The sequence below is a fragment of the Lynx rufus genome, unplaced genomic scaffold (assembly GCF_022079265.1).
Source record: "Lynx rufus isolate CCGP_SWC_20201006 ecotype Redwood Valley unplaced genomic scaffold, mLynRuf1.p SCAF_27, whole genome shotgun sequence".
Taxonomy (NCBI): domain Eukaryota; kingdom Metazoa; phylum Chordata; class Mammalia; order Carnivora; family Felidae; genus Lynx; species Lynx rufus.
The window spans coordinates 6,613,571-6,685,659 of record NW_025814842.1 but is presented as its reverse complement, the minus strand read 5'-3'; the positions used below and the strand labels follow the sequence as shown (position 1 = coordinate 6,685,659).

Here is a 72,089-nt window from a genome sequence, read left to right as displayed (position 1 = left end):
CCTTTGGAGGTGCTGGAAACAGAATAACTAAGGTCAGTCACATAAGCAATCCACACTTACATGACCAACCCTCAATAGAAACCCTGGGCAGCAAGCTCAGGGGAGCTTTGCTTGTTGGCAACACATCATACATGCTGTCATGCATGATTGCTAGGAAGATTCAGGGCTGTCTGTACAACTCCATTGGGAGGGGACAACTAAAAGTTTGGGTCTTACATGCTTTTTATCTTTGCTGATTTTATTTTATTTTTTTAATATAATTTATTGTCAAATTGGTTTCCATACAACACCCAGTGTTCATCACAACAGGTGTCCTCCTCAATGCCCATCACCCACTTTCCCCTCTCCCCACCCCCATCAACCCTCAGTTTGTTCTAAGTATTTAAGAGTCTCTTATGGTTTGCCTCCTTCCCTCTCTGTAACTTTTTTTCCCCTTTCCCCTCTCCCATGGTCTTCTGTTAAGTTTCTCAGGATCCACATATGAGTGAAAACATATGTTATCTGTCTTTCTCTGCCTGACTTATTTCACTTTATCTTTGCTGATTTTAATCTGTATCCTTTTCCTGGAGAAAACCATAACCATGAGTATAAAAGCTTTACTGAGTTCTGTGAGTCCTTCTAGCAAATCACTGTACTTGAATGTGGTCTTCAGGACCCCTAACTTAGAGATAAATGAGAGGAAGACCATCCCACACAAAAGCCTTGAGGTAATAATGCAAATGAGATTTAGACCAAGAACAACTAAGGGGTCTGCCCAAGGGTCACATATTGATGTGGAGAAAGAACTGAACCTGGAGCTTAGATCTGCTGACCCTCACTCAGGCTTTCCCCTGAAGCAGCATGGAATGGCAGAAATGGAACAGGCTTAGAAGTCACACAGACATAGTTTCAAATCATGATTTACTGATACTGGCTATGTGACCCCGAGGAATCTGTTCAACCTCTCTGAACCTCAGCATCTCCAAAAAAGATTTGATGCACATTTCATGGCTTATGCAAAAAGTAAATGAGATAATGCATGTAAAATCTCTGGAACATAAGAGGGCTCTTAGTTTGAATTTTCTCCAGAGGTAGACCCTGAATTAGATATTTGGATGTAAATAGTTAATTTGGGGAGTGATCCCAGGAAGTACTCTGAAAGGGTGGAGAAGTGACTCAAGGAAGGTAAGAATGCGAACTGGTATACACAAGCAGGTCACTGTTGTAGGAAAGTGGAGTTCAATCCCCCAGGGGACCTTTTGCTGACTATGCAGAATGTGCCTCAGAACTATGTTGGGGGTAAGGGAAGCTAGGATGTCTTCCCACCTCTTATTTGTGAAGGAGTGCTGCTTTGGGCATTAACGCCTAGCACTTCCTGCCTGTCCCTTAGTGAGCCAAGTACATGAGGGCCTCCTCAGTCTCTGAGGCACAGGAAACATGGAAACTGTCTTCAGGGATATGTGTGGCTCACCAAAAACATCTACTCCAATACACATAATTGAATGTTAGTTTTCCTTCTCCTTTCTGCTTTTTTGCCTAGAGCATATACCCCCAAAGATCTCAGAAGAATGAAATTAATAGCTAATGGGCTGGAAACATTGACAGAAGTATAATTATTTTTATTTTTCCATCATCAAGCACCATGCCCAGCCAGAGAGCTTAAGAAGATATTGCAAATCCATGGATGACAGTGAGAGCCTTTTTATGCTCAGCCATTCTTCCTTGCCTGCTGATTGCTAATGCTGCCCTTATCTCCTGTTCCAGAGCCTTCTACAAGCCACTCCCAAGGGCTTGCAAGTCTCTCCATGAATTCCAGCATATTCCTGGAAGGCAAAGTCCCCACAGGGAGACAATACACAAAATTGCTGGGTTGGAACAGGACATATCTAAAGTATGAAAGATGCAGGGGAAGGAACTAGGCGGCAGCTTGAATGAGAACTCCAAGATCAGCCAAAGGGTCATGTGTGACCTACTGGAACAGCTCTTTTCAAGCAGGGGTTACCTATGGAGATGGAAAAGAGATACCAGAAGACAACGATGCCAGGTGGACAAGGCCCAGGCCTCCCGTCAGCTTCACCCAGAACAGCTGTGTAAACTGCAGCTTAGCATTCTTTCCAAGAATGTAGTCAAAGGCCACAGAGAGTCTCTGAGTCACAGAGTAACCTACAAACAGAGTCACTAGAGAGTGGAAAGCAGGAAACAGCCACATCAAACCAGACATGATATTATGGAGGAAATGAAGGAAAATGAAGGGAACGGTGTTGTTGGGGAGAAGTCATAGGAGTCTGGATCTGAGGGTCTCACTTCAATCTGTCATTCACTCATTTGGCCATGGGCAAGCCCCTTCCACTCTCAACTCCTTGTCTATCGCATAAGGAGGTTGTACTGTAGGTTCTCATTGCCCAGGTACTAAGGTTCTATGAGATAAGTTCTAAACTTCCAAGGATGCAGACACAGAAGACAGATAGAAGGCAGGTGTGGTGGCTGAGGTCAATAGCCAGATAGAATATGCTGCAACTCAAATCAAGTAACCAATTGCCTCACATATCTGATGTTTTCCTACAGCAATGCTTTGCTGTCTTAATCCTTGTTGAATATTAAGCAATGACCCCAACTTGGCATATAAACCTTAGGAAGTTCAGATTATAATCAGACTAGTTCAGGCAGGTTGAGAATATGAACTTCAACTCACCCCAGAAACACACTATTATAAAACTGCCCTAGTGCCTGCCACTCAAAGTAAAGATTTCTCATACAGTTTCAATTCTCTTGGAATATATACATTAAAGTAGAATCTAAGGCTGTTATGTGCATGCCCACAAATTGTATTCACCAAAGTCTTATGGAGGCTGACTAAAACATAACAGATTCACATCAATTAAATTACCTGGGGGTCTGGAGGGTTTTAATCAATAAACCCCAATGCTTGTAAAGTTACTTTAGCAATGACAGAAGCCAGAACTTTTCAAATACCTCTCAAGAAGGAGACCAAAACTGTCTAAAGTTCCCTTAGTACTCTGATAGGCTGGTAGAAATGGATTCTGTTCTTTCTTTCTTTCTTTCTTTCTTTCTTTCTTTCTTTCCTATTGCTACACAATAACTCAAAAACCATACAAACTATATAGTTCTCCAGTAAAGATAAATATATGAACAAACATAAAAACATGTATTATTGTAATTTTGGTTTGTAACTCCACCTTTTACTGCATTACAGGATTTAAAAGACAAAAGCATCAAAAACAACTATAAGTCTACATTAATGGGTACACAATATATAAAGATGTAATTTACGAAATCAATAACATAAAATGGGGGGAGGGTGTTGCAGAGCTGTAAGGAGTAGAGTTCTTTTTATGCAATTGAAGTTAAGTTTAAAATAGATTGTTGTAACTTTAGGATATTTTATTTAATCCACAGGGCAACCACAAAGAAAATATCTATAGAATATATGCAATAGCAAGTGAGAAAGGAGTCAAAACATGTCACTATAAAAAGCCAACCAGGAGATTCTGGGAAGATGGCGGCGTAGGAGGACGCTGGGCTCACCGCGCGTCCTGCTGATCACTTAGATTCCACCTACACCTGCCTAAATAACCCAGAAAACCGCCAGAGGATTAGCAGAACAGAGTCACTGGACCCAAGTGCAGACGAGAGGCCCACGGAAGAGGGTAGGAAGGGCGGCGAGGCGGTGCGCGCTCCACGGACTGGCGGGAGGGAGCCAGGGCGAGAGGGGCGGCTCGCCGGCCAAGCAGAGCCTCCGAGTCCGGCTTGCAAAAGCGGAGGGGCCTGACGGACTGTGTTCCGACAGCAAGCGCAACTTAGCGTCTGGGAGGTCATAAGTTAACAGCTCTGCTCGGAAAGCGGGAAGGCTGGAGGACAAAGGGAGGGTGAGCTGCGGAGCCCCCGGACGACAGAGCTCAGTTTGGCGGGGAACAAAGGCGCTCACCAGCGCCATCTCCCCCGCCCATCCCCCAGCCAAAATCCCAAAGGGAACCGGCTCCGGCCAGGGAAATTGCTCGCTCCGCGCAAACACCCAACTCTGTGCTTCTGCGGAGCCAAACCTCCGGCAGCGATCTGACTCCCTCCGGCTGCCACAGGGCCCCTCCTGAAGAGGATCACCTAAGGAGAAGCGAGCTAAGCCTGCCCCCCCTGCCGCCGTGCACCTTGCCTTCCCACCCCAGCTAATACGCCAGATCCCCAGCATCACAAGCCTGGCAGTGTGCAAGTAGCCCAGACGGGCCACGCCACCCCACAGTGAATCCCGCCCCTAGGAGAGGGGAAGAGAAGGCACACACCAGTCTGACTGTGGCCCCAGCGGTGGGCTGGGGGCAGACATCAGGTCGGACTGCGGCCCCGCCCACCAACTCCAGTTATACACCACAGCACAGGGGAAGTGCCCTGCAGGCCCTCACCACACCAGGGACTATCCAAAATGACCAAGCGGAAGAATTCCCCTCAGAAGAATCTCCAGGAAATAACAACAGCTAATGAGCTGATCAAAAAGGATTTAAATAATATAACAGAAAGTGAATTTAGAATAATAGTCATAAAATTAATCGCTGGGCTGGAAAACAGCATACAGGACAGCAGAGAATCTCTTGCTACAGACATCAGGGGACTAAGGAACAGTCACGAGGAGCTGAAAAACACTTTAAAGGAAATGGAAAACAAAATGCAAACCACCACGGCTCGGATGGAAGAGGCAGAGGAGAGAATAGGTGAACTAGAAGATAAAGTTATGGAAAAAGAGGAAGCTGAGAAAAAGAGAGATAAAAAAATCCAGGAGTATGAGGGAAAAATTAGAGAACTAAGTGATACACTAAAAAGAAATAATATACGCATAATTGGTATCCCAGAGGAGGAAGAGAGAGGGAAAGGTGCTGAAGGGGTACTTGAAGAAATAATAGCTGAGAACTTCCCTGAACTGGGGAAGGAAAAAGGCATTGAAATCCAAGAGGCACAGAGAACTCCCTTCAGACGTAACTTGAATCGATCTTCTGCACGACATATAGTGAAACTGGCAAAATACAAGGATAAAGAGAAAATTCTGAAAGCAGCAAGGGGTAAACGTGCCCTCACATATAAAGGGAGACCTATAAGACTCGTGACTGATCTCTCTTTTGAAACTTGGCAGGCCAGAAAGAATTGGCACGAGATTTTCAGGGTGCTAGACAGCAAAAATATGCAGCCAAGAATCCTTTATCCAGCAAGTCTGTCATTTAGAATAGAAGGAGAGATAAAGGTCTTCCCAAACAAACAAAAACTGAAGGAATTCGTCACCACTAAACCAGCCCTACAAGAGATCCTAAGGGGGACCCTGTGAGACAAAGTACCAGAGACATCACTACAAGCATAAAACATACAGACATCACAATGACTCTAAACCCGTATCTTTCTATAATAACACTGAATGTAAATGGACTAAATGCGCCAACCAAAAGACATAGGGTATCAGAATGGATAAAAAAACAAGACCCATCTATTTGCTGTCTACAAGAGACTCATTTTAGACCTGAGGACACCTTTAGATTCAGAGTGAGGGGATGGAGAACTATTTATCATGCTACTGGAAGCCAGAAGAAAGCTGGAGTAGCCATACTTATATCAGACAAACTAGACTTTAAATTAAAGGCTGTAACAAGAGATGAAGAAGGACATTATATAATAGTTACAGGGTCTATCCATCAGGAAGAGCTAACAATTATAAATGTCTATGCGCCGAATACCGGAGCCCCCAAATATATAAAACAATTACTCATAAACAGAAGCAACCTTATTGATAAGAATGTGGTAATTGCTGGGGACTTTAACACCCCACTTACAGAAATGGATAGATCATCTAGACACACGGTCAATAAAGAAACAAGGGCCCTGAATGAGACACTGGATCAGATGGACTTGACAGATATATTTAGAACTCTGCATCCCAAAGCAACAGAATATACTTTCTTCTCGAGTGCACATGGAACATTCTCCAAGATAGATCATATACTGGGTCACAAAACAGCCCTTCATAAGTTTACAAGAATTGAAATTATACCATGCATACTTTCAGACCACAATGCTATGAAGCTTGAAATCAACCACAGGAAAAAGTCTGGAAAACCTCCAAAAGCATGGAGGTTAAAGAACACCCTACTAACGAATGAGTGGGTCAACCAGGCAATTAGAGAAGAAATCAAAAAATATATGGAAACAAACGAAAATGAAAATACAACAATCCAAACGCTTTGGGACGCAGCGAAGGCAGTCCTGAGAGGAAAATACATTGCAATCCAGGCCTATCTCAAGAAACAAGAAAAATCCCAAATACAAAATCTAACAGCACACCTAAAGGAAATAGAAGCAGAACAGCAAAGGCAGCCTAAACCCAGCAGAAGAAGAGAAATAATAAAGATCAGAGCAGAAATAAACAATATAGAATCTAAAAAAACTGTAGAGCAGATCAACGAAACCAAGAGTTGGTTTTTTGAAAAAATAAACAAAATTGACAAACCTCTAGCCAGGCTTCTCAAAAAGAAAAGGGAGATGACCCAAATAGATAAAATCATGAATGAAAATGGAATTATTACAACCAATCCCTCAGAGATACAAACAATTATCAGGGAATACTATGAAAAATTATATGCCAACAAATTGGACAACCTGGAAGAAATGGACAAATTCCTGAACACCCACACTCTTCCAAAACTCAAACAGGAGGAAATAGAAAGCTTGAACAGACCCATAACCAGCGAAGAAATTGAATCGGTTATCAAAAATCTCCCAACAAATAAGAGTCCAGGACCAGATGGCTTCCCAGGGGAGTTCTACCAGACCTTTAAAGCAGAGATAATACCTATCCTTCTCAAGCTATTCCAAGAAATAGAAAGGGAAGGAAAACTTCCAGACTCATTCTATGAAGCCAGTATTACTTTGATTCCTAAACCAGACAGAGACCCAGTCAAAAAAGAGAACTACAGGCCAATATCCCTGATGAATATGGATGCAAAAATTCTCAATAAGATACTAGCAAATCGAATTCAACAGCATATAAAAAGAATTATTCACCATGATCAAGTGGGATTCATTCCTGGGATGCAGGGCTGGTTCAACATTCGCAAATCAATCAACGTGATACATCACATTAACAAAAAAAAAAGAGAAGAACCATATGATCCTGTCAATCGATGCAGAAAAGGCCTTTGACAAAATCCAGCACCTTTCTTAATAAAAACCCTTGAGAAAGTCGGGATAGAAGGAACATACTTAAAGATCATAACAGCCATTCATGAAAAGCCCACAGCTAACATCATCCTCAACGGGGAAAAACTGACAGCTTTTTCCCTGAGATCAGGAACACGACAGGGATGCCCACTCTCACCGTTGTTGTTTAACATAGTGCTGGAAGTTCTAGCATCAGCAATCAGACAACAAAAGGAAATCAAAGGCATCAAAATTGGCAAAGATGAAGTCAAGCTTTCGCTTTTTGCAGATGACATGATATTATACATGGAAAATCCGATAACTCCACCAAAAGTCTGCTAGAACTGATACATGAATTCAGCAAAGTTGCAGGATACAAAATCAATGTACAGAAATCAGTTGCATTCTTATACACTAACAATGAAGCAACAGAAAGACAAATAAAGAAACTGATCCCATTCACAATTGCACCAAGAAGCATAAAATACCTAGGAATAAATCTAACCAAAGATGTAAAGGATCTGTATGCTGAAAACTATAGAAAGCTTATGAAGGTAATTGAAGAAGATTTAAAGAAATGGAAAGACATTCCCTGCTCATGGATTGGAAAAATAAATATTGTCAAAATGTCAATACTACCCAAAGCTATCTACACATTCAATGCAATCCCAATCAAAATTGCACCAGCATTCTTCTCGAAACTAGAACAAGCAATCCTAAAATTCATATGGAACCACAAAAGGCCCCGAATAGCCAAAGGAATTTTGAAGAAGAAGACCAAAGCAGGAGGCATCACAATCCCAGACTTCAGCCTCTACTACAAAGCTGTCATCATCAAGACAGCATGGTATTGGCACAAAAACAGACACACAGACCAATGGAATAGAATAGAAACCCCAGAACTAGACCCACAAACATATGGCCAACTAATCTTTGACAAAGCAGGAAAGAACATCCAATGGAAAAAAGACAGCCTCTTTAACAAATGGTGCTGGGAGAACTGGACAGCAACATGCAGAAGGTTGAAACTAGACCACTTTCTCACACCATTTACAAAAATAAACTCAAAATGGATAAAGGACCTAAATGTGAGACAGGAAACCATCAGAACCTTAGAGGAGAAAGCAGGAAAAGACCTCTCTGACCTCAGCCGTAGCAATCTCTTACTCGACACATCCCCAAAGGCAAGGGAATTAAAAGCAAAAGTGAATTACTGGGACCTTATGAAGATAAAAAGCTTCTGCACAGCAAAGGAAACAACCAACAAAACTAAAAGGCAACCAACGGAATGGGAAAAGATATTTGCAAATGACATATCAGACAAAGGGCTAGTATCTAAAATCTATAAAGAGCTCACCAAACTCCACACACGAAAAACAAATAACCCAGTGAAGAAATGGGCAGAAAACATGAATAGACACTTCTCTAAAGAAGACATTCAGATGGCCAACAGGCACATGAAAAGATGTTCAGCGTCGCTCCTTATCAGGGAAATACAAATCAAAACCACACTCAGGTATCACCTCACGCCAGTCAGAGTGGCCAAAATGAACAAATCAGGAGACTATAGATGCTGGAGAGGATGTGGAGAAACGGGAACCCTCTTGCACTGTTGGTGGGAATGCAAATTGGTGCAGCCACTCTGGAAAGCAGTGTGGAGGTTCCTCAGAAAATTAAAAATAGACCTACCCTATGACCCAGCAATAGCACTGCTAGGAATCTACCCAAGGGATACAGGAGTACTGATGCATAGGGGCACTTGTACCCCAATGTTCATAGCAGCACTCTCAACAATAGCCAAATTGTGGAAAGAGCCTAAATGTCCATCAACTGATGAATGGATAAAGAAATTGTGGTTTATATACACAATGGAATACTACGTGGCAATGAGAAAAAATGAAATATGGCCTTTTGTAGCAACGTGGATGGAACTGGAGAGTGTGATGCTAAGTGAAATAAGCCATACAGAGAAAGACAGATACCATATGGTTTCACTCTTATGTGGATCCTGAGAAACTTAACAGGAACCCATGGGGGAGGGGAAGGAAAAAAAAAAAAAAAAAAAAAAGGACGTTAGAGTGGGAGAGAGCCAAAGCATAAGAGACTGTTAAAAACTGAGAACAAACTGAGGGTTGATGGGGGGTGGGAGGGAGGGGCGGGTGGGTGATGGGTATTGAGGAGGGCACCTTTTGGGATGAGCACTGGGTGTTGTATGGAAACCAATTTGTCAATAAACTTCATATAAAAAAAAAAAAGCCAACCAGGGGCACCTGGGTGGCTCAGTTGGTTAAGTATCAAACTTCAGCTCAGGTCATGATCTCACAATTTGTGAGTTCGAGACCTGCACCAGGCTCTGTGCCGACAGCTCAGATCCTAGAGCCTGCTTCAGATTCTGTGTCTTCCTCTCTCTCTGCCCCTCCCCTGCTTTCTCTCTCTCTCTCTCTCTCTAAAATAAATAACACTAAAAAATTATTTTTTGAAAAAAGCCAACCAAACACAAAGGGAGGTAATAAGGGAGAAAATGAGAAACAAAAAGGCTATATGACATACAGCAAAAATATCAAAATGATAATAGCAAGTCCTTCCCTATCAGTAATTACTTTAAATATAAACTACCCAATTAAAAGACAGATGGTTAGAAATAGAATCCAACTATATTGTGTCTGTAAGAGATTCACTTTATTTTTTTTAAGTTTATTTGTTTTTTAAAATAATCTCTACACCCAACGTGGGGTTCAAACACATGACCCCAAGATCAAGAGTCACATGCTCTACCAACTTTACTTTAGATCCAATTGCATCCATAGGTTGAAAGTTAAAGGATGGGAAAAGATATTCCATTAAAAATGATAACCAGGGGCGCCTGGGTGGCTCAGTCAGTTAAGCGTCGACTTCGACCCGGGTCATGATCTCACGGTTTGTGAGTTCAAGGCCCACGTTGGGCTCTGACAGCTTGGAGCCTGGAGCCCACTTCGGATTCTGTGTCACCCTCTCTCTCTGCCCCTCCCCAGCTCATGCTCCCACTCTGTCTCTGTCAAAAATAAACAAACTTAAGGAAAAAAAAAAGATAACCAGAAGAGAATAGGCATGGCTATCCTAATATCAGAAAATAGACTTTAATTCAAAAACTGCAGACTCCCTACAGCTTTCTTAGTGGAGAATCCCATAGTGCTCGCTGGCACAGATCCCAGTGACCTGCTTTGCAAGGGACATAGGAAACTTGACACATGGTAACTAACAGCCATTGCAACTGAAGAACTCCCCCTCACCAAAAAAGGGAGATGCTGCCGCACATCACCCAGCTGGTGTTATACCACCCCAGGACCAGGGTTGCCAGCCTCCTTCAACCTCATTCATGTCCCAGACTCCAGAGTCATGGCTACTCTGCCTGTACCCACACTTCAGACCCGGATTCCACAGCCACTCTGTGTGTGCTCTCACTCAAATCTACAGATCCATAGCTATTCCATATGCACCCATGTCTCAGGCCCCAGAGCCATCACCGCTGTGGGCCAGCCAGCACCCCAGACTCCAGAGCCATTATTGCTCCACACACATCCATGTTCTAGACCCTGCCTCTGTGGCCACTTGTATGTACTCACATCTCATGCAACAGAGCCACTGCCATTGTGGGCTAGCCAGTGCCCCGGACTCCACAGTCGCTATTGTTCTGTGAGCACCTGACTCCAGACTCCGGGTCTGTTGCTCCTCTGCAAGTGCCAGCAACTGAGCAACAGAGCCATCACCAATGTGGACTATCTAATGTCCCTAAACCTGGAGTCACTGCCTTCATGCACTCCAGTCCCTGTTACATGGTAGCCACATGGTCATCCACACCAATCTCACCACTACTTCAGGGGCACTCACAAGTTGGATACAATGCCAAGAAGGATCCTCCCAGTCATAATAACCCCTGTAAGAGAAAAAGAGATTAGGAGGATCCAAGTGGTTGAATACCCCAATAATTACTGCAGACATTTACATCCTTGACCACTGAGGGCCTCAGCTAATGGAGCTGCACAAAGACAATGCTGCTGGGCCTTCTATGGGGCTGGAACTGCCACATCCTGCCCAGCAAGCACCCTCGCATCCACCCACAGGTGAAGGTATTCTCCATCAAACCCAGTCTGTATAATCTGGAAGAGGTGACTGCTCCATCAAATGCACAAACATAGATGCAAGGCTATGAGAAACAAACAAACAAAAAGGAACACAATAATTTTCCAGTAACTGACCACAAAGAAATTGATATCTATGAATTGCCAAAGAATTCAAAATAATTCCTTGCATGCTACAAGAGAACACAGGTAGGCAACTCAACAAAACCTAGAAAAGAGTACATGAATAAAATGAAAAGTTCAACAGAGACAAATTATTTTAAAGAAAAAAACAAATGGAAATCCTCAAGATAAAGAATACAATGACTAAAATGGAAACTGAAAAGGAGAGAGTATCAATAGCAGACATGACCAAGCAGAAGAAACAATCTGTGAACTCAAAAACAGACCATTTGTAATTATCCAGCCAGAGGAGAAAAAAGGAAAAAGAATGGAAAAGAGTGAGGAAAGCCTATAGAAATTATGAAACACCACTATGCAAAACAACATTCACATTATGGGAGTCCCCAAAGACAAGAGAGTCAAAGGGCAGAAAGCTTATTTAAAGATATAACAGCTGAGGGGTGCCTGGGTGGCTCAGTTGATTAAGTATCTGGCTCTTGATTTCAGCTCAGGTCATGATCTCACTCAAGCTCCACGTCAGGTTCAGCGCTGACAGCACAAAGCCTGCTTGGGAGATTCTCTCTTTCCCTTTCTTTTTGCCCCTACTCTGCTCACTCTCTCTCTCTCAAAAATAAACTTAAAAAAAAAACAGTACAACATGGAAGGAAGAAAGGAAGGCAGGAAGGCAGGAAGGTAGGAAGGCAGGAAGGCAGGAAAGCAGGAAGGCAGGAAGGCAGGAAGGCAGGAAGGCAGGAAGGAAGGAAGGAAGGAAGGAAGGAAGGAAGGAAGGAAGAAAGGGCAAACAGCTGAAAACTTCCCAAATCTAGGGGGAATTAGAGATATCCAGATACATGAAGCTCATAAGTCCCTAATAGATTAAATCCAGAGGACTTCACTGAGACACAATATAATAAAACTGCCAAAAATAAAAGACAAATAATTTTGAAAGCAGCAGGGAAAAGAAGCTCATCTCGTACAAGGGAACCTCCAGAGGGCTATCAGTGGCTTTCTCAGCAGAAATCTTGTAGACCAAAAGAGAGTGGAATAATATATAGTGCTTTTTAATTGTCAACCAAGAATATCTCACCTGGCAAAGCTGTCCTAAGGAAAGAAGAAAATATAAACACTTTCTCAAATAAATAAAAGTTGAGGGAGCTCATCGCCACTAGACCTGCCTTAGAAGAATGCTAAAGAGAGTTCTTTAGCTGAAGATGAAGTGAAAAGATGTTAATTAGTAACAAGAAAACATATGAAGGTTTAAACTCACTCTTAAAGGAAAGTATACAATCAAATTCAGAATACAGTAGTACTGGAATAGTGTGTGAAACTCACTTCACTCTAACATAAAGGTTAAAAGACAAAAGTATTAAAAAGAAGTATAGCTACAATAATTTGTTGATTGATACACAATATAAAAATATGGAAATTGTGATATAAAAACAAAATATGGGGGAAAGAGGAGTAAAAGAGTAGTTTTTGTATGCAATAGAAGTTAAGTTGTTAGCAGCTTAAAATAGACCCTTATAACTATAAGATGTTTTATGTAAGCCTCATGGTAACTACAAAGCAAAAACCTATAGTAGATACACGAAAGAGAAAGAAAAAGAAATTAAAACACACCACTATAGAAAATCATCAAATCACAAAGGAAGGAAGCAGCAAGAGAGGAAGAAAGGAACAAAGGATCTATGAAACACCCAGAAAACAAACAACAAAATGACAGTACTAAGTCTTTACCTATTAATAATTACTTTAAGTATAAGTGGATTATGTTTTCCAATCAAAATACAGATTGAATGGAATAAAAAATAAAACACCGCCCCCCCACTCCAAAATAAGGCCCAAAATATGGTGCCTACAAAAGACTGCTTTCAGCTTTAAGGACATTCATAGGCTCAAAGTAAAGGAATGGGAAAAAATATTCCATGCAAATGGAACCAGAAATAGCAAAGGTAGCTATCTTTGCATGAAACAGACTAAGTCAAAAATGGTAATAATAGGGGTGCCTGGATGGATCAATTGGTGAAGCATCTGACTCTTGATCTCAGCTCAGGTCTTGACCTCAGGGTCGTGAGTTCAGACCCCAGGTTGGGCTCCACACCGGGTGTGGAGCTTATAAATGAATGAATGAATGAATGAATGAATGAATGAAGTAATAATAAACAAAAAAGGTCATTATATAATGATAAAGGGTCAATTCATCAAGAAGATATATAACTATAATTACACATATACCCAACATCAGAACACCTAAATATATTAAGCAAATACTAACAAATATGAAAGCATAAACAACAAAAATAATAGCAGGGGACTTCAGTACCTCACTTCCAACAATGGATAGGTCATCCAAGCAGAGAATCAATAAGGAAATATTAGACATGAATTAGACTTCAGGCCAAATGACCAAACAGACAGATACAGAACATTCCATTCAACAGCAGCACAATAAATATTCTTTTCAAGTGCACACATAACATTCTCTAGACTAGATCATATGTCAGACCACAAAACAAAACTAAACCAATCTAAGAATACTGAAGTAATATCAAGCATCTTTTACAACCATAATAATATGAAAGTAGAAATCAATAATAGAAGGAAACTTGGAAAATTCACATATATATGGAAATTAAATGACACATTCCTAAACAATCAATGGGTAAAAGAAGAAATAATAAGGGAAATCAAAAAAAGATCTTAGGACAAATATAAATGGAAACACAACATAACAAAACTTATGGGATGCTTCAAAAGCATTAATAAGAGGGAAGTTTATAGCAATTAAGTGTCTACATGAAGAAAGAATATCACAAATAAACAACCTAACTTTATACCTCAAGGAAGTAGGAAAAAACAAACTAAGCCCGAAGTGGACAGAATGAAGGAAATAACAAGGTCAAAGCAAAAATAAATGAAATAGAGACTAAAAGGACAAAAGAAAAAATCAACAAAGAGCTGGCTTTTTGAAAAGATAAACACAATTGATAAATCTTTACCAAGGCTAAGAGAAAAGAAAAAAGTCTCAAAAAAATAAAATCATAAATGAAGGAAGAGATATCACAATTGATATCACAGAAATGCAAATGTTCATAAAAGACTACTATGAACATTTATACACCAACAAATTGGGTAACCTAGAAGAAATGAATAAATTCCAGCAAATATACAGTCTACCAAGACTGAATCATAAAGAAATAGAAAATCTGAATAGGCCTATAACTAGTAAGGAGATTGAATCAATAATCAAAAATAACTCAGCAAAGAAAAGTCCAGGACCAGATGGCTTCACTGGTGAACTCTACCAAACATTTAAGAAGAAATTAATGCCAATCCTTCTCAAACTTTCCCAAAAAATGAAAAGGAAAGAACACTTCAAAACTCATTTTACAAGGCCAGTATTACTCCAGCATCAAAGCCAGACACTACAAGAAAAGAAATGATGAACACAGATACAAAATTCTCAATAAAATACTAGCAAACCAGGGCACCTGGGTGGCTCAGTTGGTTAAGCATCCAACTCTTGATTTTGGCTCAGGTCATGATTTCACAATCATGAGATCAAGCCCCACATTGGGCTCCACACTGGGCGTGGAGCCTGCTTGGGATTCTCTTTCTCCCTCTCCCTCTGCCCCTCTCCCCTCAAAAAAATACTAGCAAACTAAATTCAAGAGCACACTGAAAGGATTCTATGACATGATCAAGTGGAATTTAATCTCAGAGATACAAAGCTTTAATCCCTGGGATTGCAATCAATGTGATACATAACATTAACAGAATGAAGGGGACAGTAATCACTTGATTATCTAAATGGATGCAGAAAAAGCATTTGACAAAATTCAATATCCTTTCATGATAAAAACTCTCAACAAATTAGATACAGAAGGAATGTACCTCAACAGAGTAAAAGCTATATATGACAAGCACACAGCTAACATTATACTTAACACTAAGATCTGGAACAAGGTAAGGATGTCCACTTTCACAACTTCTATTCATCTTTATACTAGAAGTCCTAGCCAGAGCAAAGGCAAGAAAAATAAAAGGCATCCAAATAGGAAAAGGAGAAATAAAACTACCTCTGTTCACAGAAAAAAGATCATATTATGTGGACACCCTAAAGATAACAAACACAAAATATTAGAACCAGTAAAAAATTTCAGCAAAATTGAAGGATACAAAATCAACATATAAAAATCAGCTATGTTTCTACACATTAACGATAAATATTCCAAAAAGAAAATTAAGAAAACAATTTTATTTACAATAGCATCAAAAAGAACAAAATACGAATAAACCTAACCAAGGAAGCAAAAGATTTATACACTGAAAACCACAAAAAGTTGCTAGAAGAAATTAAAGACACAAATAAATAGAATGACACCACATATTCAAGGATTGGAAAACTTATTGTTAAGATATCAATAATACTCAAAGCAATCTATAGATTTAATGCAATTTCTATCAAATTCTAAATGGCATTTTTTTCTTAGAAATAGAAAAATCTATCCTAAAACTTACGTGGAATCCCAAGACACCCTGAATAGACAAAACAATCTTGAAAAAGAAGAACAAAATTAAAGGTCTCACACTTCTTGATTTCAAAGCTAGAGTAATCAAAACAGTGTGGTACTGGTATGAAGAAGACATATAGACAATGGAACAGAATAGAGAACCCTGAAATAAACCCTCATATATATTATCAAATGATTTTTGAGAAGGGTGCCAAGACCAATAAATGGAGAAAAATAGTCTTTTTAACAAATGGTGCTGGGAAAATGGAATATTCACGTACAAAAAACAAAATTGGATCCTCACCTTTACTATACATAAAAATTCATTGAAAATGAATCAGAGGCCTAAATGTAAGAGCTAAAACTATAAAACTTTTAGAAGAAAACATAAGGTAAAACCTTCATGACATTGGATTTGGTAGTGATATCTTGCAATTGACACCAAAAGCAAATGAAACAAAATAAAAAATAGATAATACAAGTATCAAAATTTAAAACTTTTGTCTATCAAAGGACACAATGAACAGAGTGAAAAGCAACTTATGGAATAAGAGAAAATATCTTTATATCATATAACTGATTATCATATAACTGATAAGGGCTTAATATCCAGAACATATAAAGAACTCCTACGACTTAATAATAATTTTTAAAAACCTTGTTAAAAAACTGGCAAAGAGGGGGTTCCTCAGTGGCTCAGTCAGTTGAGGGTTCAACTTAATTTCAGCTCAGGTCATGATCCCAGGGTTGTGGGACTAAGGCCTGTGTTGGGCTCTGCACTGGGCATGGAGCCTGCTTAGGATTCTCTCTCTCTCTCCCTCTGTCCCCAATTCTTTAAAATAAAAAAAAGCAAAGGGTGTGAATAGACATTTCTCCAAAGATATACAAATGGCCAACAAGCACATGTAAAATTTCTCAAAGCATTAATCATTCAGGAAATAGAAGTCAAAACCACAATGAAATACCAATTCATATCCATTAGGATGGCTATTATTAAATATATATTAAATATATATTAATATATAATAATAAAATAAATAATAAATAAAATACATATATATTTAATACAAATATATATTATATATTGTATATATTTAATGTCTATTATATATGTATTATATATACATATACATACACACACACACACACACACGAATACAGTATCCACTCTACCTCTCTCCCACTTGCATAAAATAATGACAAAAGTTTTGGGGCACCTGGGTGGCTCAGTCGGTTAAGCATCCAACTTCAGCTCATGTCATGATCTCACCGACCCTGAGTTCAAGCCCCCCATAGGGCTTTGTGCTGACAGCTCAGAGCTTGGAAGTTGCTTCGGATTCTGTGTCTCCCTCTGTCTCTTCCCCTTTCCCATTTGCACTCTGTCTCTCTCTCAAAAATAATAAATAAACATTAAAAACTTAAAAAACAATAAAATAATTACAAAAGTTTTAATTATCCTGGTTAAGAAGGCCCTCAGGAGGGGCACCTGGGTGGCTCAGTTGGTTACGCATCTGACTTTGGCTCAGGTCATGATCTCACAGTTTGTGAGTTTGAGCCCCATGCCAGGCTCTGTGCTGACAGCTTCAGAGCCTGGAGCCTGCTTCAGATTCTGTCTCCCTCTCTCTCTGCCCCTCCCCCACTCATGTTCTGTCTCTCTCTCTCTCTTTCTCAAAAATAAATGAACATTAAAAATTTTTTTTAAAAAGGGGGCCAACATGGCGGAGAAGGAGGGGGATCCATACTTCGCTTCTTTCAAACAAAGAAATGCAGAAGCCAAAGGACTTTGAACACCAGAACCTGGGAGGAAAAGAGACTGAATCTACCAGGAAGAAAATGGGAAAGCTGGGAAAAAAGGTGGGTAACTGTGAACTGGGGGAGATTAAAAAAAGCCTGTGTGGGCATGGAGGGGAGGGACCCCCTTCTGCGGAGAGACAAAGGGAAAAGAAAGAGCAGCTAGGGAAGTATAGGACCGTATCTGGACAGGAGAAAGACCTCGGACTGAGACTGAGAGGGATACGATCTCTAACCGTGGGGCTTTCCTTGGACTGGGGCTGCCTCCCTGTTCCTGCACCTGGGGAGGAGGGGAATCAAGGCCTGGGTGTGGTGGTAGGTCAGGGGCTCAGTCCGCAGTCGGAGAAAGTGGTTCCCTCCCTGGAGGGCTGTGTGATAGTACAAAGCCTGCCTGTGTCCACCACTCCCGGGCTCAGTGGCTGGGCTGAGGGTGTGGTCTGCAGTAGGAAACGGCTGCTGTCTCCCTGGTGTACTGTGGGAGAAGACAAAGCCTGCCTGCGTGTGCCACCCGGGGGGGCTCACAGTGAGGTAGGCAGCGTAGTCTATAGAAGAAAGTGGTCCCCTCCCTGGAGTGCTGTGGGAAAAGACAAAGCCTGCCTGTGTCTGCCTGCGTCTGCGAGGGTGGCGGCTTAGTACACAGTAGAAAGCGGTCCCCCCTGAAGTGCAGCCACATAGCCAAAGCCAGCAGAGACAACATATCTGGCCACACTGAGAGGCACTTCCCCAGTGCCAGAGCGCACAGAGCGGGACTTTGAATCCTAGCCAAGCACAGGGTCAAGGGAGTTGGCAGAGCGAGAAGGACTGCCCTGTCTGCGCCCGCGGCACAGTGAGGCCAACTCAAATGGAGTCCACTGGGTCCGGCTCCATGGAGAAGAGACTGGGGGATCACCATTTGCCCCCCCCCCACCACCACCAAGGAGGGGCCTCAGGGATCACTCCCAGGTCCCATAGTGGAGATGGGCCCAGACTACACAAAACCATGCCCCTTTGCACTGGGTAACTGCGTGTCCACCAGAGCAGAGGGGCACAGACCCTGCAGACAACTCATCCTGACAAGCACTGCAGCATTGCTTGGATTAACTCTAGGTCAATTCTGGATGGATGGATAGATAGATAGATAGATAGATAGAGAGATAGATAGATAGATGATAGATAGATTCCCCCCCCCCATTTTTCCTCCTTATCTCTTCCCGCCCCTAGGCTGGTTACTCTGGTTATTGGTTTGTCTAAACAGACATATTTAATCCATTGTCTTGACACATGTTCTACACCTCCTTCTTTACACTCCTTTCTCTCTCTCCAGAATAATCAAGCCATATAGTTTCTCTGTCTGGGTAACTTTATCTTCATTTCGTTTTCCCCACCTCCTTCTTTATTTTCCTTTCTCTCTCTCTGGTTTAAGACTTTTACTCTCTCTGCCTAGTCAATGTTTATTTTTTCTCTCCTCCCCCCTCCCCACTCCTATCATTTCTCTCTTTGTACGTGCTCTTCCATCAGCACTGACTCCACCCCCCCTTCTTTACTCACAGTTGGTTTTTGGGGGGGGTTGGTTTTTAGTCTTTAGTTTTTTTCTTTTTATTTGCTTGTTTGTGTTACCTGTTTGTGTGTTTGTGTGTTTTTGTCTCCTGTTTGTCTATCTGTTTTCCTTTACCGGGCTACTCCAAGGAACAAATCAAAGAGCACCTGGTGGAGGGTCCAAAATATCACTATGAGTAGGGTAATAAAATAACCAAAGTCACAACAACAGAGAGCAAGTAACAATCTCCAGAAAAACACCTCCTGAAGGGCCAGGCCCTGGACAGTGTATGGCCCTCCTTTAATACAGAAGTGCTTGCAGGTGCAGAGCACACAGCAAGCTTTTAAAATGCATAAGGGACAGAAAACTAACCAAAATGATGAAACGGAAGAATTCTCCTCAAAAGAAATTCCAGGAAGTAGAGACAGCTAAAGAATTGATCAGAACTGATTTAAGCAATATAATTTAACAAGAATTTAGAATGATAGTCATAAAATTAATTGCTGGGATTGAAAAAAGCATAGAAGACAAGCAGAGAATCTATTGCTACAGAGATCAAGGGACTAAAAAATAGTCATGATGAATTAAAAAATGCTATAAGTGAAGTGCAAAATAAAATGGAGGTGGCCACAGTACAGATTGAAGAGGCAGAGGGGAGAATAGGTGAATCAGAAGATAAAATTATGGAAAAAGAGGAAGCTGAGAAAAAGAGAGATAAAAAAAAAATCCAGGAGTACAAGGAGAGAATTAGAGAACTAAGTGATGCGATCAAACAGAACAATATCAGTATCATAGGAATTCCAGAAGAAGAAGAGAGAGAGAAAGGAGCTGAAGGTGTACTTGAATAAATCATAGCTGAGAACTTCTCTGATCTGGGGAAGGAAACAGGCATTGAAATCCAAGAGGCACAGAGAACTAACTCCCTTCAAACGTAACTTGAATTGATCTTCTGCATGACATATCATATTGAAACTGGCAAAATACAAGGATAAAGAGAGAATTCCGAAAGCAGCTAGAGATAAACAGGCCTTAACATACAAAGGTAGACACATAAGGGTAGTAGCAGACCTATCTACTGAAACTTGGCAGGCCAGAAAGGAATGGCAGAAAATCTTCAATGTGATGGACAAGGAAAATATGCAGCCAAGGATCCTTTACCCAGAAAGTCTGTCATTCAGAATAGAAGGAAAGATAAAAGTTTTCCCAAACAAACAAACCCTGAATGAATTCATCACCACTAAACCAGCCCTATAAGAGATCCTAAGGGGGACTCTGTAAGTGAAATGTTACAAGGATCACAAAGTACCAGAGACTATACTACAAGCATGAAACCTACAGATATCACAATGACTCTAAACCCATATCTTTCAATAATAACACTGAATGTAAAAAGACTAAATGCTCCAAACAAAAGACATAGAATGTCAGAATGGATTAAAAAAACAAGACCCATCAAATCAAAACCACAATGAGATACCACCTTACACTTGTCAGAATGGCTAACATTAACAACTCAGGCAACAACAGATGTTGAGGAGGATGCAGAGAAAGAGGATCTCTTTTGCATTGTTGGTGGGAATGCAAGCTGGTGCAGCCACTCTGGAAAACAGTATGGAGGTTCCTCAAAAAACTAAAAATAGAACTACCCTACAACCCAGCAATTGCACTACTAGGCATTTATCCACAGGATACAGGTGTGCTGTTTTGAAGGGACACATGCACCCCCATGTTTATAGCAGCACTATCAACAATAGCCAAAGTATGGAAAGAGCTCAAATGTCCATCGATGGATGAATGGATAAAGAAAATGTGGTATATCTATACAATGGAGTACTACCCGGCAATCAAAAAGAATGAAATTTTGCCATTTGCAACTACGTGGATGGAACTGGAGGGTATTATGCTAAGTGAAATCAGTCAGTCACAGAAAGACAAAAATCATATGACTTTACTCATATGAGGACTTTAATAGACAAAACAGGTGAACATAAGGGAAGGGAAACAAAAATAATATAAAAACAGGGAGGGAGACAAAACAGAAGAGATGCATAAATATGGAGAACAAACTGAGGGTTACTGGAGGGGTTGTGGGTGGGGGGATGGGCTAAATGGGTAAGAGCATCAAGGAATCTACTCCTGAAATCACTGTGGTACTATATGCTAACTAATTTTGATGTAAATTTTGAAAAAATAAAAAATAAAATAAATTTAATTTAATTTAAAAAAACAAGACCCATCTATTTTCTGTCTACAAGAGACTCATTTTATGTTAAAAATTTTTTTTTCAACGTTTATTTTATTTTTGGGACAGAGAGAGACAGAGCATGAACGGGGGAGGGGCAGAGAGAGAGGGAGACACAGAATCGGAAGCAGGCTCCAGGCTCCAAGCCATCAGCCCAGAGCCCAACGCGGGGCTCGAACTCACGGACAGCGAGATCGTGACCTGGCTGAAGTCGGACACTTAACCGACTGCGCCACCCAGGCGCCCCTACAAGAGACTCATTTTAGACCTGAGGACACCTTCAGATTGAAAGTGAGGGGATGGAGAACTATCATGCTACTGGAAGTCAAAAGAAAGCTGGAGTAGCCATACTTATATCAGACAAACTAGACTTTAAAGGCTGTAACAAGAGATGAAGAAGGGCATTATATAAAATAACAGGGTCTATCCATCAGGAAGAGCTAACAATTATAAATGTCTATGCACTGAATACAGGAGCCCCCAAATATATATAACAATTAATCACAAACATAAGCAGCCTTATTGATAAGAATGTGGTAATTGCAGGGGACTTTAATGCTCCACTTAAAACAATGAATAGATCATCTAGACACAGGATCAATAAAGAAACAAGGGCCCTGAATGATACATTGGATCAGATGGGCTTGACAGATATATTTAGAACTCTGCACCCCAAAGCAACAAAATATACTTTCTTCTTGAGTGCACATGGAACATTCTCCAAGACAGATCACGTACTGGGTAACAAAAGAGCCCCTTCATAAGTATAAAAAAATTGAGATCATACCATGCACACTTTCAGACCACAATGCTATGAAACTTGAAATCAACCACAGGAAAAAGTCTAGAAGACCTCCAAAAGCATGGAAGTTGAAGAACATCCTACTAAAGAATGAATAGTTCAACCAGACAATTAGAGAAGAAATTAAAACATATATGGAAACAAACAAAAATGAAAATACAACAATCCAAACGCTTTGGGATGCAGCGAAGGCAGTCCTGAGAGGAAAATACATTGCAATCCAGGCCTATCTCAAGAAACAAGAAAAATCCCAAATACGAAATCTAACAGCACACCTAAAGGAACTAGAAGCAGAACAGCAAAGACACCCCAAACCCAGCAGAAGAAGAGAAACAATAAAGATCAGAGCAGAAATAAACAATATAGAATCAAAAAAAGTGTAGAGCGGATCAATGAAACCAAGAGTTGGTTTTTTTAAAAAATAAACAAAATTGATAAACTCTAGCCAGGCTTCTCAAAAAGAAAAGAGAGAGGACCCAAATAGATAAAATCATGAATGAAAATGGAATTATTACAACCAATCCCTCATAAATACAAGCAATTATGAAGGAATACTATGAAAAATTATATGCCAACAAACTGCACAACCTGGAAGAAACGGATAAATTCCTAAGCACCCACACACTTCCAAAACTCAAATAAGAAGAAATAGAAAATTTGAACAGACATAACTAGTGAAGAAATTGAATCAGTTATCAAAAATCTCCCAACAAATAAGAGTCCAGGACCAGGTGACTTCCCTGGGGAATTCTACCAGACATTTAAAGTAGAGGTAATACCTATCCTTCTCAAGCTGTTCCAAAAACTAGAAAGGGAAGGAAAACTTCCAGACTCACTCTATGAAGCCAGCATTACTTTGATTCCCAAACCAGACAGAGACCCAGTAAAAAGAAGAGAACTACAGGCCAATATCCCTGATAAATATGGATGCAACAATTATCAACAAGATACTAGCAAATCGAATTAGACAGCATATAAAAAGAATTATTCACCATGATCAAGTGGGATTCATTCCTGGGCTGCTGGGCTGGCTCAATATTTGCAAATCAATCAATGTGATACCTCACATTAATAAAAGAAAAGATAATAACCATATGATCCTGTTAATAGATGCAGAAAAAGCATTTGACAAAATACAGCATCTTTTCTTAATAAAAGCCCTCGAGAAGTTGGGATAGAAGGAACATACTTAATTAAACATCATAAAAGCCATTTATGAAAAGCCCACAGCTGATATGATCCTCAATGGGGAAAAACTGAGAGCTTTCCCCCTGAGATCAAGAACACGACAGGCACGTCCACTCTCATTACTGTCGTTTAACATAGCGTTGGAAATTCTAGCATCAGCAATCAGACAACAAAAGGAAATTAAAGGCATCAAAATTGGCAAAGATGAAGTCAAGCGTTCACTTTTTACACATGACATGACACTCTACATGGAAAACCCAATAGGTTCCACCAAAAGTCTGCTAGAACTGATATATGAATTCAGCAAAGTCGCAGGATACAAAATCAATGTACAGAAATCAGCTGCATTTTTATACACCAATAATGAAGCAACAAACAGAAAGAGAAATAAAGAAACTTATCCCATTCACAATTGCACCAAGAATCATAAAATACCTAGGAATAAACCTAGATTTATGTAAAAGATGTAAAAGATCTGCATGCTGAAAACTATAGAAAGCTTATGAAGGAAATTGAAGAAGGTACAAAGAAATGAGAAAATATTCCATGCTCATGGATTGGAAGAATAAATATTGTTAAAATGTCAATACTGGGGCACCTGGGTGGCTCAGTTGGTTAAGTATCTGACTACTGGGGAGTCAAAGGGCTAGTATCCTTTTCAGCTCAGGTCATGATCTCATGGTCATGAGTTCAAGCCCCACGTCAGGCTCTACACTGACAGGGTGGAGCCTGCTTGGGTTCTCACTCCCTCTCTCTCTGCCTCTCCTCTGCTCTCTCTCTCTGAAAATAAATTTTAAAAACATTAAAATAAATAAATAAATAAAATGTCAATACTACCCAAGCAATCTACACATTCAATGCAATCCCAATCAAAATTGCACCAGCATTCTTCTCGAAGCAAGAACAAGCAATCCTAAAATGTGTATGGAACCACAAAAGACCCCAAATAGCCAAAGTAATGTTGAAAAAGAAAACCAAAGCAGGAGGCATCACAATCCCAGACTTTAGCCTCTACTACAAACCTGTAATCATCAAGACAGTATGGTATTGGTACAAAAACAGACACATAGACTAATGGAACAGAATAGAGAAGACAGAATTGGACCCACAAATGTATGGCCAACTAATCTTTGACAAATCAGGAAAGAATATCCACTGGAAAAAAGGCAGTCTCTTTAACAGATGGTGCTGGGAGAACTAGACAGCAACATGCAGAAGAATGAAACTAGGCCACTTTCTTATACCATACACAAAAATAAACTCAAGATGGATGAAAGACCTAAATGTGAGACAGGAAACCATCAAAACCCTAGAGGAGAAAAAAGGAAACAACCTCTCTGACCTCAGCTGCAGCAATTTCTTGCTTGACACATCTCCAAAGGCAAGGGAATTAAAAGCAAAAATGAACTATTGGGACCACATCAAGATAAAAAGCTTCTGCACTGCAAAGGAAACAATCAACAAAACTAAAAGGCAACCGATGGAATGGGAACAGGTATTTGCAAATGACATATAGGACAAAGGGCTAGTATCCAAAATATACAAAGAACTCACCAAACTCCACACCTGAAAAACAAATAATCCAGTGAAGAAATGGGCAGAAAACATGAATAGACACTTTTCTAAAGAAGACATCCACATGGCCAACAGGCACATGAAAAGATGCTCAACATCACTCCTCATGAGGGAAATACAAATCAAAACCACACTGAAATACCACGTCATGCCAGTCAGAGTGGCTAAAGTGAGCGAATAAGGAAACTATAGATGCTGGCGAGGAAGTGGAGAAACGGGAACCCTCTTGCACTGCTGGTGGGAATGCAAACTGGTTCAGCCACTCTGGAAGACAGTGTGGAGGTTCCTCAAAAAATTAAAAATAGATCTACCCTATGACCCAGCAATAGCACTGCGAGGAATTTACCCAAGGGATACAGGAGTGCTAATGCACAGGGGCACTGGTACTCCAATGTTTATAGCAGCACTTTCAACAATAGCCAAATTATGGAAAGAGCCTAAATGTCCGTCAACTGACAAATGGATAAAGAAGATGTGGTTTATATATACAATGGAGTACTACTTGGCAACGAGAAAGAATGAAATCTGGCCATTTGTAGCAACGTGGATGGAACTGGAGAGTATTATGCTAAGTGAAATAAGTCAGTCAGAGAAAGACAGATATCATATGTTTTCACTCATATGTGGATCTTGAGAAACTTAACAGAAGTCCATGGGGGAGGGGAAGAGGGAAAAAAAGTTACAGACAGGGAAGGAGGCAAACCATAAAAGAATCTTAAATACTGAGAACAAACTGAGGGTTGATAGGGGGTGGGGGAAAGGGGAAAATGGGTGATGGGCATTGAGGAGGGCACCTGTTGTGATGAGCACTGGGTGTTGTATAGAAACCAATTTGACAATAAATTATATTTAATACAAAAAATAAAGGAATAAACGTATAAACAATCATGTGTATCTGACTGTTAATAAAAAATATGCAATTTCCCTAAAAAATTAAAAAATAAATAAGGAAAGGTCCTTAGGAGACAGAAGCAATTCTACCTTAGAATAAACTATCTTCCCTGAGGAGGTGTTTATACATTCATGTTCTACACCTCTGGGATAGAAATTAAAAATAAAATTATTCATGCACAGAGGGAAGAAACAAACAAAAACCAAAAATCATAATTAGGGAGAAATCTCAGGAATATGGTATCACATCTCTCCTTGAGACCTACCACCACTAAATTCATGCCATTTAAACTTGTGCTGATGCCTGAGTTCCCTCTGACAAGTTTTAGTCTCTTGACCATAAGTTCATATGTAGAAGTATCCAAGTTACAGCACCCCTCCCATACTCACATATACTTGCTAACACTGTTATCTGTGATTCCCTCAATGTTGCACATGTATTTTATGTTTACTGATGTTTCCTCTGCAGATTCATTTATTTGTTCCTAATAAACTTTAATAAGTGGGGGTGGGACAGAAAATAAGTGTTGATGAGAATATGAAGAAAACGGAAACTTTGTACACTGTTGGGAATGTAAAATGGTGCATCTGCTATGGAAAAACAGTATGGAGATTCCTCAAAAAATTAAGAATCAAACTACTGCATGATCCAGAAATTCTATTTCTGGGTATATACCCAAAAGAACTGAAAGCAGTATCTCAAGGAGATATTTGTACACCCATGTTCATGGCAGTACTGTTCACAATCGCCAAAACACAGAAGCAAACCAAGTGTCCATCAACAGATAAAGAAAGACAATGGGCTATATGTATATTGTATAATGGAACATTATTCCACCTTAAAAAGGAAGAAAATCCTGATATATGCTGCAACATTGATGGACCTTGAGGAGATTATACTAAGTAAAATAAGCCAGTCCCAAAAGGATCAATTCTATGTGATTCTACTTATATGAGGTACCTAGAGTAGGCAAATTCACAGAGACAGAAAGTACTGTGGTGGTTGCCAGGGGGCTGAGAAAGGGAAGAATGGGGAATTATTTAATGGGTACAGGGTTTCAGCTTGAGAAGATGAAAAGAATTCTGGAGATTCGTTACACACAATATGAATGTACTTAACACTACTGAAATGCACACGAAAAAAAAATGGTTAAGATGGGGGCACCCAGCTGGCTCAGCCAGTAGAGTATGTGATACTTTTTTTTTTTTTTTGAGAGAGAGAAAGAGAGAAAGCGCACACATACATGTGAGTGGGGGAGGGGCAGAGGGAGAGGGCCAAAGAGAATCCCAAGCAGAGAATCTCCACACTCAGCACAGAGCCTGGTATGAGGCTTGATCTTATAACCCTGGGATCATGACCTCAGCCAAAATCCAGAGTCAGATGCTCAACCAACTGAACCACCCAGGTGCCCCATAAAGGATGCGACTCTTGATCTCAGGGTTGTAAGTTTGAGCCCCAGTTTGGGTGTATAGATTATTTTTAAAAAACAAAGTCTTTTAATGTTTATTTATTTTTGAGAGAAAGAGAAGGACAGAGCATGAGCAGGGGTGGGGCAGAGAGGGAGACACAGAATAAAAATAAAGTCTTTTTTAAAAATGGTTAAGAGGGGCGCCTGGGTGGCGCAGTCGGTTAAGCGCCCGACTTCAGCCAGGTCACGATCTCGCGGTCTGTGGGTTCGAGCCCCGCGTCGGGCTCTGGGCTGACAGCTCAGAGCCTGGAGCCTGTTTCCGATTCTGTGTCTCCCTCTCTCTCTGCCCCTCCCCCATTCATGCTCTGTCTCTCTCTGTCCCAAAAATAAAAATAAAAAACGTTGAAAAAAAATTAAAAAAAAAAAAATAAAAATGGTTAAGATGGTAAATTTGATATTATGTGCATTTCATCATAATTTTTTTTAAGTGACTATCAACATGAACATTAAGTTCTGATCTTATTGAATAAACAAAAATTCCCTGGACTCATGATAAAAAGTAAGAAAAATGTTAAGACTTTTCCTGTAGACAAAAGTAACAAATTAAACCATTGGAAGTAATAATTTTCCAGTATAAAAACCCTAAGGAGATGCTGTGTCTGGAATCCAGGAGAACTGGGCCCAGCCAAACCCAAGGTAATTATTGAACATTTGTTTTTTTAACAATGCCCACTGAGTATTGCTCCCAAAGAGGCCAAGAGCAGCCCTGCAAATAATCCAGGTATGAGCCCCATACATCTCTCCTTGGCCCAAGAATCAGGGAATAAGCCCTGCTCTCAGCCTCCTTGCTCAACTCACTTTCCACCCACACGCTTGTTCCTCATCTTACTTCTAATGGGGCCCAGGCTTGGGTCTCCAGCTCTAGGCTGCTGTGAGCCATCTGTCCCTCTTTAGCGAGAAGTAACTCAGGAGGAGGTGGCTTCCTTGGGTGGGCTTAGCAGAAATCAGACCAGCTGAACAGGTCAGTGACAATGGGAGAAGACACTCCTCTCTCAATGCCCCAAAATATGTAAGGCTAAAGACTACTACTCCTCCACTTCTCAAAGACAAGTAGAATCAGAGACCTGTAGGAACCTTGGAAACCATGCAAGGATCCAAGCCCATAACTTTACAGACAACAAAGTAGAGTACAGACTTCCTAAAATCAAATAGAATTAGATTCCTGGACAGCCTATCTCAACCCCACTCTCATTCCCAACTATCCAACCCCTTCTAATGCTTATCCTTGGCAGAGACATCTGAAAATGTTTGCTTGCACCAAGACAATCTCAGAAGCAGAGAAAATGACTGCCTACAATGGCCTAATTCTCACATCATCTTTAATGTAAGCAATTTAGCAGGGAAAAAACTAACAGAAATTAAACCTCAAACTATTCCCATCACCCTCCAAATTAATATCTTATTTTTGTTGGCAGATATACATAAATGTTGTCTGTATGTACATGCTATCTTATGTTCTGCTTTTAAGGCCTATGTCATAAACAAATATCCAGCAATTGACACATTTTTTTCACTTTTAATACCTGTCTGATATTTTGTTGCATTGACATCACAGTTGCAAAGCTATAGACTTTGGGTTAAAAATTAAAAACTAATGTTTAAGCACTTGGTACAGTGCCTGCTATAGAGTATATATTAATTTATTATTAATAACATATCTATATACTTACTTAGAAGCATGATCAACTATTATTAATAACATATCTATATACTTACTTAGAAGCATGATCAACCGAATTAATTAAAACCTTTCAATTAGAATAGATTTCTATTTCGTATGTTTCTTTTTTTTAGAGTGGCTCAAAAAAATTATTTATTTTTATTTTTTTAACATAATTTATTGTCAAATTGGCTAACATACAGTGTGTACAGTGTGCTCTTGGTTTTGGGGGTAGATTCGCGTGATTCATCGCTTACATACAACACCCAGTGCTCATCCCAACAAGTGCCCTCCTCAATGCTCATCACCAAATTTCCCCTCTCCCCAACTTGCCCCATCAACCCTCAGTTTGTTCTCTGTATTTAATAGTCTCCTATGGTTTGCCTCTCTCCCTCTCTGTAACTATCTTTTCCCCTTCCCTTCCCCCATGGTCTTCTGTTAAGTTTCTCAAGTTCCACATATGAGTGAAAACATATGATATCTGTCTTTCTCTGAATGACTTATTTCACTTAGCTTAATACTCTCCAGTTCCATCCACATTGCTGCAAATGGTGTGATTTCATTTTTTCTCATTGCCAAGTAGTACTCCATTGTATATATAAACCACATCTTCCTTAACCATTCATCAGTTGGACATTTAGGCTCTTTCCATAATTTGGCTATTGTTGAAAGTGCTGCTATAAACATTGGGGTATATGTGTCCCTATGAATCAACACTCCTGTCTCTTTTGGATAAATTCCTAGGAGTGTTATTGCTAGGTCATAGGGTAGTTCTATTCTAAAATTTCTGGGGAACCTCCATCCTGTTTTCCAGAGCAGCTGCACCAGTTTGCATTTCCGCCAACAGTGCAAGAGGGTTCTCGTTTCTCCACATCTGCGCCAGCGTCTGTTGTTTCCTTAGTTGTTAATTTTAGCCACTCTGACGGTGTGAGATAGTATCTCAGTGTGGTTTTGATTTGTATTTCCCTGATGTTGATGACATTGAGCATCTTTTCATGTGCCTGTTGGCCATCTGGATGTCTTCTCTGGAAAAGTGTCTATTCATGTCTTCTGCCCACTTCTTCACTGTTTGTTTTTTTTCAGGTGTTGAGTTTGGTAAGTTCTTTATAGATTTTGGATACTAACCCTGGATATGTCATTTGCAAATATCTTCTCCCATTCAGTCAGTTGCCTTTTAGTTTTGTTGATTGTTTCCTTTGCAGTGCAGAAGCTTTTTATCTTGATGTGGTCCCAATAGTTCATTTTTGCTTTTAATTCCCTTGCCTTTGGAGATGTGTCAAGCAAGAAATTGCTGCAGCTGAGGTCAGAGAGGTTGTTTCCTTTTTTCTCCTCTAGGGTTTTGATGGTTTCCTGTCTCACATTTAGGTCTTTCATCCATCTTGAGTTTATTTTTGTGTATGGTGTAAGAAAGTGGCCTAGTTTCATTCTTCTGCATGTTGCTGTCCAGTTCTCCCAGCACCCTCTGTTAAAGAGACTGTCTTTTTTCCATTGGATACTCTTTCCTGATTTGTCAAAGATTAGTTGGCCATACATTTATGGGTCCAATTCTGTCTTCTCTATTCTATGCCATTGATCTATGTGTCTGTTTTTGTACCAATACCATACTGTCTTGATGATTACAGGTTTGTAGTAGAGGCTAAAGTCTGGGATTGTGATGCCTCCTGCTTTGGTTTTCTTTTTCAACATTACTTTGGCTATTTGGGGTCTTTTGTGGTTCCATACACATTTTAGGATTGCTTGTTCTAGCTTCGAGAAGAATGCCAGTATAATTTTGATTGGGATTGCACTGAATGTGTAGATTGCTTTGCACAGTACTGACATTTTAACAATATTTATTCTTCCAATCCATGAGCATGGAATATTTTTCCATTTCTTTGTGTCTTCTTCAATTTCCTTCTATATGTTCCTTTACTTTATCCATTATAATTTTCTTTGAACAAATATTTCATTTCCCAAATTGAATTAAAATCCAAATATTCAAATTCATCATTGGTGGGAATGAAATCACCTTTTCATCTTTTTTTTGGTGTTTATTTATTGTTGCTATGTCAGTAAGCAATTTACCAATTTTTGTGTGACATTATACTCTGCAACTTTGTTCAGCTAACTTTATTTTCATCACTGACTTCATTTCTTTTAATAGCTTAGCTATTAGATATTTTGGAAAAAAAAGGTATGTTTTTTTTTCTTTTCTGATAGCCATTGCCAGCATTTTTAGCTAAATATTAAATAAGGAATGAAAACAGAGAACATCCACATTTTGTTCTTTTTAAGGAAAAAGTGTAAGTCTTCAATGAACATAATGTTGACTCATTTTTATTCTATTTTATTTTAATGTTTATTTACTTTAGAGACAGACAGACAGACAGAGTGTGAGTGGAGAAGAGGCAGAGAGAGGGAGACACAGAATCTGAAGCAGGTTCCAGGCTCTGAGCTGTCAGCACAGAGCCCGATGCGGGGCTTGAACTCATGAACTGCGAGATCATGACCTGAGCTGAAGTCAGACGCTTAAGCAACTGAGCCACCCAGGAGACCCAGCTCTTGTTTTTAAATACACCATTTGTCAGGGTGCCTGAGTGGCTCAACTGGCTAAGCATCTGATTCTTGGTTTCAGCTCAGGCATGATCTCACAGTCGAGAGATAAGAGCCACCATGTCAGGCACTGCACTGAGCATGGAGCCTGCTTAAGATATTCATATTCTCTCTCTCTCTCTCTCTCTCTCTCTCTCTCTCTCTCTCTCTCTCTCTCTCTCCTCCCCTCCCTCCCTCCCTCTTCCCCTTTCCCCATTCTCTCTCTCTCTCTCTCAAAAATAAAAAAAAAAGAAAAAGAAAGCACATTTTCTTCATTGGAGTCAGAAGCTCCTAGAAACTATTTAATAACTTTGTATTCCTTTCTCTGTTCTTGTTATATGCATGCTCTCTAATTATTTTTGCATCTTTGGGGCTACTGTATATATGTAGGTAGCCATCTACTTTATTTGATAAGATATTTTAGCCTCTAATTGAAAATAATGGTCCACTTAAATATGAACCGTTTTTTTAAATGTCTATTTACTTATTTTTTTGACAGGGAAAGGGTACAAGCGGGGGAGGGGTAGAGAGAAAGTGAGAGAGAGAATCCCAAGCAGGCTCCATGCTGTCAGCATGGAGCCCAATGTGGGGCATAATCAACTGAGTCACCCAGGAGCACCTAAATGTAAATCTTTTGCACTAGCAATTAACATGGCTTCATTCTAATTTTCATTCTCATTTGTTTGTCAAAATTGACATTGTTTATCAATTCTTTTTTTATCAATTCTTTTTCAAAGAATCAATTAAAAGACTTCTGCTTAAATTCTTTTTCTGCATCATTTGTTTTTAGTTTTATTATCTGTATTTTAACTTGTTTCCCCTTCTAAATTATTTAAGCAAAGTTCACTATGGTTCAATCACTGGATAAAATTAAACATGAGGACTCCAAAGTCAAAGACAAGCACTTTCTCCAACCCTTGGGCTCTCACAAAACAGGTCTGGTATTGAAGCCAACACAAACCTCAGAGCTGCTGTGGTCACCAGAGAGAGATTCAAGCCATTCTGTGTACTGGCTGCCCAAGGACCAGACCTCAGTGAATAGATGTATGAGTCTAGGTATGTATGGATGGGTGACCTAAGTGAATAGATGTATGAGTCTAGGTATGCAGGGCAGTGTGTCCTGCAGTGTGGAGCCTGTATCTACAGGGGTCTGAGGGTTTGGCATTCGGTGGCTTACAAAGATGGAGACAAATAGTATCAAATCACATGGTGAGAAATTGATTCCTTTTTGAGTTCTCCCTCAACCCTTCAGACTACCTCTCTGAGAAATACTCAAGTGCCATTTCTTTAACTCCTCCCCTAGGACTTTACATTCTCCTTTTTTAACCAAGAAAAGGTAGGTTTCAGACTCAGAACTCTCTACAGGTAATAGCATCTAGCTAAAATTCAGCAAGTGATATTGTTTTCTTCTGTATCATGGAGTGCAAATTTTCATTTTTAATAAATGAATTCCACTTAACAAAATTAGTGAGTTAAATAACAGTATTAAGGAAACAATACAGGTGATAAGTTAATATGAGTGACGTCTGAGAGATAGGAGGTTGATATCAGGTGAAGGAGGACTATATTTAAGGTCTCACCCAATCTCAAGGACATATGGTCACAAAGGGGAACATTAAGAACAGTTATCCCTTCATTCAACAACTACATAAAAACAACTGAGTGTCTCCTTTAGTCCAGGCATGGTTCTAGAAACTGGGGATGCAATAATACATAAAAATAAAGTTCCTGCCCTCATTGGCTTATATACTAGAGAAACAGAATGATAGATGGATGATAGATAGATAGATAGATAGATAGACAGACACACAATAAATGATGCTGAGAATAAAAACAAAGCAAAACAAGGGGGAAGACAGAAAGGGGCACTATTTTAGATAGGTGGTTGCAGGAACCCTGAGCAGAGATCACATTTGAGCAGAAATTGGAATGAAGTAAAGGACTGAGGGAAGAGAATTCCAGGCAGTTGTATAACAAGTACAAGGGCCCTGAGGTAGGGACATGTTTGACATGTTCAGGTTGGGTAAGAAGGCCCTGATGGCCAGCCTATGGAAAGTGAGGGGGCAACAGAAGGAGGTGAGATCAGGGGAAGTGCAAAGGTCTGGGTCATGCATAGCCCTGAGGATTTGGCAACGACTGTGGGTTTTGTCCCAAGCGAGATGGGGAGCCATTGGAGGATTTTGAACAGAGAAATAACAATCTGACTCATATTTCTTAATTTTCCCTCTGGTTGCCTTGTAGAAACAATGTCGAGGGTAGGGTAAGGATAGAAACAGAACCCAGCTAAGAAACTATTTTTAATAATCTGGATGGAAATAATGATTGTTTGGGCTATGAAAGTAGCAGGGAACAGAGAGAAAAAGTACCATTGGATATATTTCAAAGTCAGAGATGACAGAATTTGCCAACACACTGGATAAGGACAGTAAAACAAAAGAGGAGTGAGAGGTGGTGCTGAGGTTTTGGCTTGAGCAATTAAAATAGTAAGATGAGGATGAATGAGGTGGCAGCAGGCTGGAAGAAGGGAAGATCAATGGCACAGTTTTGGACAATCTGAGATGCCTATTGGACACCTAAATGGACATGAGGAGTAGGCAGTTAGACATACCTAGGTTTGAAGTTCAAGGGGGAAAATCCCAAACTGGAAATAGAAATTTGGATGGCATTTGAAGCTTTGGGACTACTGAGACCACTTCAGGCATGAGTGTACAGAGAAGAGATGGGGCTTGAGGAGTTAATGGCACATCCCAATTGGTGCAGGTCAGAAGGATGAGAAGGACATTAAGCAAGAAACCAGTGAGGCAGGAGAAGGATGAGAAGGACATTAAGCAAGAAACCAGTGAGGCAGGAGAAGGATGAGAAGGACATTAAGCAAGAAACCAGTGAGGCAGGAGTTTCAAAACTGTGCTTTGAAACCCAGTGGAGAGCATATTTCCAGACGGTGGGAATGAGCAACCATGCCAACTATGGCTTTTCGTTTAGTAAGATGGAGCCTGAGAACCAACCTGAGATGTGGCAATGGTGGCCTTGACCAAGGATGTTTTGTGGATTGTGGGGAAGCCTGAGAAGGGGGCTTCATGAGTGAATGGGACGAAGGAAATGGGGAATGTATCCTGGCCACAGTTTGAGGACTTTTGTGGAAAGGGGGAGTAGAAAGGTAACATGATAGCCCCAAGGATGGAGGGAATGTGGGTCAAGAGTGGATTTTTAAAACTGGGTGATGTCTGCATGCTGACAGGAATGATTCAGAAGCTAGGAGAAAACCCCTTTTCATTTTAAGTTAGACTCTCTTAACTTCAGTTTTCTTCAAATAGGAGCACTTGGGAAGAGTACCTTCCTAACAAGTGGGAAGTTGTAACAAGAATTTTTTTTTTTTCTCCCACATCTCTGGGGAAGTGGAGGCTTGGAAGGAAAATAGGATGGTGCCACTCTGGTTTGAAAGGAGTATTACGCCAGGAAGGGATAGAGCTTTTGCCACTACACACACTGCTGGTCCCAGTCTCAGAGGAGATTTCTCTCAGTACACCCAGTACAGATGATTCTCCCCACCATGCCCCTGCCCCACCAAGCTGCTCAACATACCTCTTCTCCTGCCCCAGTGCTGGCCATTCCAGGAGGCCCTGACCCAAATGCCCCAAGTCTAAGTTCACCTGGTAGTGCTTTTTTGGTCTTTTGGAGAAAATCAAAGCAGTGAAATTGAAGGAGGACATTTAGCTTCCACACTAAGGAACAGCTCTCTCAACACAGGCCAAGAACTCAACTGAGATCTGCAACAGACCAAAATCTCTATCCCTCCTTTACCCTCCTCAGCTGCACTGGTAAGTTCCTTTGCTCCTAGCAGGCTCTTTCTTCCTCCCCCGTTCATGCTCTGTCTCTGTCTCAGAAATAAACACTAAAAAAATAAAATTTAATTTAAAAAAATAATAAATGTTTATTTTTGAGAGACAGAGCAGGAGTAGGAGAGGGGCACAGAGAGAGGGAGACAGAAAATCTGAAGCAGGCCCCAGGATCTGAGCTGTCAGCACAGAGCCCGACATGCGGCTCGAACCCACAAGCTACGTGATCATGACCTGAGCTGAAGTCAGATGCTTAACCGACTGAGCCACCCAAAGAACCCAAAGAACCCCTATGGTTCTTTATTTAATAGTGAGGTAACATCAGTTGCTCAGATCAAAAAATGAGTATGACAGAAATTTGGGGGCACCACTGAGTACCTGGCCATATGTCACAAGGATTCTCTTTTGAGGGATGGCAGATGGGGCTTTGCACCGTTCCAGATCAGCAGCATTTTGCTAGTGAATAATTAAAACCCTGACTTTGGGATCTGTTGAGACCATAAGACTCCCTAGTTGAAGCTTTTCCTATGGTAGGTGGAGAGCTTTCTTTGGAGTTTGTACCAAATGAACAGAAATGTGAGTTGGCCAGATGTGAGCTGAGGAGTTATATGAGGAAAAAAAGGGAGGCACGGGTGCCACCCCCTGCTTCATATAGCCTGTGCCTGATCTTATCTCCCAGCAGGACCAGGCAACCATGGAGGAAGAAAACTACACGAGTGCCTCTGAGTTCATCCTCCTAGGGCTCTCCAGCCAGCCCGAAAGGCAAGATCTGATCTTTGGGCTCTTCCTTGTCATGTACCTGGTCGGGGCAGCAGGGAACTTGCTCATCATCCTGGCCATTGGTTCAGACTCCCACCTCCACACACCCATGTACTTCTTCCTCAGCAACCTTTCCCTTGTGGATTTCTGCTTCATCTCCTCCACAGTCCCTAAGATGCTTGTGAACATCCAGATGCAGACTCAGTCCATTTCTTATTGTGGCTGCCTAACCCAGATCTACTTCTGCATTTTGCTTGCCAACATGGACAACTTTCTCCTGATGGCAATGGCTTATGACCGTTATGTGGCCATCTGCCACCCCCTTCACTATTCCACCATGATGAGTCTGCAAATCTGTGCCCTGATGCTGGGGAGCTCCTGGCTCATCGCCAGCCTCCACTCCCTGCTACACACTGTCCTCATGGCTCGGCTGGAGTTCTGTGCCAGCAACGTCATCCCTTACTTCTTTTGTGACCTCATTCCCCTGCTCCAGCTATCCTGTTCCAATACACAGCTCAACCAGCTCATGATTCTGCTGGTAGGGGGTTTGATTGTCCTCATTCCTTTCCTCGCCATTCTTGTGTCCTACACCCACATTGTGTCTGCTGTGCTTAAGGTCCCATCTACCCAGGGCAAACAAAAGGCCTTTTCTACCTGTGGTTCTCATCTCGCTGTAATCACCCTCTTCTATGGGACTATCACAGGGGTCTACTTGAGTCCCTCATCATCCCATTCAACTGACAAGGATTCACTGGCTTCAGTGATGTATATGGTGGTCACACCCATGCTGAACCCCTTCATTTACTGCCTGAGAAACAAGGACATGAAGGGAGCCACAAGAAAACTGTTCAGTATAAAGACTTTATCCTGTGGGCTGTGACAGCAAAGACCCCTCTTAGGGCCTTTGTGCTGGGAAGGGGATGAATTAGAGACAGGCTCCACATATAGAGGGCTAGAGAAACATAGACTTAATTGTCCTGGGTCACCATGGCCAGGAAGTCCTCTCATTTCTCCATAAGTAATTTTCAAGTTCCATCTTGGGCTTTGCTCAAACTGCCCAAACATGGTGAGGGGCATAACCTCTCTCCTAAAGACAGAACCACATAAACAGATGCAAATTAGCTTTGTCTGCAGACCTTCCAGAGAAGTCCATGTGAAAAAAGAATCTGTGGCTTGTGCTGATAGCCTGTGCCAAAGGGATGCCCTCTCACAGCTCCCATGCACCCTCTGTTCCTCAAATCCTTAACCTTCATGCATCCCAATTTCTAAACTCTTCTGCTGTACCCCCACTTCCTCAACCATCATCCCCACATTCTGGGTTGAATCTAGCTCTGGGGACAGACTTGATTGTCCTCAAAGCCATCCCACTCTTGGCCTTGGATGCTGCTGGGTAGGGTTCCATAGCTCTGTATACTCGCATTAGGGATGCTTACAGTGATATCTCAGCTGAACACCTAGACAGGCTGCAAGGGGTATGGTAGAACTTGATAGAGCATTACACAGAAAGTCCTAACCACTGACTTCTGGTTCTGGCCCCATAGTTACTGGCCATTTGACTCCAGTCCATCTGAAATTCACCATTCTACCAAACACACTGTGCTTTTTTAGTCTCTACTTTTGCTGTTCCAGTAGAGTCAACTTGCCCATTTCTATCAAATTTCCAGGTGTCCTTCAGGCTCAGATAAAATACCATACCCTTCGTGAAGCCACCTCAAGTCTCCCCAGCTGAGAGAATTTTCTGTCTCCTGGAACACCATATAATTGTAATGCTGATCAACCCTTTCATATCTGGCTTTGCATGATTCGTGTTCACCACAACTCCACTCCAAACAGGATGGTTGGGTCATTTTTAAATTTTATAAAAGCTCCTATTCATCTTAAGAAACTCATCCTCAGAAGACTTTATCAAGTGCCTGGTTTAAAATAATGACTCGGGGCACCTGGGTGGCTTAGTTGGTTAAGTGTCCGACTTCGGCTGAGGTCATGATCTCGCAGTCTATGAGTTCAAGCCCCACGTCGGGCTCTGTGCAGACAGCTCAGAGCCTGGAGCCTGCTTCAGATTCTGTGTCCCTCTCTCGCTCTGCCACTCACCTGCTCCTGCTCTGTCTCTCTCTCTCTCTTAAAAATAAATAAGACATTTAAAAAAGTTTTTTAAATAATGACTCAATAAAAGTATGCTGCTAATAGATGCTAATGATGACCATGACAATGGTGGCAAACACTGGGAAAAAAAACATTTACATTCTTTCTCCCCATGATTTAGTCTTAACCAATATGTTTTATATCTTCCTCTCCCCTTTCAAGGTAAAAGAGCTACCAATCTGGGAGGTCAGAGCCTAAGGAGTTCACTGGTGCATATTTTATAAAGGGCAGTATACCCTAGAGGGTTAGCATCCAGGAATGAAGTCCCCTCCTTCTAGCCTGGCCCCTGGTTAGTCCTCTTCTATTTGTGGTCTGCCTGGAATCCCCACTTGAAGCCCAGTCACCCCTCTCTCTCTCTCCACACCATGCCCGAGCACACGATCCTCAATTCAGATTTGGGGCTAAGAGTAGGAAGCAGGTAGGCCCATACTATTTTCCAGCTCACTTTTGATCACTGAGTCCACGATGGAGGTTACTGAGTATAACTCAGACACCCACAAAGTGGTACTCTGGCTCAAAGTTTGCTATTGTCCTTTGAGCATAGTGTTTCCTTGGGAACCTTCAAGAGTTGTAATGATTTGGCAGGAAAGGATTTAGGCTTTCTTGGGTCTCTGACCATAAAACCACAATAACAGCAAGAAAATCTCACCTCAAACCTATAAAAATGATGTGAAGAAAAGCCGATGTCAACATGGAGGGGAGGTCTTCCTTTAATATGGTTTTGCTACAATGGTGAATAATACAATGGTTTGGACCCAAGGTTAAAAAAAAAAAAAAAAGTGAACAAGAAAAAAAAAGAGGGGCAGTGCTGAATAAATATGAAAGACCTTCAACTGACCTTGCTCACTGGTGGGCTGTGAGAAGGCTCTCTGGCTCAGAGGCCTCTCTTCCAAGGAAGGGCACAGGATGAGATAATCCTTCTCTCATAGCAAACACCTTTGCAGACTGGCTCTATTCCTGGCCCAGAGACCGCTTGCTGAGGGGCAAGTGGAAAAGGATGTTCTCTTCCTCATCTTACACAGAGGTCAACTATAAAAAGTTCAGAAGCCCAGCCACCTTTACAGTCTTGGCAGCATAAGCCTAATTCTGTGAACTTATCAGACTGTTAATTTCTATTTAAAAAATAAAGTGTTAAATTCTTATGCCATACACAAAAATAAACTCAAGGTGAATGAAAGACCTAAATGTTAGACAGGAAACCATCAAAACCCTAGAGGAGAAAACAGGCAACAACCTCTTTGACGTCAGCCGCAGCAATTTCTTGCTCAACATGTCTCTAAAGGCAAGAGAATTAAAAGCAAAAATGAACTATTGGTACATCATCAAGATAAAAAGCTTCTGCACTGCAACAGAAACAATCAACAAAACTAAAAGGCAACTGACTGAATGGGAGAAGATATTTGCAAATGACATATCGGATAAAGGGTTAGTATCCAAAATCTATAAAGAACTTACCAAACTCAGCACCCAAAAAACAAATAATCCAGTGAAGAAATAGGTAGAAGACATGAACAGACACTTTTCCAAAGAAGACATCCAGATGGCCAACTGACACATGAAAAATGCTCAACATCACTCATCATCAGGGAAATACAAATTAAAACCACACTGAGATACCACCTCACACCGTCAGAGTGGCTAAAATTAACAACTCAGGAAACAACAGATGCTGGCGCAGATGTGGAGAAACAGGAACCCTCTTGCGCTGTTGGTGGGAATGCAAACTGGTGCAGTTGCTGGAAAACAGAGTGGAAGTTCCCCAAAAACTAAAAATAGAACTACCCCAAGACCTAGCAATAGCACCACCAGGAATTTATCCAAAGGAGACAAAAGTGCTGATTCATAGGGGCACACGTACCCCAATATTTATAGCAGTGCTATCAACAATAGCCAAATTATGGAAAGAGCCCAAATGTCCATCAACTGATGAATGGATAAAGATATGGTTTATATATACAATGGAATACTACTTGGCAATGAGAAAGAATGAAATCTTGCCATTTGCAACAACATGGATGGAACTGGAGAGTATTATGCTAAGTGAAACAAGTCAGTCAGAGAAAGACAGGTATCATATGTTTTCACTCACATGTGGAATTTGAGAAACTTAACAGAAGACCATGGGGGAAGGGAAGGGGAAAAAATAGTTTCAAACAGAGAGGGAGGCAAACCATAAGAGACTCAAATACAGAGAACAAACTGAGGGTTGATGGGGGCCTGGGGGAAAGGAGAAAATGGGTGATAGGCATTGAGGAGGGTACTTGTTGGGATAAGCACTGCGTGTTGTATGTAAGCGATGAATCATGGGAATCTACTCCTGAAGCCAAGAGCACAGTGTAAACACTGTGTTAGCTAACTTGACAATAAATTATATTTTAAAATTAATAATAAATAAGGTATTCAAGAAGAAAGGAAAAAATAGTTCTAGTATCCACATTTTTTTAAATAGCATTATTAAGTACCACCAGTAGTAAAGTGGAAGCATCTTCAAGAATAATGAGACCCTTTTCCCTCTTAGCACAAGGCGCTCACTCCCCACGCTCGTCTTTTCCTCCACTGCAGCCCCGTTCTGGGATCAGCTCATGCCATGGGTTTTGGAGACCTGAAAACCCCCACTGGCCTCCAGGTGCTCAACGACTACCTGGCAGACAAGAGCTACATCGAGGGGTATGTGCCATCACAAGCAGACGTGGCAGTATTTGAAGTAGTCTCCGGCCCTCTACCTGCCAACTTGTATCATGTCCTATGTTGGTATAATCACATCAAGTCTTACGAAAAGGAAAAGACCAGCCTTCCAGGAGTGAAGAAAACTTTGGGCAAGTATGGCCCTGCTAATGTGGAATGCATCACAGGAAGTGGAGCTACAGATAGTAAAGATGATGATGACATTGATCTCTTTGGTTCTGAGGAGGAGGAAGAAAGTGAAGAAGCAAAGCGGCTAAGAGAGGAACACCTTGCACAATATGAGTCAAAGAAAGCCAAAAAACCTGCACTTGTTGCCAAGTCTTCCATCTTACTAGACGTGAAACCTTGGGACGATGAGACAGATATGCAACTGAGTGCGTCCAAAGCATTCAAGCAGACGGCTTGGTTTGGGGCTCTTCTAAACTAGTTCCAGTGGGGTATGGAATCAAAAAACTTCAAATACAGTGTGTAGTGGAAGATGATAAAGTTGGAACAGATATGCTGGAGGAGTGGATCACTGCTTTTGAGGACTATGTGCAGTCCATGGACATGGCTGCTTTTAATAAGATCTTAAGTTCATTGTAGATAATTGCCCTTAAATAAAAGCTTGAAGACAAAAAAAAAAAAAAAAAAAAGAATGAGAATAGGGGCGCCTAGAAGGCTCAGTTGGTTAAGCATCCAACTTTGATTTCAGCTCAGGTCCTGATCTTACAGTTTGTGAGTTCAAGCCCCAGGTGGGGCTCTATGTTGACAGTGCAGAACCTGCTTGGGATTCCTTCTCTCCTTCTCTCCCTGCCCCTCCCCAACTTGTGCTCTCTCTCTCTCTCTCTCTCTCTCTCTCTGAAAATAAACTTAAAAAAAAGAATAATGAGAATAATAAATATCTCCTTTACAGCATTTTCCAAGTCCTATATAACCCTTTCACCCCGATACCTTCCTGTTCACAGTGGATGCCTTTTCCACACCAGAGGGCCATAGCTACATCCACTTAACAAATACAATTTGAGCTCCAATGACAATTCTGCACCAGGTAATATTGTAGGTACTGATATATCAGCAAACAAAAGAAAGTTTCTACCTTCATGCAGCCAATGTTCCAGGGCATGGGAGGAGAACAGGAAAAAAAAAAAAAAAACAACAAATATGCACATGTCAGAAAGCTGTAAGTGCTAAGTGCTATAAAGAAAAAGAAAAACATAGTCAGGTCAGGAACTAGCAACTGATAAGGAGTATAATTGTGGTAGGGTCTGTGCTTCAAGTGTCCATTGCTGAGAAAAAAAACACCCAAATTTAGTGGCTTAAAATAACAGCAATCACTGGGGTGCCTGGCTGGCTCAGTTGGTGGAGCATGTGACCCTTAATCTCAGGGTGGTGAGTTCAAGCTCCACATTGGGCATGGACCCTACTTAAAGGAAATAATAAAACAATAAAAAATAAATAATGCCTATCTAACCAGGGCTACTATAGAGGTTAAACAAATTCTTGTATATAAAATAACCTGTGATAACTAATAGTCAATAAATGTTAGTTAAAGCAATCTTTAAAAAATAACAGCAATCATTTATTTTCTCTCTCATATTTCTGGGGGTGACTGGGTTGATCTCAGCAATGCTCCCTCAGGGTCCATCATGCAGTTGTATACAAACAAGCTTGGGCTGGAGTTCTCCTGAAGGATTCCCCACTCATGTATCTAACGGTTGATGCTGGTTGTCAGTGAGGACCACAGTTAGGGCTGTTGTCGCTGGAGTGTAGCATGTCTGTGTGACATGGGCTTCTTCACAGCATGACGGTTCTGTTCCAAGGCCAGCATCCCAACTACTGTTTTTCATGACCTACCCTGAGGAGTAACATAGCCTCACTGCCTCCGTATTTTGTTAAGAGTCACTAAGGTCAGTCAATATTCAAGAGGAAAGGAATTAGACTCTATCTCTTAATGGGAAGAATGACAAAGAATTTGCAGACACATTTTAAAAATATCACAGGTAGTTAGGAAAGGTCTCTCAAAACAGAAACTCACATGAAGAAGAGATATAAAGTTGCAAAAGGTCTTGAGAAAATGGGTTCCAGACAAAGAGAACAAAAGCATAGCCCCTAAGAGGGAGCATTCCTGGCATGTTGGTCAATGTGCTCCAGGAAGAACTGTTAGTTAAGTAAGGTCTTTGGCTTTTATTCTGAGAAGGGAAGCCTTTGGAAAGTTCTGAACAGAGAAGTGAGATCATCTTATTTATATTTTCTAAAGATTGTCTGGTTCTTATATGGTGAAGAGACTATCAAGAAGAAAGAATAGAAGCATGCAAATTAATTAGAAGGCTGTTAAAGTAGTCCAAGAGAGATGGTGGCTCGGACCTGAACATGCTGGAGGTAATATTAAGTTGCCAGACTGTGTGTGGGTTGAAAGGAGAACCAGCAGAATTTGCTGATGGTGTGGATTCAGGGTATGAGAGAGTGTTGTAGGCTTTTTGGCCTGAGCAACTGAGGGAATGCAAGGTCTATCCACTAAGATGAGAAAAAAAAAAAAAGAGAGAGAGAGAGAGGTTTGGATGGTGGAGAGAAAACCAAGCGGTTGGTTTTGTGATAAGTTTGAGATGCCTATTTGATCTTCAAAGTGGGTAGCAGTATCTATGAGTTAGAACTCAAGGGAGAATTCAAAACACCCTGGAATCTCGCTTCCCCCCACCCCACCATGCCACTGAAACTGCTCTTACCAATACCACCAATGATTCTTTAAGTTGATAAAGCCAATACACATTTCTTTTTTTTTTTTTTTAGTGGTAAAATACATATAACGTAAATTTATCATCTTAAAGTGCTCAGTTCAGTGGCATACAGTACATTCACACTGTTGTGCAGCCACACCATCATCCCTCCATAGAACTCCTCACTTTGCAAAACTGAAACTCTCCACCCATTAAACACCAACTCCCCATTCCTTCTGCTCCCAGACCCTGGCAACCACTCCTCTACTTTCTGTCTTTCTGAATTTGACTACTCTAGGTACTTCATATAAATGGAATCATACAGCACTTGTCCTTTTATTTCACTTAGCACAATGCCTTCAAGGTTCATCCATGCTGTATCATGTCAGAATGTCCTCCCTTTTTTAACGCTGAATAATCCGTTTTATGGAAAGACCACATTTTGCTTATCCATTCATCCATTGATGGACACTTGGGTTGCCTCCACCTTTTGACTATGGTGAATAACACTGCTATGAACATGGCAGTCCCTGTTTTTAATTCTTTGGAGTCTACACCCAGAAGTGGAATTGCTACATCATATGGTAACTCGAGTTTTAATTTTTTGAGGAGATGCCATACTGTCTTACAAAGCACTTTTGCTTTTTATATTCCCACCAACAGTGTACAAGTGTTCTATTTTCTCCACACTCAAACTAAGAGATAAAAACAAACAAACAAACCTTGAAATCTCTATTAAACGTCTTCGGTGAAAAGTTGCATGTCTCTCTATCTGTCTGTAGCCTGAGGCTATTCTAAAAAAATTTTTTTAATGTTTATTTATGTTTTAGAGACAGAGAAAGACAGAGCACAAGCTGAGCCAGGGAGGGGCAGAGAGAGAGGGAGTCATAGAATCAGAAGCAGGCTCCAGGCTCTGAGCTGTCAGCACAGAGCCTGACACAGGGCTCATATCCACAAATGGTGAGATCATGATCTGAGCCAAAGTCAGACACTTAACCAAATGAGCCACCCAGGTGCCCCTAGCTTGAGGTTAGTCTACTACTTTTTTTTCGTTTTTGCTACTACACTTACTAAATTAGGAAAGGAAAATGAAATGCAGTAATATAATACATATTGAATAAAGATCCAATATTGAGATGTCAGTGTGTTCTGTATGAATGGAGCTATTCTGACCATGATATGGTCTATAAAAATTACAGTATAGGAATGGATCTCCTCTTAGATGACACCTAGAGTCAGCTCCACATAAACAAAGTAGGTTTGGAACAGTTTGGATGGAAGGGTGGTAAGGAAATAGATATTAAAACTGAAAAGAGTGCTCACTTTGACAGCACTTATACTAAAATTGGGACCATACAGAGAAGATTAGCATGGCCTCTGCACAAGGATAACATGCAAATTTGTGAAACATTTGTATGGAATAGTTGAATCACTAAATTGTACACCTGATACTACACTGGAAAGTAAATAAAATAAAATAAAATAAAATAAAATAAAATAAAATAAAATAACAAAATACTGAGAAAAGATCCAGTGGAATGAGAAAGATAAGGAGAATTATTTTTGCTACCTCTACATAATAAAGGACATGTGTCCTTTGTGAAGGCTTCTCCCAACAAAGTGACAGCCAAATCTACAAATGGCCCTGCACTTAGTCTTCCCCTCCCTTATCTTCCTCCCCCTTATCTTCTTTTTCCTTCAACAAATCAAGACATCACTTTAGTCAGGCACAAAAGGATTACATCTTAAGATATTTTACTAAGAAGTCAAGGTAAAATAAGAGGAAACAACACGTCATTCAAAAAAAAAAAAAGGGAAGGCTTTTTTTTTTTTTCTTGAACAGAGATCTGATCTAGAATCCAGTCTACTATTGAACTCGCCTTCTGGATGAGGACTGGTTCTCAGTCACAGAAGCTGTGCTCTTTCTCAAACTCTCCTGTATCATTTCAGTGGTCTCGCCATCAATGCCCTCAATGCACTCTGAATCCTCCTCTATAGTTATACAGAACAAAGAGTTTACTTAAAAGAATACTGTTAAAGATCTTTTACCAACACAGATCTCAGAACAACTTACAGATTTGGTTCTGTTAGCTCACAAAGTACTTTGCTAGTGGGAGATCAGGATGTAACTGTCCTGTATTGTTGAAGAAATTTGTGTTATGGCTACAACCTGAGAGGAGTACAGTAACATTTTGCTATGGAAGGTCATGCGTTGCTGTTCCTTCCTAGAGCCATCTCATACTTGCTCTGGGCTGGTGGGAGTAAACTTCAGGATCTGTTCCAATGTTTGAATGAGCGCTCTGGTGAAGCCACAGTGTTCTACTCAATGGAGCTACCATTCTTAAAATTTATGTGCATTATTATCATCTGAGGAGTTGGGTAAAATGAAGATTCTTAGGTCCCTTTGGACCACTACTCCATCCACAAATACAGTTTTTAAAAGTTTCCCAAGGGGCACCTGGGTGGTTCAGTCAGTTAAATGTCCAACTTCGGCTCAGGTCATGATCTCGCAGTCTGTGAGTTCGAGCCCCGTGTCAGGCTCTGTGCTGACAGCTCAGGGCCTGGAGCCTGCTTCTGATTCTATGTCTCCCTCTCACTCTGCCCCTTCCCCACTCATGCTCTGTCTCTCTCTCTCTCTCTCAAAAATGAATAAATGTTAAAAAAAAAAAAAGTTCCCCAGGTGATTTTGATGTCAAGTGGTCTTCAGATAATAATTTGAGAATCTCTGTTGACAAGCACTGTTAAAAGATAACCTGAAGCGTTTTTAAATTGTTAAGTTTGAGCAAAAACTGAGTCCCATCAGGCAGTATCAAACCAGAAGTGGTTAGCAGCACTCTATCCACAGGAGGTAGTGGCAAGACATGTAAAAAGATAGGAAGCAAAGCAAGGAAACCATTTGATTGGCTAGAGCTTACATTTGTCTTGTATGAGAAAGCCCAGTTGGCTGTTTGTGACTGTTTGTCCTTATGTTTTGATTTCTTAACCTTGAGGCATTTACAGACTTAGGTTTTGGGTTGCTTATGTAGGCTACCAAGGCATTAGAACTACCTCAAATTAGTGGCCTCCTTTTTTAATTAACTTAACAGCATAAAGAACAAAACCTCTATCTGGATTATCCTAAGGACAGTTTTCACCTTGAGCACAAAGTATGACAAAGACTTGCTAACTCCACCACTAGCAAGGATGTGAATACACCCGAGCAAGCTGACATAGCTGGATTTACTGAGTGTTGACTACCACCCAGAGGCAGCAGTATCCTCTGCAGTAGCGTGGAAAGCAAGGGAAAGTTCTCAGACAGTGGAGCTGGATCACTAACTTCTAGACCTGCTACACTGGATCTTTTGAGTCAGATGCCATTATTCTATGAGAAAATGATCTTCTAAAGTCCAACCCCACACAATCCAGTTACATGTCCCACTACTCCCCTTCCCTGAGTTCCTGAAGTATAAAGTACTTCAAGGTAGAGGTATGATCAGAGCCAGGTAGGATTTACCAGAGAGGCATCAGGGTCACATTTGGAGTAGGGGGTGACAGAGCAGTCAGGGACCAGTGAGGACACTGGAATGTTATGGGTCTCTAGGCATAACAGCTCTTGCTGATCTAACATGCGTAAAGATACTAGATGTGGGCTGGAGCTGAGGTCCTGCAAAGTTTGCTAGGGCTTGGCATTGGGGGAGCTTCCAGATGTATACCCAGGGTCACTGGATGGTAGGTAAACTCTATCACATACTAGGGGTGTGTGATAGGCACCCAGAAAGCCTAATTTCTGGCATACCCACTGACTCTAAAAAACAAAACAGAACACACCAAAAAACTAGGCTTTCAACCCTGACCTGCCTTCTAAAGACCAGTCCCCAACATCTAACAACCCTTCTGTTATTTCATATTCAACAATTCTACAATGAGGCTTACTCTTCCCTTTTAACTCATTGCTGTTCAAACCAGTTAACCCTCCAGATTTCATTTATTTGACCATCAGTTTTGTACTGTCATAGAGGTCTGTCATAAGCACCAAGTAAATTACAAATTATGAAATAATTCCAAAACACTGTGAGATTGAATGCCCACAGGGATACCTGTACGTATGTATCAACCAGAGCATGCATTAATGACCAAAGATGCTCCCTGAAGCAATGGGCTAAAGCCAGCAGGTTTGGGGAAGATGATCCCTAATTTGCGGCAGGAGGTATAATGTGGCTGAAAGCACCTGTAGAGGTCACAAGGCCTGAAGCAAATGACCGGTCTAAAGGCTGAATGGAAAGTATTTTGTGAGTACACCTGCACAAAATCAAGAATATGGATGAAGACACCGAAAAGAAAGCTGCCACACCAGCTTCATTCACTGCATGAAAGAGGCTTGGCCCACCATGCACAGTGAAAAAAATGTGGGAATGAATCTGCAGCTCTTGAGCAAGATGAGGTATGATTAAATTGGTGTATCTTGTGAGCTATATGCTGTGCCACCCTCTTGCTCCCACTTTAGGGCCATTATCATCGGACAAGTACGTGGGACCCTTTTCCCCCCCATGGTCAGAAGTAGTAAATGATGTTAGTTCTTTTTTTTAACACTTGAAATTTTTATAATAAAATAATTTCAAGAATTTTCAATAATTACATAAAAATTACAATGACAATAGTACAACGTATCCATATATCCCTTTACCTGGATTAACTTATCCTTAACATTTTTACCTTGTTTCTTTTCTTCCCTCTTCTTCCTCCTTCCTCCCCCTCCTCACATATACACAATGGTCCTTTATCCTTAAATTTTTCAGTGTGTATTTCCTAAGAACAGGGATATTCTCTTACATAACCACAACACAATTATCAACATTAGTATTTAACATTGATATGATTCTACCTAAGCCAGATTCATATTCCAATTGTGAAAACTGACCCAATGTTTTTTACTTTTTTAAAGTGTATTTATTTATTTTGAGAGAGACAGAGAAAGTGGGAGTGGAGGAGGGGCAGAGAGAGAGGGAAAGAGAGGCTCCATGCTGCCAGCGCAGAGCCCAATGTGGGGCTTGAACTCACAAACTATGAGATCATAACCTGAGCCGACACCAAGAATCAGATGCTTAACTGACTGAGCAACCTAGGTGCCCCATGATAATGTTTTTAAAATTTGCACAATACTACATTGTGTGGATGTGTCATAATTTTTTCAGTCACCTATCTTGGATATTTATGCAGCTTCCAGTATTTTTTGCAGTAAGAATGCTGTAATGAATAATGTTGTGCATGTGTATTTTCATATTGTTACAGGGATAGCTTTACAGTAAATTCATCCATAATTTTGTTAGCTATTACTAAATTCTCCTCCACATGAGGCTGCACTATTTTGCATTCTGCTAGCAATGGGTAAGAATTCCTGTTTGTTTCCCCACAAACTCATCAATAGTGTTTATTGTCAAGCTTTGGAATTTTGGCCAATGTGATGGAAAAGAAATCTCTCGGTCAGTGCAGTTTTAATTGGAGTTTATTTTGAGCGAAGGTGAACATCTTTTTATATCATTAATAGCCATTTCGGTATCTTTTTTTGTGATCTCTAGTTTATCAATTTTTCAGTGGGGTTGTTTTGTTTGGGGGGTTAACTCATTTTTTTACAAAGTTCTTCACATATTAGAAATACTGGAACTTTGCGTTATGTTGCAAGTATTTTCTCCCAACTTGTCATTTGTCTTTGCTTATGGTTTTTGCCATTCAGAAGTTCTCAAAATTTTTATGTAGGAATGCACCAATCTTTTCTTTTAGTGCATCTGGATTTTAAGCCATAGTTTTAAAGCCTTTTCCCTGAACCCATGTTTTAGAGGAATTCATCCGCAGTGTCTTCTGGTACTTGGGTAGTTTCATTTTTTAGTTACATCCCTGATACATCTGGAGTTCACTCTTGGATATGATGTGAGAAGTGGGTCTATTTTTATCTTTCTCCAAATAGCTATCCAATTATACCAATGTGACTTTTAAAAAAATTAACCTCTTTAGTACAGAGCCAGGGCTATTTCTCAACCTTTCCTGCTATTCCATTGGTCTATTTACGAATGAGTTCCACACTGTTTTAACTGCTGGGATTTTTTCCATCTCTTACTTTCCAGTCCTTCCATTAGCACCTCAGTTCAGGCAGCAGGAACCCTTAAAGACTGGAGAAACCTAGTAAGAAGACTGGCTCTTGATGAGAAACCACTTATTGTTCATTGTACTTTTCCTGTTCATACAACAGGCTGAGCTTTTGCAGGAGTCAATGAAATCTCTAGGTGATGTAGGTCAGATTTTCCTCAACTGTTTCACAGACACAGAGATAACATAATACTCAAATAGCTACCAGAGGTGGGAGTCACAAGGTATAGACTCGTGCCACCTCTTTGTTTCCAGTCTATCTAAAGGTTAATCTACTACCTTTTCCAGAGATTATGGTTTTTACTAAGGAAGGGAAAACATATGAGGTGAGCTCTTGGGAGTACGGCCATTTCCTGGTCTCTGGCCACTCAGATGACAGAGCTATGGCTACAGCATGTGGCAGCAATGGCAGCCATTCTACTGGAGCCCATTCACCCTTCCAGGAAACTGGAATTGCTCCTCCCAAGTCCCTCTGTTTATCAAGGGACAACACCTGCCTTACCCAACCCTCTCCATCCTCACTCTTAGCAGTTCAGATTCCCAGCAACAAACACAAGGGAGAACGTTGCCCGCCCTCCCTGTCGTGAACAAAGTTTTACTGAAATTTTTTATTGAAATGTGCCAATACTGGGGATAGGTTGGACATGATAAATCTTTAGAAATGTGTCCTTCAGAAACTGAGATAAAAGGGAAAAAATAAGATAGGAATACAAAATTGTAGGAAGCCCCAGTGAATTTCTTTGGCTTATGGCATTTCTAAGTGAATTCGATGTGACTGCAGTTGGTAGCACAACAGCTAGAGATGTCAGCTATATCAGAAGGGCCACTAGGGTCAATGCAATGTCATGTTTCTTCCTCAGGCACTCTTATGACCATTCTAGCTACTAAAAAAGGCAGAAATCCAGACCTTTCATTGAAATATTTACTGTCTACTGTGTGCCTTGAGGACCTTATTATGAAGGAAAAAAGGCTGGCATTGGCTGCATTGAGTTTAAGTGGCCCCCACTACACACATGCATTTACTGGGAAAGGCGAATCTAGGCCCCAAGCAAAAGTTCTCTGTGATATAGAGGCTCTGTGGTAGGTGCTTGCCTGAAAAGAACCCAAAGCAATAAGCCAGGTTGCCTGCATAGAAACCACCTAGGTTTTAGAGTTTCCAGGCCTCTATCCTGAGATTCTATCTCAATAGCTCTTGGCTCTACATGGCAATACTACATTTAATCCCAGTGATCTCTAGTAAAACTTTGTTCTCTAGAAAGTTAGGCTGGGGTATTAAGCTTAGCAGGAAATAGCTCTAGTCCTTGAAATGCCAGTCCTTTCTTTCACTAACTAAAAACCAACTACTTAACAAGATAGAGAACAAACTGAGGGTTAATGGGGGGGGGGGGAGGGGAGGATGGGCTAGATGAATGATGGGTACTTAAGAAGAGCAGTTGTAATGAGCACTGCATGCTGTAAGTGATGAATCAATAAATTCTACTCCTGAAATCAATATTACATTCTATGTTGGCTAACTAAAATTTAAATTAGAAAAAAACAAAACATCTAATTCGCAACAGCAATTATCCTGAATGTTACAAGCAGTGATTCTCAGCAAGGGTCAATTTTGCCACCCAGGGGACATTTGGAAATGTCTGGAAACCTCCTTAGTCGTTATGATTGGGGAGTGTTACTAGCATGTAGTAGGTTGATGCACAAAACAGCCAGGACAGCCTCCAAAACAAAGAACTACCTGGCACAAAATATTAGTAGTGCAGAGGCTGAGAAACTGGCTAAATTGTAAAAGAACAAGTAGCAGGGCTCCTGGATGGCTCAGTCAGTTAAGCATCCAACTCTTGATTTTAGTTCAGGTCATGATCTTGAATTTCATATCAGCCTGTAATGCCAGTGTGGAGCCTGGTTGGGATTCTCTCACTCCCCCTCTCTGCCACTCCCCCACTCACATGCTCGTTCATGTACACTCTCTCTCTCAAAATAAATAAACTTTAAAAAAAATTAAAAATAGAATACAAATAAAAAAATAAAAGGGCAAGTAGACTCTAGAGAAACATGTTCCTGATAGTTACTTTCCTCACCTCAGAAGTAGATAAAGTCAGCCTGTGTTGCATGATGAACTTGAAACCAACTTACTTTTTAAGAAACAAGGGCTCTTCAAATTGCCCCTAGGCTGGAATAAAAGAGGACCTGAAAGTACTGAAATATAGTTAATCAGGCTGTTGATAACATTCATGGCATACATTTTGAAAAGCAAATGTTTAATGCAATAGCTCCCCAGGACAGACCTCGGGCAGAAAGTCACCACCCAAGGTATAAAAAGGGGTTTCTCTTACAAAGGTCATACCCCTTGGAGTGGCACTCTTCATTATCACAGCAGCATGGGACACACTACCTGCCAGCCCTGAAAGTGCCCAACATTATAGTTGGGTGAAGAAACCACAGACACCCAATCACACACAATGAGGGCTGTATATAAGGTGACCAAATATCCCCATCTGTCCTGGAGTCCCACTTTACCATATTGTCCTGGCATAATTAATAGCACTTCTCTTCACTCTCAAAGGGAGCAGGAAATGTACAAGAGGAGTTTGCAACATCCTGTCCTATCAGAAAATAAAGCTATCAAAGATGACTAGAGTTATGTCAAAAGGAATCAGGAGGCAAGTTGAAAAGGCTCCCAATGACCAAAAGTGAAATGATCTGAGCATCAAGAAGTACAGTGGACTGGCTGTAAATCCAAAATCCATGAATGTATTCTGATTGAAAAAATACCTGATCACAATTACAGAAAACAAAGCAACCAGATCATTATTGTGAAAACAGGCAAAAAGACGAATCAAGCATTTCCTTTCCTGTGAACTCTATCTAAGAAACCTAATGGTTAATGAGGTAAAATTTGACAGAAGCATTCCAGCTAATAAGTGAATCATTTATAGAATTTATGAAATAAATACATCTAGGATCCTAACATCAGAGAGAAACAACCAGACATGCCATCATCTATAATATGTTCTTGCCAAAATACAAGAAATGAATTTGGTTATTCCTTTAAGTTTTTGGTTAATATAGAGGGCAAAAAAACATATTAAATAACGTCATGGGTATGCAAAAGCAAAATTCAAAGACAAGAAATTCTACAGGATAAATAAATAATGCAGTTGCTTCCATGAATGAATTTCAAGAGAAAAAAGAATAGGAATTATACACTTGAAGACTTGGAAGACAAAGCAACCAATTACAATTTATGCATCTTATTTAGATCCTAATTCAAATAAACTTTTTAAAAGTATGTGCTTTTTAAGAAAACATTAATTGCAAATTATGAAATTATTTTTATTGGTATGATAAAAGTATTGTGGGTTTTCTTTTGCAAAGAGTTTATTTTGAGAGAGCAAGTGCGAGCAGGGAAAGAGCAGAGAGAGACAGGAGAAAGAGGAAAAGAGAGAGTCCCAAGCAGGCCCTATGCTGTCAACACAGAACTCAACGCGGGGCTTGATCTCACGAATTGTGAGGTCATGACCTGAGCCAAAATCAAGAGTTGGACACCTAACTGACTGAGCCACCCAGGCGTCCCTCAAGGAGTTCTTATCTTTCAGAGGTACACACTGAAATATTTATAGACAGTATTTGGGAGCTGTTTTGAAATACTTCAGTAGGGTAGGAAGACAGGGAAAAGGGTGTAGAAATAAAACAAGATCAGCTAGGAGTTTACAATGGGTAAAGCCAAATAATGAATACATGGGGATTCATTATATATGTCTGAAATTTTCTATTATAAAAAAGTCTCTAAATAGAAAAATACAGAAAAATATTTAACATTTGAATACATAACAAAAATACATGCTACTAAAATTCCATGGAAAAAAATTTTTGAGGCTGTTTGAGGCATCATCCATAAACTTTGGTCTCAAAGCAGATACAGGCGCCCAAGAAAAAAAGCAAGGCCTGGCTCCTACCTGAGTTTCTCTGAAGAGATTCCAACTGGCTGAAAACCCACAGTCCTATTTGGCTAAGCATATTATCAAAAAGAATCTAACCATTTAATTCAGGTAAACAGGAAGACCACTGATGAGCAACTCCCAGCCTGTAGTGGCCCAACACTCCTCACCTAGCTTTGGAATATGGACCTCCGAGAGAAGGCCAAGCTCAAGCCAGGTCAGCCCCCAGGTCCTACAGACCAGAAGCCAGAGACTCATGAAAAGCCTTTCCCTGGGTTTGGCTGCTAGCTGGCTACAAGCTTTGCCAAGCTTGTCTGGGAAGTGGGGAAAAAAGAGCTGATTCTGCATCTGGATCACAACACTGCTAAGGAGAAGCAGCCTAGTGTCTCAGATAGTGGATGACATCTCAGATATATTTATGGCCTGGCTACTAGAGGCTCATGGAGACAGTGGAGAGGCCAGGAAATCATCTGCTAAATCAAAATTAAACATCATGGCTATCTACCATAGTTATCTAAGAAATATGTGATAAAATAATGTGTTTCAAAGTAGACTGAGTAATACAACTGTGTTGAAGTCATCATTTATCTGATTTACAATAAAAAATGGGGAGAAAAAAGCCTTAGAGTAAAAGAATCTAATATTAAAAGGCACCACAAAACAAATCACATCTTATAATTATAGTACCATGTCAACAAAAGACAAACTCACCCAGCGTCCAGCATTTGAAAGCATAGCACTACAACACTGCATTGTAGTCCATGCTCATTACACACGTATTCTAAACAGAATTTTAAACAGAAAGGAAACCCTTTAGTGATGGCAAAATAAGAAAGTGTAAACAGTACAAATACTGTATCTTCTCATTAAGTATTTTTAAATGCCTACAAACATCTCTATTTTGCCTGAATCGGCACTTATGTACAACACATCGCTACCACCTCATCAGTCCCAGTTGGCAACTGAGGGCCTCTCAGATGACAAGGATCTAGATGTATTGACAGAGACTATCCGGTAGCAAGAGGTAGGTGGCGAATGCATTTCAAGGCAAGACACTGACAAGGACCAAGGACAAAGGCTCAGATCCCAGGTCCAGAGAGTTTATGGGAGTACCCATGGGTTCCACCTTAGGAGGTTCTGAAAATCAAATATATTCACTAAAATGTAGGCTCCACGAGGTCAGGGACTTTTCCCATTTTATTTACTGATATATGGCAAGCACCTAAGAGTTCCTGGCACACTGTTGGGCCTCAATAAATATGTGTGGAATGATAAAGTGAAAATAGAAAAAAAAGCATCTTATATGCTATAAAATGCCATCAAATACAGTGTATTAATAAAAGTTCATCTTTCAGATTTATTTAATTAGATCTTTATATAGAACTGAACACTTTTTAAAATACTTTCATGTTTATTCGGTAATCAATAGCAAAATATTAATTTCCTATTGGATGGGTGGATAGTTGTTACAGTACAAGGAATAATGGGGAAACTATACAAATGAGGGTATGCTGTTACAGAGACAAAGGGGGTAAAAATAAAGTAAAATAAACAAGGCTGCCTGAGAGATCCTAACTAGGGAGGGGAAGATCCAGCACCTGAGTGGCAGGGCAGAACGAGTGAGCACCAGAAGACTACCCTCTCAAACAGCACGTACCACAAACATAACTTAGAATGTCTGGAGCTATTAATGGTTCTGTGTGTGTTCCCACTGTTAAATCACCAGTTCCGGGAGGCTCACAGCTCATGTGCCTCATTCACCACTGTGCTCCCAGCACCAGACACAGTAGCTGTTCAATAAATACTTGTTTAATGGAAAAGAACAGAGGCAGAGTCTGAACTAATGATTTTGCAGGTCGATACAGCCCTCATCACAATGAGGTGTAACTTGCCAACATGGGACAAAACTTTGTCAGACTTGCTCGAGAGGCGTACATGACATCCCAATGAAGGAGAAAAACCTCAACCTGAACTGAAGTTCAGGATATAATTTCCCAAAAGACAGTAAAAAACAGTTTGCACCACTTGGATAAGAGACGTGAGGAGCTGTGCTCTTTGGAAACTCAAAATAAATCAGGCATTGCCTTGCTTGTTTGACAACAAATGGAAAGAAAATGGGTCAAAGTGCCTTTCTGCACCCTATCACTCTACCACTCCCTCCTCAAAGCCCTTCAGTGAGGAAAGACGAATGCATCCTCCAATGGGATCTCCCTCCACTTGGCAATCCTGAAAGGTCCTACACCTTCCAGCACCTTCCTTTCATAAAAAAGGTGCATCCTTACTGTGCCAGGGTCTCCTGGCGATGCTGAGTTTTCTGATGCCGATTGAGGATGGACCTCTGGTTGAAGCTCCTCCCGCAGGCTGGACAGTGGTAGGGCTTCTCCCCAGTGTGGATCCTCTGGTGTCTGACCAATCGCTCCCCTTTACTGAACCGCTTCCCACACACCTGGCACCCATACGGCTTCTCCCCGGTGTGGGCTCGCCGGTGCACAGCCAGGTTTGCGTTCCTGCTGAAGCTCTTGCCGCACTCACAAGTGTAGGGCTTCTCCCCTGTGTGAGTTCTCCGATGCACCTGCAGATGCTGCCTCCGGCTAAAGCTTTTCCAGCAGTCACCACACTTGTAAGGCTTCTCCCCTGTGTGACTCCTCTGGTGGACCTCGAGGTGGTGCCTCTGACTGAACGTTTTCCAGCACTCACTGCACACATAGGGTCTCTTTCCCAGGTGGGTTCTCTGGTGCTTCATGAGGTACTCTCTCAAGGTGAACCCCTTCCCACACTCGACACACCCATAGGATTTCTCTTCTTCATGGGTTCGCTGGTGTCTGACAAGATTTGAGCTCCGACTGAAGCCTTTTCCACACTCGGGGCACTGAAAAGGCTTCCAAAAGGAGCTGTGGGTCTTGAGGTCATCGGGCAGGGGTATGACACCATGCTGAGGAGGAGGCGGCCCTGGCATGTTTCCCACAGAGCTACTGGGCTCCTGCTCACAGGTTCTTCCAAGCTCAGGGCTCTGGAGTGTGGCTTCCCCAAACCTCTCTGCCGTCACCCGAGCAAGCGCCCCCTTGAGGTCTGCCTGCTGGGTTTTAGACTCCTTTTCCTTGCTCCCAATGCCTACAGGACAAAGGAGATACAAGCTAATTCTGTAGCAGTTATGAAAGTAAAGTTCTATGTTAGAACTTGGCTTCTAAAGATGTCCCATTAACAGTTCTTTCTTTTTCCCTTTGACCAATAACCTCAACACAGTTTTCTTTCATGGACTCTAAAACCAGACTTCACTTTACCTTTTCCCACTTTGTTACTGACTGAATGTTTGTGTCTTCCCCAAATTCATAGGTTGAAAACCTAAGCTCCAACATGATGATATCAGGAGATGGGCTGTTCAGGAAGTTATAAGGTACAGTCATTAGGGTGGAGCCCCCATGATGGGATCAGTGTCCTTATAAAAAGAGGAAGGGAAACCAGAGCTCTTAGCACAGAAATCATGTGAGCATGATCCCTCATGATGGGAGAGGCAAAGACACAGGATAGATCCCTCAATCCCACAATCTCACTCTGTCTGCCATGTGAAGACAGTGAGGTGGCAGCCAGCTGCAAGCCAGGAGGAGGGCGCTCTCCAGACACTGAATCTACAGGAACCTTGATCTTGAACTTCTCAGCCTCCAGAACTCGGAGAAATAAATGTTTGTTGTTTTAAGCCACTGGCCTATAATATTCTATTGTAGCAACCTGAGCTAAAACTCTCCATATCTTTTTTACAGAATAGTCTGCCAAATCTTAATGTGCCCTCAGTTAATTTTCTAACTCAGACTTGTATTTCCTTCTAAATCTAACTCAATGATTTCCTTGAAGAAACATTCCCTGATTACTCTCTTAGCTATGTCTCTTCAGCACATTTATACTGAATTAGCACTTTGTTTATTGTGCACTTATTTATACACGACCTTGTTGAAAATGCCATTTTACATTCCTCAAGGTGTTCTCCCTGCCCTAGAGATTATAAACCTATTCCAGCTTATTCCATCCAGGTGGGCTACTTGAGAGTTCTCCATAGCCTCCATACACTTGCTCAGCACACGGTCCCTGCCCCCGCTCCTCCCTCCACCTAACCAGATTTTATTAATCTGGGTCTCCTGGGAGACTGTCACAGGCTTACTAACTACTGGATGAATGAATGACTCCGATCTGTCACTGACTTCTACCAGACTGAAATGCGCGTGAATGCTGCTGAAATGCCTCAACCCTTCTAGAAGTTCTTTCTCTGATCCCTGTTTCACTCTCTCTAAATTAACAGGACAATTGTTTACAGAACAGGCAGAAGGGGAGGTGAACAAAAGGGAAGGCCCTAGGAAGCAAAAGAGCCAAGACAGAAAAAAAGAGAGGAGGGGTACCTGGCTCAGTCAATATAGCATGTGACTCTTGATCTCAGGGCTGTGAGCTCAAGCCCCACATTGGGTATAGAAATTACTTAAAAATAAAATCTTAAAAAAAAAAAAAGGAGAGAGAAAGAGACAAAAATGACAAGCAGCACTTAGGCACAGAAAGGGTCCTTTCAGGTAAGGCCGTTAAAACACAAAAAGAAAAACATCACATGCCTAATCTAAACAAATATGAAGGACACAGCTGTCACCTCTGACAGATTCTTCTATAAACTTTCCATGAAAGTAAAGATGCACAAAACATAACTGTAGAATTCAAAGAATTTTCATAATGAACACAACTATATAAAAAGCATCCAGTTCAAGAAACTACCAGTATCCAGAAAGCCCTCTCCCAGCCCCTCCAGTGACTATATTCTGCCGCCCCCTGGCTAACATGCTATTCAAACTTTTATCAGCATAAAGTACTTTTACCTGGTCTTGAACTTTGTGTAGTGGATTCAAATATTGTTTCTGGATGCTTCCGCTCATTATTATCCTTGTAAGATTCACCCATATTATGGAATGTAGCTATAGTTACACTATGTTCTTTTTCATTGGTATGACACTGTCAGAATATACTGTAATCTATTTATGAACTTGACTGATATTCATTTGGGTAATTTCCAGTTTTCAGGTGTTACGAATAGTAAAACTAACACTAAATGCAATGCACGAGTCTTAGCTGGACCCTGGGGAGATGTGAGTATGTGCTAGGTATTATGTATCATAGAATTCTAGTTTCTCAGGCCTAATCCAAAACAGCTATCAATGCAGGAGCCACAAGTACATGGGAATAAATCACAGGAAGACCTGAAGGCTGAGACAGCCAGTAGACAGTATGCGTGGGAAATGGACCTTGGCCCACCCAGACTCCACATAAATGCTTATGGAAGTGCTTGGGTCGTTTGAAACAGTGAGAACAGCACAAGAATACAACCAGAGTCTCTAGAACAGTCAGATGGCAGGGACGGGGGGCGGGGCAGGTATAAAAATCCTCTGGAATAAGAGGGCGGAATCATTCCAACACACAGCAGCATCACCAGCAGAGGGTCCCTGGGGGAATCAAGGCACTAGAATATTGGCATCCCCACCATCTTAGCTGTGTTGCAAGAGGTCCTGAACCGCATGGTTATGTCTGAAGGTTTCCACATCCTCTACCATCTACAGAAGTCTTATATCTCAGGACACCTGGATGGCTTAGTCGATTAAGCGTCCAACTTCTGCTCTGGTCATGATCTCACAGTTCATAGGTTCAAGCCCCATGTCGGGCTCTGTACTGACAGCTCAGAGCCTGGAGCCTGCTTCGAATTCTGTGTCTCCCTTTCTCTCTGCCCCTCCTCTCTTTCTCTCTCTCTCTCTCTCTCTCTCTCTCTGTCAAAAACAAATAAACATTTTTTAATAATAGTTTTTAATAAAAAAAGAAGTCTTACATCTCTTTGTAACACATGTTGGCATCCTTTGGCCACTCACATCACTGCCATGGTGTGACAACCCTGTCCTGGACCCAGGTCTCCTGAGCCCCTCCTCTAGGGCCCCTTACACTACTCCATAATGACCATTATTTCGTGCATTTGGACTCTTCATATGAACTGCTAAGATCGCAAAGGCAAGGGACTTTAACTCTTCATAGGGACCGGCAGAGTACTGGCCACAATACCAAATAAATATTTTTGGGTGAATAAATGAATGTTGACTGACTCATAAAGGAATAATATTTGTATAGCTAATAAAAGTATCTAACACTATCATATTCACCAAATGCTAAGATTTATCATTTCACTTAATCTTCACGACGCCATGAGAGCTCTGTGAATGTCCCCATTTTGCGACTGAAGAAACAGAAGCCCAGAAAGGTCACAGTAAGTGGTGGAGCCAGGACCAGTTCTCTCATGCACTAAAGGCAGTACAGTGATACTCTCATTTATCCCTCAACATACTTCAAGATGGAAAAATGACAGGTGGGGTGGAGTCAGGACAGATGAGCAGTCAGCACATACTCAAAAAGTTATGAAAAGAAAAGCAGAGGGAACAGAGGAAAGGGTTGTTCCCACTCACGTTTCTTTTCCTCTCCCTCTCCAACCTGCAGAGATACCACCACTCCAGCAGTCTCCAGCCCCTGCAGGGCCCTCCCCGGCTTCCCCGCCAGGGCCTCTCCCTGTACTTCGCCAGGCTCACTCTTCCTCCTTCTCTTGCTGCTCCTCCTCCTGTGAGCACTTTCCATGTGCATCATGGTCTCACCCTTCCAGCTCCAACCCCAGGTAAAACCTGGCCACCACCTGAGACAGACCCAGCCCAGGCTCTGCTTGCTCTGTGACAGGGGCCCACATCGAGCAGCTGGGCATTCTCTGTACACACGCCTGGTGCTCCGAAGGCTTCCCTACCATTAGTCCTGCCCCAGCACAAAGCTGCAAAGTTGGGAGCCAGTGCCTGAGGGACACTCAATAAATCCCTGCTGAGGGAACGAGACACAAGATCGTCTTTTGCTTTCAAGCCTGCGTGGGTACTCTTCAGTCAGAAACAGAATAGGTGCTCCAGGAATCCTAATGAGCAACCTGTCTCATCACAGCCAGTACAACTACCTTGTGTTTTCTTGCCCCCTCGTTGGTTCCTCTCCCAACAGGAAAGCACATGCCCGGCTCCTTAAACCCTGGGTCCACACTCTTTCCTTGGACCCATTTACTTGCCTTCTTTTGTTGGTAGCACCAGGTTCTGAAATCTGGGGCAAGGGCAAGAACTCCAACCTGTAACTTTCACAACTCCTCAGTTTCTTACCTTTGGGATGGAAACAGTCTTACCTGGAGGTGAGACCCCACAGTCCTGGGGTTCCACATATTCCCCAAAACAGTCTATCTGGGCTGGAGTCACATGTCTCCATTCCTCCTCAGGGAAGGCCAGAGTCATATCTTTAAATGGCCCCAACCCCTGAAACAACAGAAGAGTGTTAAGGTTAAAGAAATAATCCCAAAGTAGGAAGAGTCTAAAAGCGGAAGCAAACACAGGGATAATACTCTAGGGAAGAACAGAGCAAGAGACAGAAGGAACCAGACCCCTAGATGGTCTTGGGAGCACAAGTCCCTACCTCTTGATAGTTTAATGACAGGGAAGTAATGGACTTGTCTGAGCTACTATATTTCCGAGTCTCTGCTGCAGACACCTAGGTTGTACCCTAACAACCACAACACCTAATTCCTGCTTTTCAATTGCCTCCACTCAATCCTCAAGCTTGATCAAGACCCAGAGCTATTTATCCCTTCATCTAAAACTGATCTTCCCTCAAAGGGAAGTAAATATTTGGGCAGGCCTTGTCTTAAGAACAATACTGTATTGGGGCACCTGGGTGGCTCAGTCAGTTAAGCCTCCGACTTCAGCTCAGGTCACGATCTCATGGTCCGTGAATTCGAGCCCCCCGTCGGGCTCTGGGCTAATGGCTCAGAGCCTGGAGCCTGCTTCTGATTCTGTGTCTCCCTCTCTCTCTGCCCCTCCCCCGTTCATGCTCTGTCTCTCTCTGTCTCAAAAATAAACGTTAAAAAAAAAAAATTAAAAAAAAAAAGAACAATACTGTATTAAAATAAATTCAGTATTGGGCGCCTGGGTGGCTCAGTAAGTTAAGCAACTGACTTCAGTTCAGATCATGATCTCACAGTCGTGGGTTTGAGTCCCACATCAGGCTCTGAGCTGACAGTGTGAAGCCTGCTTCAGATTCTGTGTCTCCCTCTCTCTCTGTCCCTCCCCTGCTTGTGCACACACACATTCTCTGTCTCTCTCTAAAATAAACATTTAAAAAAATAGTAATAAAATAAAATAAATTCACTATCATCCACAACACCATGAAGAACTATTACGGCAAAAAAGAGGGTCTGGAAAAATTAAAACATGCTATCATCCTTCATCTCCTCCAAAACACATGCTAGGGAAACAGAAACAGGAAATGGTACAGGCATAAAACTTGCCCAAACAGTGCTTTAGCTAGACCAGATTTGAGTCATTATTTTTTTCTGGCAAATGACCCCTCTCCTTCTACCTTCCTTCTATAAGGACTCTTCACTTTAAAACTCACTGTCTCTGGGACACCTGGGTGGTTCAGTTGGTTAAGCATCCAACTCTTGATTGCAGCTCAGGTGGATCTCATGATTCGTGTGTTTGAGCCCCACATCGAGTCCTGCGCTGGACTCCACACTGAATGCAGAATCCTGCTTGGGATTTTCAATCTCTCCCTCTCTCTCTGCCCCTTCCCTGCTCTCTCTCTCTCTCTCTCAAAATAAAAAACAAAACACTCACTGTCCCCTTCAAAAAGGTGCCACACTGGAAATCTCCCACCTCCCTGGTAACACTCAACACAGAGTAGACATGACAAGAGTGCCCCAACTGTGCTCATTACCCCCATATGTGGCAGGCAAAGAAGTCAAACAAGGCCAAATCTTGGTGTAGTCGGGGTAGAGGCCAGAGGGAACACTCTGCTCAGTGTTCCAGGGAGTCTCCAACCCTGAGTCAGCTACATTCCTGCTGACGCAGGAGGAGGAGAGGATCCCAAGGAAAAGCAGCAGCAAAAGTATCCATAAAGACGATCTACAAAGGGTACTGATTTCCTGATCGACCACCACTGCCTAGATCAAGCTTATGGGTTTCTATCAATAATGTCTTCCTCCTCAGTAAAAAGTAATACAGAGTCAATTAAAAAAAAAAGTCACAGAGCAATAAAATCATCTGAATTGAGCCTCATGCCTGGGCCCTAAGGCATAAGGCTCAACTCAACAAATCAGGATGACAAAGTGGAGAAAACAAAGCTATCATATCCATCAGAACAAGAAAGGTACAATAATTCAACTTGTGGGCGGCGCTTTGTTGTGCAGGGAAACTTTGGGGAAGGTGAATCTCATTCAAAGCAACGTCAGAAAGGCAGAAGTACAGCTCACCTGGGGTCCAGCTGAAAGGAACCCAGCTGCCATCTCTTGGTCTCTGGTGTTCACTGGAGGGAGGCCAGAACCAGCCTGAAGAACTGGCAGAGCTAAGCAAAGGGGAAAAAAAGCATGAGAAAGATTAGTGCTGTCTTGTAGTTAGCTTGTTCAAAGGTGTCCACTGCCTGAAACACAAAACCCTGGAACCTTAAGGAGACACCACACAGACCTACCCTCTTCTCAACTGGGCAGATGGTCTCGACCCAATGTACCCTGGCCCTTGAAGGCTATTCATTCTCTCTGGTCACACTCTGGGAATAACCCTCTTTGAGATTCAGTAACACAATGAAGTCATACATTACTTTTAGGGATATGGTTTGTCTGCCCACTTAAAAAATCCCCCTATATGTCACCTGCATATTTCCAGGAGGTTTCTAGAAGGGATGTGAGGGAAAGAAGAGAAGAAATAGTAAGAGAGCACAATCCCAGATATCCCCTGCAAAAATCAGAAAGTCAAGGTATAGAAAACAATTTCACTTCATCTGTTTCCTACTGAAGTCAAGGAAGTAATCAGGAAAACTCCTAATTACAGTTCACAGATAACTTATTTATCAATTGCTGGGCTTGTAAAGGAGGGTCACAAAGCGCAGTTTTCTGCATCCTTACTTCTTTACTGTTCACATCTTACCCTGCTCCTGGAAGGCTTGTGTCCCAGCTCCAGGGTCTTGACTGAGTTGCTCCTCAGTGCCTTGGTCTAGGCCTTGAACTCCTTCCCCATGGGGCATCCCCCACTCAGGCTTGACCTCCACTGGCCCCAGGTGAACACCTGGTTCCCAAGGGCCTCTGCAAAGTGCTGTCTCCTCCCGTTCTCCCTGCACGAGGCATGGAACCTAAGAACAGTCCCCAACACCTATTAGAATGAGGCCTGGGTGAGGGAGTTGAATTAAAACCTAAAAAGAGAACAAAGAAAAGGACCATTCCAACTGCAAGAGGAGAACAAAGCCGGCTCAGCTCTTCCCCAGGACATCAGTGAGAAGGTGAAAAAGAGGTTAACCTCTCTTTATCAGGCTCCGAGCAACTGTTATGTGTCCCTGCCCTTTTACAAGGGTCCCTCCTGCCTGCCTGAATACTGACCAAATTCCACCAGGAATAATATCACAGAGAGACTAAACATTGTTTGGTTGACAACTTTAGCCCAAAATGCTCCCTACTAGGAAAAAAATCCCCCAATTATAAATGCTGAAAGTAAAAAATACAAAGCCTTGATTCAGCAGTGAATTAGCTAGTGAGAAAAACTTGCTTTAAAAACAGCGAGGAAAATCAGGACAACTCACACTGTGATACACTCCCAAAAACAGGCCCTTCTTGGTCTACTTTTAAGCTCCTGAATTGGGAATAAAAAAATAATTCTTAGGATTACAGAGAAAGTCACGAATAACTGCAGTAGGAAAAGGAAGAATAAACTGAAGAAAGATGATTACTTGCAAGCAAAACAGTAATGTTCAGTCCTACTCTCTTCTTTCCCAGCCAACAATAAGGTGACTATACCACAGAATGACAAACATGTGGCCAGAGTCCCAAGGAAGCATCTGAGATGCAGTTACTTGGTGTCACCAGAACACCACCACAGAACCACTAACGTGAGCCACTTGAGCCAACGCCCCAGATATCAAAACAGCACTGTTTAAATTTCTTTTTTTTTTCAACGTTTATTTATTTTTGGGACAGAGAGAGACAGAGCTTGAACGGGGGAGGGGCAGAGAGAGAGGGAGACACAGAATCGGAAACAGGCTCCAGGCTCCGAGCCATCAGCCCAGAGCCTGACGCGGGGCTCGAACTCCCGGACCGCGAGATCGTGACCTGGCTGAAGTCGGACGCTTAACCGACTGCGCCACCCAGGCGCCCCTAAAACAGCACTGTTTAGACAATGCTTCTTAATAATAATATTCACCCAATTGGAATTCCCCACTTTCCACATGCATCTCTGCCCAAAGAGGAGTCTATGAGGGATCTTCAAATTGGTCACGACTACCTTCTTTGGGCCTGGGGCTCACAAAGGAAATATGGCCAGGCCTTTGTCCTGATGACCAGAAAGGAAGCTAACAGCTCTTCTACAGGCCCTGCATCTTCCTTGGGAATGGCTTCTCATGCTGAAAACTCCACTGCCTTCCAAAAAGTACCTCAGGGAGTCTGGGAGCAGATGAAGGAGACTGTACACCTCATCTACTCCCACTGCTTCTTCAAACCTTTCAATTCTTTAAATGTCCCCTTCCCATACCGACAAAACAAGACCCAGATACCCCCTTCTCACCCACCGCCTTGGCCTCCAACGTTCTCTCTGTGAAGTCCTCCACCATGGCCACAAGAGCCTTGCCACTCTCCAAGCCATGCTCCCGAATCCAGGCATAGAACTCCCGTGGCAGGATGGTCAGGAACTGCTCCAGCACCAGCAGCTCCATGATCTGCTCCTTGGTATGCAGCTCAGGCCTCAGCCACTGGCGACAGAGTTCCTGGAGTTCCCTGAGGGCTTCCTGAGGACCAGCTGCCTCCTGGTAGCGGAACTGCCGAAACCTCAGACGAAAAGTCTCAGGACTAGGGTCCTCCCTTCCCCTGGCCCATGGCAACTCTTTCTCCAGCTTTACCACAGGAACACCCATCTGTTGCTGGGGGTCTTCTGCCATCCCTGGATGCTCCTTTAGCATCTTCACACTCCTCCCAGAAGACTGAGGGTCTACTGGGAAGACCAGACAAACAATAATGGCAGCATAAGTGAGACAAGGAAAGGTCAGTCCATCACAGTTCTTTGTCTACATCAATGGATATTCTGGAGAGCATAATTAGTTTCTGTGAAGCAGAACAAAAGACCAAACATATATCCTGAAAATCATGCCAATTCAATTCAGTAAGTATTTGCTAACCACCTAGTATGTGAAGAAAAATGTAAAGAGTTTACTTTATACCCACAAACATTGTAGGATCTCATTAGGGAGATAACACTAAAATCAGAAAATATAAAATAGGTTATAATTAGATGAGTCACCAGGGCCTACTCTTCCAACACTGTAAGAATTAACACGCTCAACAAATATATGTGCCAGGCCTGCAGAAACTAGAAATATAATACAGAACAAGACAAACAAGGCACCTGCCCTTTGAAACTCATATACTAGTACAACAGACAGAAAAAAACAAATACAAGCAAATAAGTTAAAATTAAATGGAGATAACTTCTAGAAAGGAAATGTGTAGGGTGGTCTGTTAATGGGGGATGAATAACTTAAAGAAGACTCTTCTGAAGAGATGACACTTAGGCTGAGACCCACTGATGAGTATGAGCCAGTCATTCAGAGATTTTTCCAGGCACCAGACTTGAGGTCAGAAATTACTCCACATGTCTGAGAATAAGGCGATGGGAGTGAAGCTTTGGCAAAGTTAAGTGAGGGACAAAGCCGCACGAGAAGTGACAGAGGCAGGCAGAACCAGATTATCCAGGAAATGGGCCACACTAAGAATTATGGCTTAATCTTCTTATTTTAGCAGGGAGCTATATGTTTTTACATTGCCTGGCGTAAAAGGTCATTTTGCCTGGCGTATGTCAACAGAGAATAGGTTAGAGAGAAAAAGAAGGGAAGCAGCACTTAACAGTGGTCCAAGCAGGAGATGATCAAGATGGTGGCAAAGATGCAGAAAGAGTCGAGACATATTTTGGAGGTAAAACCAAAAGACTTACTGGTGGCTTGGATGTGACCATGTGTCACATGTTGAAAACAACAGAGTGACATATATATCATTATAATTAACGAAAAGACTTTTAACTTGTGTAGGCTTTACCATTTAGAAAGCCTCTGAACACACACATACAATTATGTATAGGGAGTATTACTCCCCTTACTTTTCAAAGACGACACTGAAGATGTAAGAGGTTAGACGGCTGGCCAAAGTCTGCCTCCCAAAAGATATGGTACAGATGAGAAACACAGGAAGTCAAAATGAGAGAAAGGTTAACATAGGTTCAACTACTCATGAAAAAGGTTTGGACGCCTGGGTGGCTCAGTCGGTGGAGCGTCTGACTTCAGCTCATGTCATGATCCCATGGTTCATGAACTGGAGCCCCTTTTTGGGCGCTGCTGTCAGCACAGAGCCTGCTTGGGATCCTCTGTCCCCTTCTCTCTCTGCCCCTCCCCCACTTAAGCTCTCTCTCAAAAATGAATAAAAATTTAAAAAAAGAAGAAGAAGAGGCTTATACCAGACTAGAGAATGAGTACTATTTAATTTCATGATGGGCTTGGGTTGGGGGTGAGGGGTATGTAGGCTGGGAGTCCAAAGTGGGGAAGGGGCTCCATTTTTAGAGGGAAAGACCACTCTTAATGCAACAGAGAATAAGCAACTGGCAGGAGGTTCGTCCGAAGCTTCTACTTAATATTCTATTGTGTGTTTGTGTACTTCTACATCCTTCCTAAACCTACTTTACGTTTTCAGTCGATTCATTTTTCATTCTGCTACATCTATTGAGATTTCTCTTTCACAACTTTCTAGCTACTGCATTTCTTCTCACCCCTATCGCATTACCGCACTACAGCACAAATGTTAACCGACGTGTCCCCGACGACCAGATTCTCTAAAGGCAAGAAAGGTCTTCATTCATCTTTCATCCCTGGTACTTCACGAAGAGAAAGAAGGCTTGAAAAGAAGTCATTCTTTAAGTGAGTCTCCCACGTCTCGCTCTAAAATGACTACTTTCGATTTTCAGAGAGATCCGCGTCGGTTCAAGGTCTCGAGTTCGTGGACGCCCCCGCGCTGAGGTAACCTAGGCCCGGCGGGACCAACGTCGCTCCCACCTGAACCCCCGAGGCGCGCCCGCCGGGCCCCGGTGCCGCGGGAGGCAGCTCCGGGGAAACGCGCCGCCCGCTGTCAGCCCCGCCGCCTCCGCCAACGCCTCCGCGACCCGCAGCCGCACCGAAAGCCGGCCCCCACACCCGCCGCATCCGCCGCCGGCCCGCCGCCCCGCGAAGCCCTGCGACGCCCCAGAACGGCTCTCACCCTCAGCGCCTCAGCCACGACGACCCGACCCGAGCCCTCAGAGACCGGATGTGGGCCGCGGACGCTGTCAGACAGGTGCGTGAGGAAAGAGCCCCTTCCGCTTCCTCTCTAGGGCTCTCGGAGGTCCGTGCGTCTCGGTGGTTGCTGGTCCACTGGGGCTGTGCCTGAACGCGCGCCCGGACTGACTCGTCCCTAGGAGGCTCGCAGCCGTCAGGCCTTTAGGAGCCTCCGTGCCATTGCACCTGCTTTTTCTCGGTGAGGAGGACCCTCCAGACATACTACCGGACACGAAGCCTCCGTCAAGGGGCTTTGTAGTCCCGTCGGTCACCACGTGCATATTCGCGTACTTTGTCGCAGGGGCAGAGGGAGACGGAGGGAAGCAGTGAATATTATAGGTTCGCAGAAGAGGGGCCTCGACCCGAGTAGTTGGGAGGAGGGAGTTGGCCAGAGGAGCCGGCACCTCAGCTCAGTTTTGAAGGGTGGACCAAAAAGTGAGGTGAGTGTCCCCAGCAGAGGGAGCACGACGAGCCCAGCGAGCGTGGAGGGATTGCCGGCATTCCCACACCATCTTAGCCACTAGTGCAGGTGGTTAAACCAGGTGTTTCGGAGAACAATTTAAAGGCAACGGGAAGCCGTGTAAAGGTTTAAAGGCGGGAAAGGACAGATTTTAGAAAGATGCTGCTGAGAACCCTTGGAGAAAGACTGAGCAAGAAAGGAGGGAAGTGGAAAATGAGAGGACTGACTGTTGGGTAAAACGAGGCTGAGTAAGGCAGTCCAGGAAAAAGAGGATGATGCAGACCTGGGGCAGTTGGTGACTAGAGCTTGCAAGGAGTGATTAGATAGGAAACTTATTGGGGAAGTAAAGTTGCCAAGGTTTGAGGATTGATTGGATATGGAGGACGAGAGAGAAGATGGAATAATTTAGTAAATTATAAAGGCCATATATATGGATAAGAATGGACATTTAGGGACACCTGGGTGTTTGATCGCCAGCTCTTGATTTTGACTCAGGTCATGATCTCACAGTTTGTGAGATCAAGCCCCAGTCCCACATGGGGCTCTGCACTGACAGTATGGAGCCTGCTTGGGGTTCTCTCTCTAAATAAATAAATAAATAAATAAATAAATAAATAAACTTAAAAAAAATGGACATTTAAAAAGCAGACAACAGGCTGGTCATCTGGAAAGAGATAATATTGGGTCCACACCTTATACCACATCCAGGGCCAAGTCCAACTGAGCTCACAGGATCTCAGATTCTTTTATACTACAAATTACATTTTCAGTCCACCTTGGAAATAGTTTCAGATAGCCTCCATCCACTAACATGCACTCACTTCTGAGAGATAAGAGACAACCTCGTCACTCAGGGCCAAATGAAACTGGCTGATTGGCTCAATCTGTCTGGGAAAATTGAGCTATTCCTAGTGATATCAAAAACATTTCTTCAGCTTGCCATGGAGAAGATACAGGGAAGAGAGAATTCTGGTAGAGGCAGGAGGAGATTGGATAAGATCACAGGTTTCCAGGGCAACTGTGGAGAGGAGAAAGGGGCTCCTGCTAATTGGGAAGAAAAGAAACATGGGTGATGGTCTAGGTTGGGGCTTAGCAAACGTTTTCTATGAAAGGCCAGAAAGTGACTACCCTAGGCTTTACTGGACACATTTTCACATATTCTTCATCTTTACAATCCTGTAAAAATATCAAAACTATGTTTAGCTGACAGCCAGTGCTAGATTTGACACAAAGCCTGTAGTTTGCTGACCCCTGAAGTAGATGGTTTTAAAATTACTCTAGAGAGGTGTCTAAGGAGTTCATTCTTGGCCTCTTTCCTTAGTGATATTACCTGCTAGAATGCAAGGGACAATGATCTATTGTGAGGAATGATGTAAGAAAAAATTGTAAGGTGAATGGAAAGATTGTCAAGTAACACTGCACACCCAAGTGAAGGTAAAAACAAAACAAGTGACAGAATCAATCCACACAATTGTTTGCGCCATCTGGGGCAAATTTGCTTAAAACAAACAGGTGGATTAATGTAATGTTGGGATTTGTCATATGAGAGGATGGGGGTTCTGATGGGAGATGTTTGCGTTGAGTGACCATGAGTACAAGCTGAGCAGAAAGGAGGGATGGAAACCAACAAGAACAACAAGGAGAAACTGAAGACTCAGAGGCAAGGATGAGGCCATGAGGCAGGTTTCAGGAACTTTTCCAGAAATGTTATAGCCAAACTAAGCGTAAAATGCATTTCCTTTTTGTGTTCCATAAATAGAACCATGCTATATTCTGTTCTGCACTTTGCTTTTATTCACTAAATAACTTATCTTTCCTTATCTACATATATTGATCTACTCAGCTCTTTTTACCAGCTGCATAGTGTTTCATTGCATGGATTTGCCATGACTTCTGAAGACTCTTGGTGGACATTTAGGTTTTTTCCAGCATTAGGTTTGACCAGAAATCTAGAATGAACATTGTTATATGTCATTCCTCTTTCACTTTTTGCAAATGAATCTTAGGATGAATTTCCATACATGAAATTGCTGAGTCTAAAAGTTATATGCATGTGGAATTTTGTTGGCTGTTGCCAAATGAATTACCCTACATTACAGACTGCACCAATTTCCATTCCCAATGATGATGGGGAATAAGGTTCGTTTCCCCACAATCTCATCAACAATGGATGTTATCAAACCTTTCTATCTTTGCCAATCTGATAAGGGAAATAAATGGTGCCCCAATTTTTATTTTCACTTCTTAATTACAAGGGAAGTCAATCATTATTTCTACCTACATTAGTTACTTGTATTTCTTTTCCTGCGAACTGGCTATTTTTATCCTTCCCTCTATTTTTGTTAGGTTATTTATCTCTTTCTTATTGATGGATGTGGTTCTTGCACATTAAGAAACCTAGCCCTGGGGCGCCTGGGTGGCTCAGTCGGTTGGGCGTCTGACTTCAGCTCAGGTCACGATCTCACAGTTCGTGAGTTCGAGCCCCGCGTCAGGCTCTGGGCTGATGGCTCAGAGCCTGGAGCCTGCTTCTGATTCTGTGTCTCCCTCTCTCTCTGCCCCTCCCCCATTCATGCTCTGTCTCTCTCTGTCTCAAAAATAAATAAACATTAAAAAAATTTTTTTTTAAAAAAAGAAAGAAACCTAGCCCTTTTTCAAATGTCTTGCAAATGTTTTCCCAGTTTTCTTATTTAAAAAAATTTTTTTAAGTTTATTTATGTATTCTGAGAGAAAGCACGCATGCATGTGTGTGTGAGCATGGGAAGAGCAGAGGCAGGGAGAGAGAATCCCAAGCAGGCTCTGTACTGACAATGCAGAGAGCCCCAGGCTTAGCTCAAACTCAGGAACCTTGAGATCATGACCTGAGCCGAGATCAAGAGCCATATGCTTAATAGACAGCCATCCAGGCACCCCTCCTATTTGTCTTTCTTAATGAACTTCATGCATTGCAAAAGATTATATGTTTTATATTTCAAATTCTTTCATCCTGTTTTTAAAATCTGCTTTTTGCCTTCCATACTCCAAATGGCTAGGAAGTTTTCCTCAACACCATTTATTGAAGGATCTGGCTTTTCCTATATAAAGTTGTCTCTATGTTCGCACACCTATTCTGTAATCTATCTGTATCCTGTGTCAGGACCTGCCAAATTGTTTTCATAACTGCAGTTTTATAATTATCTTTTATATTTGGAAGAGCTTTTATCTACATCACTGGCCCTTCTTTTCCATGATCTAAACAGAAGATTTTTGAAGAAAAATTAAGAACATTAGTCTGAAAACTACAAAGGAAACCAACCTCATGTTCCTGGCTGAGAGATCAGAATATAACCAAGGGATTGCTAGGGAAATGGCATTGTCAAACAGAAGACCGATTTCAGGGATGGTGAGTAAATATGATGGCATTTTTTCTTTCTTTCTTTCAAATTTTTATTTAAATTCTAGTGAGCT

The 72,089-nt window shown here is 41.8% G+C and overlaps 3 protein-coding genes and 1 non-coding gene across 7 annotated transcripts; 3 read left to right on the top strand and 1 right to left on the bottom strand.

The window, feature by feature from the left end:
- Positions 1 to 36,133: 36,133 nt before the first annotated feature.
- Positions 36,134 to 37,078, top strand: LOC124519238 (putative olfactory receptor 1F12P). Its single transcript, XM_047089343.1, has one exon. It carries the CDS (start codon positions 36,134 to 36,136, stop codon positions 37,076 to 37,078), a length of 945 nt encoding a protein of 314 aa, XP_046945299.1.
- A 3,849-nt stretch (positions 37,079 to 40,927) lies between these two features.
- On the top strand, positions 40,928 to 41,657 carry LOC124519239 (elongation factor 1-beta-like). The gene is given in 2 exon segments (XM_047089345.1): positions 40,928 to 41,390; positions 41,393 to 41,657. Coding segments are annotated over 2 exon segments (681 nt in total). The 3' UTR covers positions 41,611 to 41,657.
- Positions 41,658 to 45,036: 3,379 nt separating this feature from the next.
- On the top strand, positions 45,037 to 45,143 carry LOC124519416 (U6 spliceosomal RNA). Its single transcript, XR_006964098.1, has one exon. It is a non-coding gene; the product is annotated as a U6 spliceosomal RNA (small nuclear RNA).
- Positions 45,144 to 54,028: 8,885 nt separating this feature from the next.
- ZSCAN25 (zinc finger and SCAN domain containing 25) lies at positions 54,029 to 68,215 on the bottom strand. 4 transcript variants are annotated; one of them, XM_047089406.1, is made up of 6 exons: positions 68,130 to 68,215; positions 65,405 to 65,820; positions 63,778 to 63,979; positions 63,108 to 63,199; positions 60,990 to 61,116; positions 54,029 to 56,887 (listed from the first exon to the last, which is right to left on the bottom strand). In XM_047089406.1, the coding sequence occupies exons 2-6, from the start codon at positions 65,789 to 65,791 to the stop codon at positions 56,055 to 56,057; spliced, it is 1,641 nt and encodes a 546-aa protein (XP_046945362.1). In that variant the 5' UTR covers positions 65,792 to 65,820; positions 68,130 to 68,215; the 3' UTR covers positions 54,029 to 56,054. The 4 variants fall into 4 exon arrangements, with proteins under 4 accessions (XP_046945362.1, XP_046945361.1, XP_046945360.1 ...); XM_047089405.1 differs by having other exon boundaries at positions 65,405 to 65,823; positions 68,130 to 68,175; XM_047089404.1 differs by having other exon boundaries at positions 65,405 to 65,933; positions 68,130 to 68,173.
- Between the last annotated feature and the right edge of the window lie 3,874 nt (positions 68,216 to 72,089).

What these genes read in the sequence shown, in the direction of transcription:
- LOC124519238 (XM_047089343.1), top strand. Translation starts at nt 36,134, where the DNA reads ATGGAGGAAGAAAACTACACGAGTGCCTCTGAGTTCATCCTCCTAGGG.
- ZSCAN25 (XM_047089406.1), bottom strand. Translation starts at nt 65,791, where the DNA reads ATGCTAAAGGAGCATCCAGGGATGGCAGAAGACCCCCAGCAACAGATG. An exon ending in TCCTTTCAGCTGGACCCCAG is followed by an intron (nt 61,117 to 63,107) that starts GTGAGCTGTACT and finishes CTGTTGTTTCAG; the next exon opens with GGGTTGGGGCCATTTAAAGA. An exon ending in CTGTGGGGTCTCACCTCCAG is followed by an intron (nt 56,888 to 60,989) that starts GTAAGACTGTTT and finishes TTTGTCCTGTAG; the next exon opens with GCATTGGGAGCAAGGAAAAG.